This window comes from Galendromus occidentalis, unplaced genomic scaffold, assembly GCF_000255335.2.
Source record: "Galendromus occidentalis unplaced genomic scaffold, Mocc_1.1 scf7180000077526, whole genome shotgun sequence".
In the NCBI taxonomy this organism is placed as follows: domain Eukaryota; kingdom Metazoa; phylum Arthropoda; class Arachnida; order Mesostigmata; family Phytoseiidae; genus Galendromus; species Galendromus occidentalis.
The window spans coordinates 1-68352 of NW_003805514.1; the positions used below are offsets into that span (position 1 = coordinate 1).

The window sequence follows — 68352 nt, forward strand, 5'->3', positions numbered from 1 at the left end:
AAGACCCGCGACATCGGAGAGGAGACTCGCAATCCGAGAGAGATCGCGGGGAGGACCCGGAATTCGCGAGAGATCGACAAGAAGACTCGCCATCCACGAGAGACCGAAAAGGAGACTCGCAATCCGCGAGAAATCGAAGGAAAGACACAACACCCGAGAGAGATCGCGAGAAGGACTCGGAATCCGCGGGAGATCGACAGAAAGCGTCACGACCCGCGAGAGATCGCAAAGAAGACTCGCTAACCGCGAGAAATCGCAGGGAGGTCTCGGAATCCGCAAGAGATCATCAGCAACATTCGGGAACCGCGAGAGATCGTCAGGAATATTCAGAATCCGCCAGAGACCGAGGGGAAGACTCGCAATCCGTGGGAGGTCGCGGGGAGGACTCGCCATCCGCAAGAGACCGGAAGGGAGACCCGCAATCTGAGAGACATCGAGAAGAATACTCGCAATCCGAGAGAGATCGCAGGGAGGTCCTGGAATCCGCAAGGAATCGAGGGGAAGACTCGCAATCAGAAAGTAGTCGCAGGGAAGACTCGCAATCCGAGGGAGGTCGCGGGGAGGACTCGGAATCCGCGAGAGTCCGACAGGAAGACTCGCCATCCGCGAGAGACCGGCAGGAAGACTCGCCATCCGCGAGACATCGAGAAGACTCGCAATCCGAGGGAGATCGCAGGGAGGTCCCGGAATCCGCGAGAGATCATCAGGAACATTCGGGAACGGCGAGAGATCGTCAGGAACATTCGGGAAGCGCGAGGGATCGACGGAAAGACTCGCCATCCGCGAGAGATCGCGAGGAGGACTCGCAATTCGAGAGAGATCGCGAGGAGGATTCGGAAACCGCAAGAGATCGACGAGAAGGTTCGGGAATCCCAAGAGATCGTCAGGAATATTCGGAATCCGCGAGAGATCGGGAGGAAGATTCGGAATCCGCGAGAGGTCAGGAGGAGAGAAGTTGGCAGGAGAACTCGAAACCCGCAAGGAACCGACAGAAAGAATCGGAATCCGCAAGGAACCGACGGCCCACACCGGATCCGAGAAAGGATGTCGAGTCGGCGAGCGATCGGGGAGAAGAATCTTCGGGAGATGAGGAGTTGCATTCGGGACCAGGCAAGGACGGGGTCAAGATATCAGAAGTCGCCGGAGATATAGAGGTGGATACGGAATCTGCGAGGAATAGTTGGACTGATAAGGAGATGGAGACAAAGTCCCGTGGAATTATCAAGGATAGGTCGAGACCCGAGGATGACGACCGTACAAGCCATGAATCCGTCAGAGATCGAGAGGAGAACTCGGAACCCGCGAAAGATCGGGCCCATGAATTGGCATTCCTGAAAGATGGAGAGACGAACTCGATAAATGCGAAAAGACTGTGGGAGAGTGCGAAACCCACGAGGGATCGACGTGAGAATCAAGAATCTGCGAGAGATCGCAGGGAAGACCCTGAATCTTTGAGCAAGCGCAAGGTGAACTCGGAAGCCGCGACAGTTCGACAAGGAGAATCGGAATCAACAGGAGATCGACAGAAAGACTCGGAATCCGCGAAATTGCGACGGAAGAGCTCGAAACCTGCGGTAGATCAGGAACGGGAAGCGGTATCGACAAAAGGCGGTATGATGGATTCGGAAGCTTCGAAAGGAGAGAAGGAATCCATGAAAGATCGACAGCGAGATCCAGAACCGCGGGATCCGGAGCCCTCGGCGGATCGAAGAGAGCTTCGTGAACCGGCGAAGGCGGCGGAACAAGACTCGGTGTCCCTGGAAGTCGAGGATATGGATACGGAATCAGTCGTCGGAGGGGAGAACGGATCAAAACTCGCGAGAGATGATGAGTCAGATACGGAATCTGCGAGAGATCGGAACGAGACATCAGATTCTGTGGAGAAAGAACAGGTTGGAAAGGGGCCAACCTGGAATATTCAGAAGGAATCGACACCCGAGGGTGACGACCGTATGGATCCGAGATCCGCCGAAGATGTGGAGGAGGGCTCGAAATTCGCCGGGGATCCAGACGAGAATCCGAGCCCCGTTAGTTCCTGGCGTGACGGATCTCAAGGCGCGGAAGAGTGGGAAGAGAAATCGGAATCTGCGACTGATCGGGAGAATCGTCCCATATCCGCGGAAGACGGAGAAGAAGAGCCGATGCCTTCTGATGATATCAAAGAGGATACCGACTCCGAAGGAGAAGAGAATAGCGCTCCGGAATCCACGGGACAAGATGGTGCGCATCCGGGATCCGCGCGAAATCGGCAGAGGGGAGAGTCGGTTGGGGAGTCTAGATCTGCGAGGGAAGGAACAGAAAATCCAGAATCCGCCGACCGCGGGTGGAAGCCTCTGGGACACGTCGGAGATCTAGAGAAGACTTCGGCTGAGATTGAGCTGCCGGAATCATCGGGGTGTCGGGAAGAAACGGCATCTGAAGATGTGAGAAGATCCGCGAAAAATCGCAGGGAGGACTCGGAATCTGTGGGAGATCTGAACCAATCAGCGGAAGATGAAAATATGGAGCCTGGGACCGCGGCTGACATCCGGAAAAAATCGGTAGCGGCGGCAGATCAGTGGAATCAACCGGAATTCGCCGGACACGAGACATCCAACTCGGAATCCATGGGAAATCGCGAACAGGCACCGGTATCAGCGATAGCAGGAGAGAAGAATCCGGAATTCACTGGAGAGCAGGGGGAAGGATCACACTTTCTGGGGCATCATCGAGAAGATCCAGATCCTGCAAGAAATTACGGGAAAGATCGGTCTGCGGCGGATCTCAACGGAAACTCGGAATTAGCGAGGGATTCAGAGGAGATATCGGTATCTTCGGGATATGAGAGAACGGGCTCAGGGTCAGCTTCAGGAACGGAGGAAGACTCGAAATTCGCTAGAAGCCGTGAGGGAGATTCGGAATCTCCGAGAGGTTGGAACGACGAATCAGGATCTGTTGAGGATGAAGATATCGGGCTGGCGGTGACCATCGGAGATAACGTGGAGTCGCCGAGATCCGTGGACGATCGATTGATGGATGCGGAATCCGCAGCTCATCGGAATGGAGATCCGGAATCCTCAATGGAACCGGAGATGTCACCGAAGTCCGGGAGAAACTGGGAAGAGCAACCCGAGACTCATTCGAATCAGAGAGAGAGATCGAAACCTGCCAGAGGTAAGGGAGAGGATACCGACCTCGCTGAAGATGAAGAAATAGAGCCCGAGCCCATGATTGATATCGATGACGATATAGGACTCAGAGAAGTGGTGGATCGGGCAGTGAAATCTGCGATAGACGGACGGGAGGGACCGGTGCATACCAGATATCCACAGGAAGATCTAGCAGGCGCGGAGTCAAAGCCTGCGGAAGGGAACAAAGAATATCTCGCCCCCGCGGAAGATGAAACAAAGGTCATGGGATCCGTCAGAGATTGGGAGGAATGTCCAGAGAGGATCGAGGGGTTGAGATCCAATCACGATCGAGGACAGGGGACGGCATCCACTGATGTTTTTCATTCTGCCCGTTCGGAGCCTGCGAGAGAGCAGATTGAGGAATCGCGAATCGACGGCGATGACAAATCGAATCCGGAGTCTGCAGAAGAAGAAAATGAGGACTCAGAATCCGTGGAAGACAAGAAGGGTGGTTCAAGATCTGAGAGAAATCAAGAAGAGGAATCTGAACCCGTAAGAAACCTTGGAGAAGATTCGCAATCTGCGAGAGATACCGCAACGCAATCAGGACTCGCAAGCGCGAGGGAGTCACCCTTCTTCAGTGGCGAGGTTGAGGATTGGCACTCTGCGGAGCGACCGCAGTTTGCGAAAGATCTGGAGGAAAACTCGGAATCAACTAGCGAAGCATCAGTGGAGCAGGGATCCCTGACGGATTTCAGAAACGATTCAGAGTCCACTGAAAAGGAGAGAGGGGAGACGGAGTCTGTGGAAGTTCAGAGAGGGGACTCGTTCGACGATGGGGAAGACTTCAAGATGGACAACAAATCTGGTCGAGGAGAGGAGCAGGACTCGGAGTCCGAAAATAATGAGCGGGAAGATCAGGAATCCGCGAGGGGTGATCTGGGAGAGGATTCAAGGTTCGTGGAAGATGTTGAGAATCGGTCGGAACCCGCTGGAAATAAGAAGGGTGATCCGATAATCGCGGAGGATGAATGGGAGGTTTCGAGACCGACGAGAGACGGAGGAATGGATCCGAAACCCATGCGAGACGACAGGGAGAATTCTGTATCAAAAGGAGATGTGGAAAGGGTTCATGTGGAAGCTCAAAGGTCGCCTCTCTCAAATAAACGAGAAGACGGAGGCTTGGAGGGAAAGCGGGCCGAAAATGATGAGGAGCAGCGACCTGAGCCTGGGCGGGACCGGCCAGATGGGATGGGCGGGCAGGATGACCCGTCAAGCGTTGGACGTTCCAGGGAGGGGCCGGAATCGGAAGCCGCTGACGAGGAGAGACATAGGTCGGGGCATGAAGAGGTTGGGCAGAGGGGCTCCGATGGCAGGACGGAGGAGTCATCGGAGTCCGAGCTCGGTGACAAGGATAGAAACGACTCTGACGTGGGGGACGGAGAAGTCGGCCCCGTCGCTCAAGTTGCGGAAGGGTATGCTGAGCTCACGCGAGGCGCAGACGAGGGCTCGGGACCTGCGACAGAAGCAGATGAGGATTCGGAGGCCTTGCGAGGAGCGGATGAGGATTCGGAGTCTTCATCAGATGCAAATGAGGATTCGAAGTCTGCAGGAGAAAATAATGAAGATTCAGAATCCGCGCGAAAACCGGAGGAGTATTCGGGATCGGTCAGAGAGGCCGATGACGATCCGCGATCCCCGCGAGGAGCACCCGAAGGTTCGGACCGTGCCGTATTTGCGTTGGAAGAGGGCGGAACCGACAACCCAACAGGGATCGATGGCGGAATCGGTGGATGTGCGGAGAAGCCGACAGAGGCGGAACGGGAAAATTACGAGCTTACGGAACCCTGGCGAGGAGAAGAGTTCGGCAACCAGGTTGGAGTGGAGAACAAATCTGGCTCCTCCCGACTGGGCCGCTCGGAAGGAGCTCACAGCCGGAGCACTGGGAATGCGAAGGAAGTCCATACGACGGAATCGGTCGATGGAGAAGATAGCACCCGGAGGAACAACAGGAATGAGAGGGAGCGAGAAGAAGAGGAGGTTGCGCGGCGAGAGAGCCAAGCTGATCGATACGAGCTCAATGACGATGATGAAAAGGATAAGATGGCGGCTTATTGGGATTCTGTACAGAATATAAGGATTTGAGTGTATTGCAATCTTTTGAGGAAGGAAGGACTGAGCCTAGCGTCAGCTCTTATCTTACGGGAGCATCCGACCGAAGGGATGGTTCAGAGGGCGCATTTGGATGGTTTGAATATATAATTTGTGTTACAAGTCCTGCTGTCAGATTTTTCTTCTTCCCCACTTGCACCAGAGTTTTTGGGAGACTGCATCGAGTCGAAGGAGAGCTATCCCCCTGCTTAGGGGATTCATTCGGAACACGCCCTCAAACTGAATGAGAGACTCTCTGCTACACGACATTTCATATTACGCTCTTTCTCGTGCCCGGTGACCCGGGTCGGTGGAAACCATTTCCGGACGCCACGGGATGAGTACTCGGTCGTTCGGAATGGAAGCTCACCCAAATGCACGGGAAACGGAGACACCGTCTACGCTACGGGCCACGCGATATGGACGACGCGTCACCCGTAGAAGAAGACTAATGATTGACTGCGGCATGTCGCGTCTCCCCCGTCGCGTCGGTCTGAGGTATGCCGCTGGACATTCGGACCTCTGCTTACGGAATCCTTCCAGGAAAGCAGCTCGGGGGATCCCGATTTCATCGTCGGATCTCCTCCTTCCCTCGATCCCCCGATTGAACGAATATTGTGGACTTCCATTTCCAAGCGAGGGGAGAATTGGTAGAGAGCCAACACATTGGATTTTTCAATACGCGAGCTGAAGAATGGCTCGCCATTTCTGGAAGCCGCGGTGGGAGGCTCCTAGATCCAGCCTCTTCACGAGAGCAAGCTCCCAAGAGTTGGAGAGCTTCCGGCTCTCGCATCCCGATTTCACGTCTTTCAGATGTTGTAACATCGGTTCGAGGCGATGGGTTATTCCCCTGGGGATACGTGGAAGAGTGTCGCTCCCCGAGCGCCCATCCGATCCAGGAGAGCAAATCAAGTGCCATAATCCAAATAAGTTGCTCCACAAATGATTTTTCTTCGCGACACACACTGTTTAATGCTACGAGGGTCATTCCGTCATTCTGGAATCCTTCAGAAGACGTAGGTCGGCGCCCAAGCATGACCCCCAAACGAGGAGCGACTCTTCGCATTCGCGTACGATGCGAATATTCACCTCAAGGGCCGACGCTTTGAAAGCCTCATCCGTCGATGATCGAATGCCGTTCACGAAGAATCGGACCCATCGGAAAACGGGCTCGAGCCCGCTGACTTCGCCGGCCTGGTGGTGTGTCCGATCGAGCCTCTGGAGCAGGAAGCAAATTCAGATCAAGATCGATTATCTAGGGAGAAATGAGGGGAGGCAATAACTCGTATGAGCTCGCGGCCAAAGCTCTTCCAACATGGTCTTCCCGATTCGGCGTACATGTTCTTCCAGCTCTTCACTCCCTTAAATACTGAGTATGTAGGTAGTTTATAGTCCCAGTTGAATTGTAGCCGAGAGGAAAAGACCAATCACCATGATGATGTGCATAATATCAACTGGGTGACTTTATTTCCCTCCTAGAACGAACAAGGCGAAAACGAAGGTGAGCCGGCAGTGGCCGGCGAAAGTCTCACGAAGGTGTAGAATAACATTACTTTGTGACGTGATTTGAGCATTTCAATGGTTACTATCGTAGAGGTGAGTCCACATTAGGCCCTGACATCCGCATCGCGGTTCGAGTACCCTCTTATAACGTAGACTTTTGAATGCTCCACCGTTGTGAGCGTCTACGAAGAAGGGCAGCGTGATGACCATACCCTGCACAATTATGCGTACCTGTGAAAAGCAAACGAGACCTTTAGATCCGACCTCCCGCTACACAATTCGTTGAGAAGAACTCGCGTCCGCTACACACGTTGGGGAATGAGCGGAATCGCTGAGGAGCGCCAAGCCAATCACTTCTCAATGCGTTCAACTTACATCCGGCAGAGTGGCGAATTGTGCGATGTCCAGCGATGCGTTCAGAGTTTGGGCCGCCAGACATTTGAGACTCCTGAGCTTCCAATGCGAAGGAGAGTCGCGACAAATTTCTGGCTGATTTAGCTGGCAGCAAGATGTTCCGAACACGAGTTTTGCAATCCCTTGCGTTCGGTGCGGCCGGACCGCGGACACAGCTGTTTCGTCGTGGGTCATCAGTCCGGAAAGTCCAACAAAAGCGTGTCGCGAGATCAGACCCGAAATAAGAGCCTCAATCAGGTTTGTGTTGCGACTCCGCCACGCGTCAACAGCGACGGTTAGAACCGCCGCGTGTTCGAGACATCCATGGAGCTCATCAAACGCTTGGTCGAGATCGCCGACATTGTTCAAAGCTAAATCCATCAGAACTCCGCATATCGAACACCAGTGTTGCAGCCTCTTGCAGAACTCCACTCTCTCGAGTTGTCGTTGTGCGGATTTGACCAGGAGTTTTGCCAAGTGTCCGAGCTTGAGATCGTTCTTCAGAGCTCGCAGCATCGCAGCGAAGTTGTCGGGTCTGCTGAAGTCGTACTCGTCCACCGTGTCTATCGCGATCAAGAGGAGGTCGACGGCGTCCGAAGTCGTCGCTCGCTCTGTTTTCAGGATGTCAACACTGCGCCGGAGCAGTGCCTTGGAGAGAAATGAAGGTAAACAACCGAAGAGTCGCTCTACGAAAAGTGCGGTTCTGATAATGAACTTTATGCGTGGATTTGTATTCTCCCGAAAATGTGCTTTCTCCGACTCATGGAGGAGGTCTGAGAACTCGTAGGCACTACAACATTCTTTCAGCCAGCGTTCCTCGGTGCTGAGATCGCTGTCTTTCGGGACTCCTTTCTGGATAATTTCACTTGCGTGCCAGAGATCTTCGGCTTCCTGACGCTTCTGAGCTGTGACGTACGTGTGGAGGAAGATTTTCCGATAAGCGCCTTTCTTGGTCAATATACTGGCGAGACGCAGAGCGTCTTTCCCGCTTCCTTCCGCAGGATGTAATCCACCCTTCAGCAGGAAGTATCTCACCCATTCGACCATGTTCGTACGAACAGCCCAGTCGATCAGAGTTCCTCCGTTGATTTCGAGCGAGAGGTTCGCGCCATTTTCCAGCAGGAAATCAGCCATTTGCTCCGAGTACACCGTGTTAGGGATTTCTATGAGCTCCGCGACGAAAATTTGCGTCAAAAGACGCTCTGCATTTTGGCGGAGCAGCTCGGGAGTGCCGTAGCCCTGCTTGAGATATTCGAGGTACAAACGGACCCGGCTCAGGTCACCGGAACGAACCGCTGCGCAAAACGCGCAATATATACCTCCTGAGAGGATCGTGGCTCCGCATTCCGTCACGACAAAATCAACGTCTTTCAAATGGACGCTCTCTCGAAGTGCGAAGCAATGGTGATCGACCACCTGGCGTCGCTTGGACAGCTCCAAGCTTTGAATTTCCTTGCGAACTTTTTTTGAGATCGGGAGCTTGTCCCGAAAGGTTCCTGCGAGACGGCACTGCAGTTCATCGATGTAATCACCGTACTTCGGCGCTCGACCTATTTTCACCGTTGGCAGAGACGATGGTATACAGTAAACGGGCGGAGGCATCATTTTAATTGAACTCGGAGAGCTAAAAATCAGGTTGTGCTATTGCACATACGAAAAAAGTCCAGCAAGGTCTCACACCAGACTACGTCGAGGTGGACGCAACAGCTAATGCGTTCATGCCGGAGAATAAGAGAGGGGAGGACTCTCTCAATCGTTCGGACGCAATCCGACGTTTTCCCCGGAGGCAAGCGCGTGTGATCGGACGTCTTCAAATGGTTTCAAGAAGCCGGGCATCCCAATCGAGTCGGCGACCTTTGACGAAACGATAGGCATGACTCTATTTGAATAAAAACTCGACAGCGCTTGGGGACGATGAGCCCTTCCTCTCGGATTTCGGGCCACGTGATCGAGAAACCAGGCTCGCTGAGCTATCCCAATTTGGTTTCTTCCGGTTTTGTTTTCTTCCGGGCAGCAGAATAATCAAACCCGGGACCTAAGAAATCCGAGTGAGCCAAGATGTCCAAGAAGTTCTCGTAAGCGCTTCGAGCCCTTCGAGCCCCTTGCTGCGATAATCGGGCTTCGCTGATGAGATAGTTACAATTAGGAGAAGAAATGCTTAAATATGCATCAAATTACCACCTGATTCGCCGGAGACCGCTCTTCGGAGGAGCATTATGAAGCGGTGGATAAATTCGAGTGGGAAAACTCAAGGAAGTCAAGTCCTGCGTGGAGGAATATCATCGGGAGGGGTGCGAACGTATCCGAGACGAAGGAGGGGGCGTCAAACGATGAACCTCGAGAAACGCTGCTCTGCGAGACATGCACCCGGGCTGCTCATAGCTCGTGCGATCCGTTCTCGAGAACGAGCGGCGGATCGTCAGTCCCAATACTTAGAGATACACACTCAAAGCTAGAGACGGGAGGATACTCTCGAGAGTTTCCGGACGCCAACGGATCAAACGCATACCGATCGTAAATTCGATAGCAGATGCTGCAGAGCTTCTAGAGAGTTTTTTTTCGCACGTGCAATGAGCCATCCATTCTTATCTTAGCCAGCACTAGCCTATTTTACTTTGCTCCTGACCTGCGATCGACGCTCCCGTCGTTCACGCCTTAGCGATCAGGCTCTAGGCACCCGGGATCGCATTTTGGTAAATATGCGCATCCAGATTTCGATGGATAAAGAGTCGAGTAAGAATGAAGTTCATCTAAAGCCGAGGAACGATTTGCGAATTCCATGCAAACGTCTTGAAGTGAATGCTCGATCGCACGACGTTTCCTCACAGGTGCGTATTCAAAGAGGGAGCAACCGGGGTACCGGGAAGTCCACACTATCAAATGAGGCAAATCTTTAGGCGGGAATCTGAGTCTTCGGGCCTCCGTGTCAGATTTCGATAATGTTCATTTCGGGTACCTACTCTTGTCATCCAGTCGACGCAGATGGAGACTTCGTATTACCAAAGTCCGAAAGTCTGCTGTTGGTGCTACACCTGTCCACAGCCCGACCCTGAATCCGCTATCCATTGAGCTCGGATCGAGAAAGCATCTCTCGTACACGGGGGGGAAGAGAAAGTTGAGCTCCAGAGGATGTGGATCGATGGAGCGCTCATATCGAAAGTACTAATTCAAGTACCGATCAAGATGGTTTTGCGGGAAAATCCTCTCGAATGAGAATTATGAGACATTTACTTTCAATCGCCGCTCACACGGCGAATACTTCTCCGGAGAGCCTCGAAGTCCTTCCCCGAAAAGACGATATTTTCCACGGCCGGAGTTGTCCGACGCTCATACGCATCTGGAGCTTTGCCGTGTGTGCCAATTCACGGGGAACCCTCTGGACCCCAAGATCCGAATATGCAGCACATAATTCTCACAAATAATCCCTTCCGACATAGCTCGGAGTAGTTCCGCTGCAGTCCAGATTGCGAGGTCATCAAAAGCGTATGTTATGTGTAGGTATATCTTTATCGTACTCCGGAGACTCGCGGGCTCCTACGCTGAGATTCATGTCCTTTCTCGATATTTGTGATCCTATAGTCTGAGAAGGTGTCAATTTGAATGAATCCATGAGGACCTGCCTACGAGACGAGAGGAGACGCGAATGGAGGGGGCTTCAGTTCACTGAACGACTGACTCCGCTCTGGCGCTACATTCTCGGCCGCACCGCAGATGAACGGGGAACCGGACGTTAGATCGAGGTTCGGAGAAATTCGTCCCAAGAAGCTCGTAGGTCTTGATAGGATTGTTGCAGGGCTCGGAATCCGCCGGAAATGTTTTCGAGATTCTCATTCAATGTCGCATGCTTTAGTCGAAGGACACATCAGAAAGTTGAACGGTCAGACAAAAGATCTCAATCGGAAGCTCCCACGAGCCAGCGGCGGCTGTCGTTGAACTGACGGCGGTCGCAATGATTGACGAACAATGATCACATCGAGTACAAAAGCAGTCTAGGCTCGGGAGGACGATCAACCGACTCAAACACTCGAGTAAGTTACCATGAAGTTCCTCATCGTCACCGCTTTGGTGGCCGCTAGCTCCGCTGCCATGGTCAGGTCCGCCGGATTGAGGCAGTCACCGGAGAGTGTGGAAGCCATGCTGAGACGAGCGCCCGACGACCTCCAGGCCATGGTGAGGAGCAGTCTCGAGGCTTCGTTGAGGAACTCCGACAGAGTCCATTCCGCTGGCTTGAGGGATATGCCGGACAGTCTCCAGGCCTGGTACGATTTCAACGGGAAGTTCGACTGTGTCGTCGACTCCATCGACAAGAACTCCCAGGAAATCAGGGCTGCGAGCAAGAAGATTGTGAGCATCCTGAAGAAACACCCTGCTCTCGAGACCATTCTCAGAGATTTCGAAGCGATCGATCAAGAAGTCGACAAGATCATCGCTGATTTGAAGGAGGAAATCGAAGACGTCAGCTGGGCGCGTCTCCCCGGAAAGATCTACGACAACGCGAAACGTATCATTGCGATCACCGGTAGATCCGTAGCTGTAGCCGCCAAGATCCAACTCCTCCCTGCCCAGGCTGCGATTCCCGCCGAGGAGAGTCTCGACATTGTTTCTGAACTCGCCCACAACATGGATGAGTTCATTGATGTCGTCAAGAAGGTGTCGTCCGACGCAGGCGATTGCATCACCAATTAGTCGAATAAAATGATTCCATAATTCGTCAATGTCAGATGCTTTTCATCCCGATCCTCTGTGACCTGGACTTCTACCACGTGAATGGTCTCAAATCGGTGACGGAAAGATTTCGATATGCCTCAGTCAAAGGGCACTGAATTTTACCCTCCCCATGAGTCTCTCCATCGAACCCCTCTCTGAAACGAGGGCAAGGTCTTGAACGCCAACCCCCATCATACCGCGCAAGACCCGCGCCTGTGCTCGCGGTGAGTATCCTAAATCTTTCTGTCAATTATGTGGAGCGAGGAGCCACCCGTTTACACACAGGCCTGGAATTACCCGAAGAGAGTGAAGGAATCAGAGTCAAACCCGCCGTGACCCTGGCCTCTACTTCCTGTTCTCAGACGGTCCTTGCCAGCGATGTCTTCATCCAGGGGCTTTATTTCTCAGAAAGACACTCCCGTTGGTAATTATGGAACTCGGCGAGCTCCGTCAAGAATTCCCGGGAGCTCTAGGACAGGGTGCATTCGAAACGCTCGGTATCCGATTCCCCCCCCCGAAACTAGCAAGGACGGGAAAGACATTTCTTGAGGATTGATTATTCCCCGTCTATTCCTGCGACTCCAGACCTCGCCTGCGCATCCATCGGATGGAAAATCGGGTCTGATATGAAGCATCCTTCTTCGATCACTCGTCATCCGAGCGTTATGATACCCTCGTTATTCGACCCGCTCAGAATGATATCGGGCACGAGCTCTTAATCCGTTTGAGCACGGATGCGTGCTCTGTACTTGTGGGGGCAGATCTTTTCGAGGATTACCCCGCAAGCCCAGCGACATCATTGCGGTGCCACCCACTCCGTGATCTTCATCGTCCATAATGTTGATCACTCTGGAAGCAGAGATGTCGCTGCTGGAAGGGTGCGCAGGAAAGAGAATTATTCGTCTTCTCCTCTCCAGCTCTTCTCATTTTCTGCGAGTGACAGCCGGAAAACTTATCATTGGCAAGGCTTAGACTGTCGGGGTCCTGGGGTTTCGACGACCTGTGTACTCTCGGCGTGATTTGACCATGCATTCTGTATTCACGCATGCATCGCATTGCCGCACGTCGGCGTCATCTGGTATGTTACACGCTCGAGCGGGGTCGGCTCTATGACACCGTCTCTATACAGAACTCTACACACGCCGAGCGGACGTGTTGCCCACTCGACCACCGAACGGTCCGAGCTTAATTCACTGGTTCTGTAGTCGGGCCATAATACGAAACGACCCTTGTTGATCATGGTGAGAGTCTCATCAACCGACCTATTCATTTCATCCGGCTCCCGACCGCGTTCCCACGCAGGCGAGCACGAGAGCTGCTCGCGAGCATAGGCTCTCGATCACTTATGACAGAGTTCCTATCAACTGATGCCATCGTCGCCTCGCGTCTATCGGAAGGAATAGCACGAGAGGAGCTTGGTACGCGACATCGATGGAAATCAGTTGTTCACGTCAACCGTCTCGTGGATTAGCACTGCGCCGAGCGCGATGCCTTCATATCTGGCTGGGTCTCACAACCAGCATAAATTGCACATCATAGGCCATGTCCATAATTCACGGTAAACGTGACCTAAACGACAGGCACGTTGCAATGAGTGTTGAGCCTGAACAGATTCGTGGGATGGGATGGAGAAGTCAAACTATTCGATTACGAAATAATGCCTCGCGATTATTTCTACAATACGATTCCCTTCCAGTTATCACTCGTTCCCCGAGGTCGCCTTCCACGGGAGATATAGGTCTGGAGAAACATGAACAGGCAGGACAACACCAGGTAGGAGGGTCGTCACCTAATACATCTGATGGATTCTCGAAAATGGCTCCTTTGTCTGCATTGAGCCAGAACTCCTCAGTCACGGAAAAACTCTGTGGGCACAGAACTTCGGTGATTCATCAACTACGTGCGCATGGGGGCTTGAAGGGTCAGAGCCTCGGTGGAGCTCGTCGAAATCGATCAAGAGGGTTTTCCAGTGGTTCATTTTCTCGGGCTCCCGGATGTCCGATGAGGCTGAATGAATTAAGAGTCTCCTTAACGTTATCGAGCTTGGCGGCTATAGTCTGGCTGCGAGGAATCCTCTAACTGGGAGCCGCGAGCCCCATCTGGGTGGAGCTCGACGAATTTATATCGTATCGCAGGATTCGTATGGCGGCTGCATAAAAGCCCTATCGTGTCCCCATCAGCACCTGTCTTCAATCAAGTGAATTCTGTTAAGCCTTCACGTCGTAAGCATCTACGGCAGCAAAAGATAGATCGAAATTGTAGATTTATTTGTTTCGGAAGTTCTCCTTGATGAGAGATTCGTAGGCGTGGTGTCACTAAAACGCACGTCGGGATCTGGATTGGTACGGGAAATAATTCGAGGTTTATTTGCAGACGATCGAGTGCGGGGAGCTGTGGGATACCAGGGAGCACTACGAGGGTCGGCGAACAGCTTTCGGCTCTCCAGCTCGAGCACCCTGAGAAGTCAGAGGATGAGGTACGAAATGGGACTTTGTACGAACTTCATCTTATCAGCCCGAAATTTTGAGGCCGAGCTGTCTCGATTGAGCCTCCTCGTGGAAGTGGTCGAGCCCGTCGTCGAATCCGGTCGGTGGAGGTGTCAACGAGGGTCTCCATTGCAGGACCTAAATGATATCGATCTGAAAGACCCAGAACTGGAGAAAGCAGCCATCAAAATCCAATCGACGTTCAAAGGCTTCCAGTCACGCAAGAAAAAAATCGGCAACTGACTCTGGAGGCTCCATAGAGTTCTTCGCACTCCTTCCGTCCGAACGCTGGACGCCTCCAATGAGCCACAACAAAAGCATCGCCACAGCGACCGATATTCGTGGTGTCCTTTGAGCCAACGCTCCGGCACTGGAGAAGAAATCCGGACTGAGTTTCTCGATTGCTTCGCTTAAAAACGATGCTCTACAGCGTGCTCACATTTTAGGCTGCGTATCAGAATATGCTTCTTCCTGGTTTAGCGATCGTGGTGTATCTCGAGGTCGGTCGACTTCGCGTGGACGGGATGTGCTGCGGGTGGAATATCTGGAAAATCCTGTTTCAGAGAAGCTATGTTCAGGCTGCTCGAAATAAGTTTGCAAGCTGCAATGACGAGCAGCATAGCGCTCGTGGCCATCTATTCACTCAAGTTTCTGCAGTCTGATTCCAGAGCAATACGCCGATTGTTTCCCCCCTAGTACCCTCATAGCTTCGCATACCAATAATTATAAGCGGTGAATAAAAATTTGGGGCTTGACGGTTCGAGCACTCTGAAGTCACTGAATTCTCTTGTGGTCGGACCCGACCGCAGCGGCGGCAGGCTATAGCCCCTCCCCAGATTGGAGTGTAGCAATTCTGATGATGGGGATGCATGCTCCTCCGGAGATCATACATATGTTCATTTCAGGCGCGTATCAAGGATTTTTTTCGGGGGGAGGCACACGATGACTGCGGCCCCAAAAACTCAGGAATCGGTTCCAGAAGGCGACAGAGGTAGTATGAAACAAACATTTTTGGGAGGGGCATTAGCCCCCAGCGCCCCCCTCCTGAATACAGTTCCTTGGGGAACGCTCAGTGTGTCCCGCTGATCCTCTGGCTCTGGGGAATCCATGCATCTGTTTCTTCTTTTGAAGACTCTAATGTTCGCTGGTTTGCGACAAGGGCTGCGGGAGCGAGAGCCTTGGCAAGCGTTAGTGCGACACGTCTACGGTGATCATAAACATTTAGAGGACTGTTTCAAATCGGAGGCTGGGAATCGCGGTTTTTCGAACGCTGCGGGCCAGAATCTCGCTCCCGGGCAAATCCTCACAGGTCATAGCCGTTGATTCAATTTTTGTAATTATTGTAAGTATCGCGTCGAGCGAGCGAGCTCCGTTTCGGGAAGCCTGGAGAATTCATAGGAAAAGCGACTTCACCCAAGTAGATTGCCGGTTGCGATTGAGTCGAGCGACAGCTCATAGTTAATTCAGAGGACTGATCTTGACGGTTATTTCTTGGGCAACTGCGGTAAATGATACCAGGATCACTTTATTATCGGTTGGTAAAATTTGTATGAGTGTTGTAGGGCAACGATCTACAAGAGGAACTTTTCTCAACACGATCCTTCAAGGAGATAAGTGAACGATAGACAATGACAAGAGCCTCACACAGGCGTGTACAACCATTTGGAAGCAGTGCAATGGGAGTGAATCCATCATCAGGGGCACTGAACGAACTCCGTGAGGGGTCATCAGGCCTTTGAATTCCTTTTCGACGCACCATTCACCATTATAATAGCTTCTTGCTGTGTCGTGGATGTTTCTGTTCTCGATAAGATGAACATTGAATATTTCGGATCGTGCGTGACTTCGTGACTGACGTCGAGCCATTCCGGGGGAATAGTCGAAGTGTCCTCGCATGAAGTGTAAACCTCTAAAATAATCAGGCCCCTGCATTTTGGGTTGCACGGCTCCTTATACATATCCAATTGGAACGAATAGTTGTTCCATATGAAACACCGTCGTCGTTTGAACACTGTCAAATGGTTCGGATCTCTCTGAGCCAACATATTGATATAATCACGGTGAGCTATGGTACGCTTGAGCTCGATCACTTGCGAATCCGGGTTTTCTCGCTTCCTCTGTGTATGTGTATAGGACCAAATACCGTTCTGGCCGCGTTTCCGCAAACGACCTTGAACATGATGGGGGTCTGGGGAAATCAGGTAGTCGTGCACAACCTGGAATCGATGGGGTGTTTATACAATCTGACGCGGCAGTCGCATCCATGCGTTTCAAGAATATGACGAACTCCGCCAGAAGGAGGCGTTTTTCGTTTCGGAAACCGCACCTCAAAGTCTTGGAAGGTAGGGAAAACGTCGTCACTCGGAAGGCTTTTAACGAGAAATTTAACTTTGCGGCTATTGGGAGCGAAACGGTCTCCGAGCGGGACGCCGATTTTGCGACAAACACAATCGATCAAGCGCCGCATTTTCGTGTCGAAGTCTGTCGAGTTGTCGATGACCTGTGGACATGAAACGAGGAAATGAGCGAAAATCCTGTGTTCGTCTCGCACAATTCGATTATCTCGGCCGCTTGGAAGATTCTTCTCGTTCTCACTCGCAAGCGGGAGCGCGCCGGTGATCCGTGGGCGAACGAATCAAAAGCCGCACTTCGATCGAGACGAACCGCTGACAGAGCTCCTTCTCGAACCCGGGCAGCTCGCAGGGTGCATTCAACACAACGTCGTCAGCTTTCTTTCCACTCACCTCGATGTAGGGATGACCAACCCAAGCTTTACTAGCCAGTTCATCTCGTTCCCGAGCGAGTTCCAAATCTTCTGAGCGGGCAGCGTTGTCGTCTAAACTGTAAAAACGTTCTGCACCCTTCGCCGCCGAAACTAAATGCACAATCTGATTGTACCTTGAAAGAGGAGACAACACAGTGAGAAAGGCGGACCCTGAGGATATCCGAGTCCTCTCTCTAGCGGAACACTTCCTCATGGGGTTTTCCTGCGAGCCCCATGAGAAATTCGTCAAATTTGCTCTATTCATGATTCCCCCATTCACCTGTTGTCTCGCAAGTCTATTTCGTTGAACGAATTGCGGCTCAATATTCGATTCCAAACATGCCGCTGGATGAATGCCGAAGGATCCATGGTTCCTGCACGGAGAGAAAAGTGCACTTGGTCCCTCGCCAACACTTCGTTTAGATGTTTTCAAACGATATAGTCACCCCGAAGAACTCACCTCGATCGCAGATGACGACACAGTTGTGGTTGGAGGAGTGCGCGAGATCGAAAAATGTCTTCTCCATGGCCATCATCGTCAGCAATAGGTTCTCCTGTAGCGAAGTGGAACAGACAACGTTTTCATGGGCAAAGAGAGTTTCTCGTCTCGAGACTTCCCTCGCGAGCTTGAGTCCTGGGATCAAGATCTCTCTCGACTGTATTAGAAACGGAGCTCTGATCTATATCCCCTCCATTCAGCTTAAGAATCGATATTTCTCCCTGCTCGTACACGGGCACACGATACAGGCACGGATCCATTAGAATTGCCTCTTCGATGATCAACTCGAGAAATGTACGCATCAGAAACACGTGTCTGGGTGGCCTTGACCATCTGACCCACAGGGTCTATCAGAGCGCAACACAACTGCTTTGAGACAGTGCCGAGTCGCGCACTCTTCCACTCACCTGAAAGTTTTCGGTCTGCGCTTCGTTCAGGTCCGGGAACCGAATTCCTCCACCTGGAAGGTGTCATCGCGGAATTCGAAACATGTCCCATGCCGATTCGAGGTGGGCCTACACGATCATGTCTGACATACAATTCAAGAGATCTTCTCGGCACTCACCCAGCAGGATGGTAGCGGCTTCAGGCACTCTGTACACCTTCCAGCCATAGTTTTCCAGGAACGTACTCAATCTCGCCTGGCCAGTTGTTTTCCCGCTACAAGGGCCTCCAGTGAGCACGAGCTTGAACACAACGTGGTTTCTGTCTTCATCGATGGACATGTCCTTTTTGTTGGCGAGCCCCTCAGAGGGAAGCTTCGTCCCTTGGTTCAATGGCGGCCTGCGGAAGTTCCCGGACGGAAATTACACAAACACTGATACCGACAGCCACCGAATCCACAGTATTGGCCCGCTACAGCGCGAGCAGAACAAACGGTACTCATACTACTAAGAGGAGAACGCGATCGCCGAGGGACCTGACCCTCCTCCGGCTGAGAGGAAGGGAGGGAGGAGCCCTCACCGAGCTCTCTGGGCTCAGCGTTTGAACTGGCGCCGAGTTTCCTCCAGGTCTCGCGGCAGTTCTGACCCACGAGATCTGGCAGCAGAATTTTCCGACACACACCGCTCGGGTGACATGTTCGAAGCCACCACTCCGGCGATACCCTCAGACTGAAGTTTATGAAGCATGCTTATCGTATGATGGCTCGAGGACGACGCCCAGGAATGAACCGCATTGTTCCGTGAGCGCCGGTCTCTGCCGCGCACGGCTTATTGACGTTCCGCTCGAGGCATCGACGACTCCCTCGACCATGAATAACATCATATGATCGCCACACACGTGGGCCGAGTTCATTTCCTCCCGAGAGTTCAATGGAGAAAATCTTCTCTCCCTGACTGAATGTCCTCTCGGGATCTTGACTAGACCTCCGAATCGACCCAAACTCCGATCGGAAACGATTGCAACATCCCATATGAGGCGAGGCCAAGAGGATACAAACTCGATCCGGGAAGCTCCTCATAAGAATGAGGTAAACTTCGCGTCATTCGCGGCAGATACTCCTGCGAAACTCTTCCGGGCGCAGAAAGAAGGTCGTGAAGATTCATTCAATTCGCTCCCCTCGAACAGAAACTCGTGATTATCCCGATCCGGACGATGACAGCTCAGAGCATCGAGGCCAATAGGATCCGAGTTGGACCTCGGGACATCGTGGAAACTCTGGGCGTGCGTTGAAAACAGATACTTCGGATATCTCGGGAACGAATGATTGTTTGGACTTTAACAGGTTACGGACAAGACGGCGGCGCGGCGTCGACGCATTCAGACGTCGGAACGAACTGAGTTGTACTCACATGACGCTAGGCGATGCTGCGACTACGCTCAGTTTGAAGCTTTTGCCACAGCCACAAGCCGGCTGACGCAGTCAGGCAGGCAGGTCCGTCCGTCCGTCGCCCGGTCGCTCGGTAAATCAGTGGATCGGGTAGCCGGTTGCTGGTCGGCTGCTTCGCCTCTGTTCGTTCTCAAGGCGTTCGTTAGTGACTGAACAGAAACCGAGCGTCGCCGTTCCTCGTCGTCTCCTAAAATCCGTCCGGGCTGATCGAACCGGTCGGACTTGGAGTGTTCGCGGGCTGGCTTGTCACCACAGAATCGAACTCCTGTTGTTTCATACGGCGATCCGGTGAAGTTTCTGTTCGGAATCGTTTGTTGCTGTTATTTATTCTCGCCTCATGAGAAAAGAAAGCGCCGGAAGGAGGGAAGGCGGAGACCGTCAACGATGAGGAATCGCTGTGAGAGAGGGAAAGCTACAAAGCTCGAACGTTTACACATGGTCAGACCGCACATTGTCCAACCAGACACAACAATCTTTTTCCCCAGCAGCGGTCCGATCTGATTGATACTCTTCCTTGTCATATTGGATTGAGCTCGAATGTGGCAAGGAGAAGATCGCGGAGCCGTTCCGGGACCCACTTATCGATTCCTGGCAGATTAAAATTTTGATAGATCTAGACAAAGAGTTTTGTAACGTTTGACTATGAGAAGGAGAAACTTTCTGCTACCGAAAGCGACTGATATCTGGTCGAGGGTCGCTTCTCGAAAATATCGATTCCGGAGCCCAGTCGCAGCGGTAGATCCATAAATGGATGTGGCGCCGAGTTTATTCTATTGCGAGCGTTTCCATCCGAAATGGACTTCGCCCTCGCGTATCTCTGTTCAAGCTAGTCTCAGTCAGTGATCGAATCGACCCGCACCGCGTGCTATGACGCTGTTTCTAGAAAATTTAAATCAGTCAAAGTAAGGGATGAATGATGGTGAGCTTTTTTATTTGAAAGGAACGCAAAATATAACACCGCTTGGAAGAGTGGTACACACACACCGATCTGTGTGGAGATCGCTCAGAAAAGAGGATCAGGAGTTATCTGGATGGATGGGTGGGCAGCACACAGAACGATCGACCGTGATAAAACCAGTCAGGACAGGAAGCGTCGCTTATGAGGGACCCAGCATCGGAGCTCCGCTGCTGATACCGAATCCTTATTGAAATACCAAGTGTCTCCGATCCGGGTCCTGGGCACCTTGCGCTCATCAGTTCATTCGCTTCCCCGTGATCGGTAACTCCATCAGCACACTCGTCTCTCGCGAATTCGCGAAAATTCCGCATCGTGGTCTTGCAACGAGACTACTCCTGTTGACGAAATGGTTTAATCCCCGTCGGGAGTTCGCAGCGTCACACAATAATGTGATCGTTGTTCTGAACTACGGGTGCTTTCTCGCTCGTCTTCTTCGACCTATCACCTGATATCGTGCGAACCGGTGGAAACGGCGGCGCGTTCCGGTGTGATGGAGGTGACGCGAGGGACTCTGGTCCAGACACGAAGCTGCGCCATTTAGAAGTTCTATCCAAACCGCGGAATGTCATGCGGTAGAGCAGCACAAAAGCAAGCAATCCACAAAGAGCGAATATCACGATGGAAACCACCCGCAGCAGTTCTGATGAAACCATGTTCACTTATAGTGTATGGCGTAGTGAAAGCGCCCCTGGAGCTTACCGGTCTCAGTCAACCCCGATAAACGCCTCTCGCCATGCCTCGACGACCGGATTTTATGCCTCAATGACGTGCGTTTTCACGATGGCGATATATATCACCGATGTATATACTTGTCCCTCGGGTTCCAAGCGATGCCTCCCCAGCAACCATCTATTCACGCGTTCTCCTTCCTTCAATGATCATCGTCAATACCATGTGTTATGCTTTAACCTCATACGAGCATACGGGCAACAAGCTAGGATTTCATTGATCAACAGAACGAACTCGTGTCAGAGGAGAATATGAGTGCTCTCTGATAGCGAGAGACAAGGTTGCGAGAAGCGAACACTGCGGTAATGCGATATCTGGAAATCCATCCTTCCATTCGGATTTCTCCCGAACCGGGGCGAATCGTCATCAGATCTGCGCGGCCGCCAGGAAGCGTTCCTGTGACTACCGATTCCCCGGGAGAAAAATATGAGACTGGGGGAGGAACCAGAGAACTTTCGACAGCGATTGAATTCCTCATGCGTCGACTCATTTGTGCGCGGTACCCCTCTTCGCTGAGAATAGACTTCATCCAGCTCCACCTGAGCTAGAAATAATGAGAGCTTTCGCTCCGTCGGACGGCTCCGAGGCGAGGAGCGCTCCTAGTGGAATGACATGAATATCAGAACAACGAACCCGGAATTGCAAAGAGAAGTCAGTTTTGTTTATTTGTACACGGAGTCGATTGGTACTATGCCTCTACCCGAGCCAGGCATATCTAGTGGCTCGATTCGCCTCTCTCGTACGCTTGACATCTTCTTGGGCCTCTACAGTATTGGGATGGATAGCTTACACAATATACAACTACTGGGATCTTCTCACCCGTCTCATTTTCTTGACGCTCACTCCATATTTTCATAGCACGCACATCACAGAGATTCCACCAGACATGAATCGCCTCGGGCGCTTATCGAGCGGCGGTATGTCTCGCTTGGCGGGAGCGGCGTAACGCTCGCTTATACGCGAGGGGAACTTCTGCTCAAAAAAGCACACGAAGTTTCTTGCCTCAGAAATACGTACAAAGGGTGCGCCGACGAGCCACGGAGAACCGAGGAAAATTCATCCTTCGGATTTTTTGAGAACTTTCCTGGAGGAGCTGAAAGTCGCCTGTACAAAAATGGAGACTGCCCGTCGCTGCCGACGGATGTGGGAACATTTGCGGGGTTCAAAATTGACTCTGGAATAGATTAGCAGCTTCCAATGGAATGCTTAAAGCGATCTGATAGCTCGTCGCTCCTATACCGGTGAGGTTCTCTCGTCGATCGTCTCTCAAATCATTGACGGAGCGAGCAGTCGGAAGCTGTACATGCGATTCTTCGCCAACGAACATGGTGTTCCCTCAATTAAGACTGATCGTCACATTGATACCTAGGTTGCCGTTGTCAGCGAAGAATTTCGCCACCGCCGTGTCGAACACCAGGCAATTGCTGCTCATGATCGCGGCCTGTACACCTTCGTGTATGGATCGTGGGGTAGCTTCCCAACTCAAGCGTCGCTTGTTGCCATTTAGCTCGAGCCTGAAAAAACAGCTCGTTCAGATTTGAATGGCTCCGCCAGGTTTTTGGATAAAGATTGAATGCGGCTCGGATAAACTCCTTCGTCTGGGGAGTAGATCTCGAGCGAACTCGTGAAGCCCTCGGAAGGACGACAACGGAATCGGAAGAGTGAAGCCTCACCTGTACACGAAGTTCGCTGCTTGATTCCGCGATCCAATTATTTGAACTATTGCGAAGAATTGCTGATATCCATCATATTTCTCTTGCTTCTCAAGGACAAGCATGAAATGGTGCCCGAAACAGGATTGCATCATCACCCAGTCTACCGCGCCCGGTAGGTTTATATCGGTCGCCAAGAAAACGATGTCTTCACCTGGAGTACAAATACTTCGATGAGTAGCTATTGCACTTTGTTGGCGACTTGCAAGGTGTCTACTCAATCGATCAATGAATCACTGAGAACCCTCATATATCGTTGTCGAGCTCGGGAAGTTTCTTCCGTATCAGACGACTGGGTTTTTCCCGGGACGCGGGTCCATTGATGTTCTCATCCGAAAGGAAACCTACCTTGCAAGGTTGTGATCGATTTGTGTGAATGGGTGAGGTGAGTCATCACCATGTCTAGCGAGCCTAACCACTTGCAGGAAGCTCCCGGACAGGGACAAGAGTATGGCCGGAACTCACAACCTTCTTCATGGTTGATCTTATCAGAATGATTCAGCAGTTGCATACAGCCATTGGAGGAATATTTGCACGGGAAATGAACACTGGCAGCCACCTGTGGCGGAGAGAGGTCTTAGAGTCCTGATTGACGTAGAGTCGCATTGATCGATTGAGACTAGGGCAAGCGTCTTTAGCCCAGTACGGAATTTCGCTCACCTTCTCCATGGCTAGGTTTCGGATATTCCCAATGGGAGCACGGCAGGTCGGACAGCATGAGAGTTTCTCTCGGCAGGCACAACACACGAGATGACCATTTTGACATTGTAATATAGGTGGAAGAACGTAATCGAAGCATACGGGACATTCGAAAAGAGACGCCAGATGAGTGCTTGATGAGGAGCATCCGGCCTGACTCAGGCTCAGCTGACCAGCACACGGAGGCGACGGGTTGTTGTTCGAAGCGGACGTCGATGAAGGACTCGCCGTGAGGTTCTGGTTGATGGTTGGGGTCGCAGCTGAGAAAAGAACGAAGGATATTAAATCGATCAACTCCTTCTGATCCATGAATATCCGGCGTTTTGAAATTCACGAGCACGTGGACCGACGAGACTAGTCGGTACACCGACTCGAGAGCTCTAGAGATCGACCTCGGCTCCTCGTCGCCTTATAGGCCGGGCGTATCGGCATTCCGAGTACTTTCATAGTGATCGGTGTTCTCATTCACGGGACGATCGGATCTGGGACCCTGCTTTTCTTGTCGTCTCAGTGACCCCTGAAACCTCATCTTCTCTCATCTTTCTTCTCTCAGGGAAGGGGGAGGGGAGGGAGTGCAAGCCCCCTCTCGAGTAGAGTCCCTGAATAAAGCCTCGAGCTCCGAAATAGGTACCGAGAGCGGAGCCGAACCCCGATAGGTGGACATTCATGACGGGGACGGGTGAGAGGGAGGTCGGCTTTCATCTTCAGATTGTATAATTGAGCTCGACTCTTCCGACTGGCTTTTCATGCGACCCCTGAATCGTTTAGGCTAGCTCGTCGCGAAGTTTTCGACCGATTGATTCTAGAGCGCTCTCGGCGCATCGAGAAAGGCCTCCGAAGGAGTTATGCTCGTCAACTATAGCCAGATGCATATTTCAACGAGATTCGGAGGAACTCAGCTTCACGCTCAATCGAGAACAATACATTAACATCCTCATAATGCGGTACCCTAGGATGGGAACATTGTTGCCGCCAGACTGCCGAACGTTCGCATTGTTTCTGTTTCCGGAGTAAATATCTGATCTCATCAGAACAAATTCGTATCTATCACGTGGAGCGATAGATTTGAACGGAATATAAGCATGAAGGAGGAGCAAGTCAGCCTCGATCGGCGAATGCTTTCTTTTCTGGTGTAAGTGGCTTCCCGACTGAGTTCCCGAAACAGACAAATATCCCTCCGAATTTCCTGGCACCAGATGAGTCAAAAGAATATCTAGGATTCAACGAGGATGAGCTGCACAGGAATTCATGAGCCGCGGCTGAATCCGAAGTGGAACAATGGACACCGAGCGAGCGGAGGCAGAAGACAGATGGGATCGCTGTAGAGCGGATTGATGAACAGATGAATAGAAAACTTTCTAATAATAATGGCTCCGGAGTGTTCTTCACTCAGATGTCAAACGCCCAACACGGGGAACGCGTTATCTCGCCCACACGGACGTACTGCTCCCGTGCTGTCGGGGAACGGTGATCCGAAAAGTCGGGAAGAAGAGCTCGCGAGATGCCAGGCGATTCATGTTCCGAAGTCTTCGACCACGTTCAACCAGCGACGAGCTCATCGTTAGTCCCTTTCTTCCATTTTTTTGGAGGAGATTTCTCTTGGGCTCGTGTGATCTTCTTCACATCGTTCTAATCGTATCGATCGGACAGACATGGAAATCTCCTTCAAGGAATCTGTGCCTCTAGATATTCTCGTCGAAAGAGAGTACTCCCTGACCATGTCTTGCGAGAGCGCCGAGTAGGACCTTCATAGATGTCTGGGATTCAAGCGAATTTTCACAGGAAACCTACCTCCCACTTGCGGGAACCTCTGACCCTCCACCTTGGGCCGTACGCTGGTGGTGAGCGGAAGAGGATGCTCCATCTGTAACAGGATGAGAATGCTTAGATGTGGGCTCGCGTTTGAAACGAACTGCTCCGAGGAATGATTGAAGTATATATGCATCATGTATACACCAATGTATGTGCATGCGGGGGAATCCCTCGGGAGTTCTGAACTTCGACCAGTTCTTCGTCAAGAGAAGTGGTGCGAAACATCTGAATTTCCGGAGGGGATCCTCGACTCATTATGTTAAGCTGTGTTTGCCTCTTAGGATGAGCACTGTAGAGTCACTGGTTCGTTTGTTCCTTCAGTCGACTTCAACGTTTTTACCTTCACCGTGTAGTGGTCACAGTCACTGCGGAGAAATCAGCAAACCGAACTCAACGGAGCGGAGCGAGAGCCGTGGAGAAGACTCACGAGGAAACGAAACCCGTCCGCAACTGTAGTCACAGCAGCACAGACTGCGGCTTTCAGAACTCATGCGCACAATTGAAATCGAGACGCAACGCCCAACCGCATATGCAGCGTGCCAGGGGGGCACTTCGACCGAAGATACCGATGACGCGAAAAAAATTCTGAGAACTGCTCCAGCTTCGTTAAAAATATGATCTCCGCGCGAAACTTCCTCACCCTGAGCTCGGTGCCCCTGTTCGATCGATTCCACATTGCGATGACGCGAGTACGCTTCTAATAGATGAACACGGATCGTTCGCTTGTACATGCTCGCATTTCGCAACGCAAGAGTCTCGCCGATGTCCTCCCGCAACTCCTTTCCCCGGTGATTTGAACCGGGCTAAATTCTCGGCGACGACCTTGACGGGGCCACAGAGCTTGCCGTCGAATGGGACAGATGTACGCGGATTCAATTCCCGAAGCGCATCTTCTGTTGTGTCCGGCCGATGGCCTCATCCCTGCCGCAGAAGGACCGATGGACAGGGACTCTTCTCGCATACCATGACCACTTCTTGATTTTTCGCGACTCATCGCGGCAAGAGGATATGAAATCTTCTAGGAGGATAAGCGAGCCATGGGAGCTCTAGTACCCGGTAAAACAATTCGGTACTGGGTCACAACACTACAGGCGAAGTTTTCCCATTCGCGACGTATAACGTGAGAAATTTCCTAGGATTCATCTCGTTGAAAAACTGACGTCATCGGATCCGCGTCCGCGACTGGCTGGCTCCGCCGTGGTGAAAGCCCAACTCTTTATTTTAGCGAATGATTCTACCCGACCGCCATCGCCCGCCTGGTAGATTTTGGGCGCCCCGCTCGAAGCCTCCTCAATACGTCCGGGCTCCATCGACGGTGAACGCCACGAACCAATCAGGATTAGAATTACTGTGAGGCTTCACCAAAACTTCAAGCTCCAAGTCATCCGCAAGTCCGGAACGGAGTCCATCTCTTCATGGAGGTCGCTTCGAATCGCGATGCGGACTGGTGCGACGACTTAGGAATCGCGGCACTCGAGCTTTGTCAGAGCCGTCGGATAGAGTTTCCGCGACGAAAACATCCGGTAAGGAAGCTCACGGAGTCCACAGAGCGAGCTTTCTCCATGAGAAATTATGATTTGAGACTTCGTGGGTACTCGCAAAATCGCAGATGGTTCCCCTCTCAACGGAACACTTCGCCAGTTTCATCTGACGGAGTCTTGCACAATGTATCATATCCCAGCTTCCGAAGCGCCGCTCATTTCATCATATGGCAGAGGATGGGAACACTGGCTGGTGTTGGGCCGACTTCGGAACTTTAAGTTTCGATTCACGATTGCATGGAAAGCTCATCACGAATGAGTACGAGAGATCGAGCTCATCTTTTCCGGCCCGATTGACATGAATGCCTGACACCACACTTGAAGGAAAATGAGCCCTGACGGAACACATGCAGAGGTCTTCGATGCGACGTTCGACGAAACTTGCCTGTTCCGGGGAATCCAGTTTGGCGTTCAGTAGGTTCTCTGCTCGACAAAGGACTAACACGACGACATTACGGGCGAGTTGCCCACAGCCTCGGATTTCGTCTTTGACTTAACGAAATCAAAAGTTTCCTCGCTCCTCGAGAGAGCGACTGATGACAGGAAGCGATAGGAGATACAAAGTGGACTGTGACGATGTCGGCAAGGGAGCAGCCTCCTGTGGACTTCTCCCGTTGATTCCGTGTGCGTTCACCACATTTAGATAGTCCGGAATGATTCAATCAACCAGCTTATCGATCAGCAAACTCTCGCACAACACCACGAAGGAGAGCACATACACATGAGCAGTAGTAGTAGCCGCATTTACAGCGGAGGCGAACCTTTGTGTCTAAGTCGTGTGTGGATGGGTGCGATTTAGTGGTGGTGGTGGTGCTGCTGCTGCGGCTGCTTCGATTCGGCCATGAGGGCCGTCAGCAGCAGAGAGGTTGCGCGCCAGAATTCGAAAAGTACCCTCTTCGGGCTCGGGGGGCAATGTCGCCAGTTCCGATGCTCACGCAATGGAATTTCTTCCTTGGAACGTGTAAAGGTGAGAGCCCTTGATCCCTCAAACAAGTCGCATCGATCCGTTTCTCCAGTCATTTGTAGATTCAGGCTGCATTTCGAGTCCTCTTGGAGAGACTCTGCTATGGGAGAGAAATTGAGAAGCGAATTCTGGGAATCTCTCATGGGCTAGAACTCACGCAAGCCTTAGCGGTTATATTGGAGTTAGGTAGGCCAAAGCCCACAAAGTCTGCTCCGGAGCATCCCCCTCAGAGAAGTTATTCGCTTTCTCCCTAAACGGATCTAGCGGAAGTCGCCCACTCGACTTGCAAGGAAATTTTCGTAGACCGTAAACCATACGTTGTCGGATAGACCCGCGCTTCATGTCAGTGCAAGCCGGGCAGCCGGGCAAGGATCTTCAGCCCGGCCAGAGGCGGGGAACTCAAAGCAATCGACTCTTCGTTTCCGTTCTCGGCGATTTGTTCTGCTGATTGAGTCTGTTTTGATTGTGACCAGCTCATCGATCGTCCTTCTGGTAGAGCTCGAGCCCAGAGATGGAGGCGGCGTGGACATTCATAGCGATGTCTCCGGGAGACCTCCGCTATGGGGCAGTCGGTCCCCGCTTTGGCAGCGATTATCGTCCGGATTCGGGGGGCATTCCCACCCAGCCGTTCATCCTCGATGAAGCTCCTGCCCCGACCGGTATTGACGAGACCTAACGTGTGGGCTGGGAAACCAGTACAAACTGTCGAAAACTAGGGCTTGACGATTCGACCTAAGCCTGGCGATTGTAGAATAGGAGAGCGATCGAGGAATGGCTTCGGCTCGTAGTGAGCCGGGGGATACTGACGTGTGGGGTTCTTCGACACCAGCCGGCAGACCCGTCCGCGCTATCGAGTGAGTTATGCTGCGCGCTTTCTCTCCTGATCCCCTGTTCCTACTCGTTTGCTCTGGATCGTCCTGCTGGCCGAAAACTATATGGATCTGGATACGATAGAGCATCGGCGGAATCAGACACAGTGTCCCCCGACACGGGACTGAGCATGCCCCCTATCTTACATGGGAGCTTCAGTGATTTCGCGGAGCTTCGAAAAATGATTGCGGCTCCGGAGGACTGCTTGGCATGGAGCTCCCAGAAGCTGGCTCACTCTTAGAAGATCCGCCCCGATGGCCTCGATGAGAATGCCCGGACTCGTGATCGCTGATCTCTCCAACTGGTGCGCCGACAGAAACGAAGTCTCCCTCTCGAAGTCGAACAGATTGAAGCAATTCGAGGGGAGTTGAGTCATGTCTCGTTTTTCGGGAAAGACATTCTATCAGTCGGGAGAGTCGATTTATTTCGGGAAATCCTTCGTTTCTTCTGAGCCGCGTGGAAGATCGATAGAAGCGGCAGGGCGACACTATGCGTCCAGTATGTTGATAACGCAGGAGAAAGGAATGGTCAAATGGTGGTTCTCGAAATTCCTCAGCTCGCTCTGTGCCAGTACAATTCCATGACTCGTGCAGATGTGCCTCGCGCTCTGCGAATTTCCAGGCAGAGTGAGATTGATGCCCTTGTTCTCTGGTGTAGGTACGATTCTCGACTGGGCTACGGTTTCCTCCAGCGCGAGAACGCCTCAGAAGTGTTCTTCCATAGGAATCGGCTTATCATGGCCTCTGGCGAGAGCCCGAACATTCGTCCTCAAACTCGAGTTGTCTTCGATCTGTGGAGGACTGTAGAGGGCCGATTCGAAGCCCAAAACATCAGAAGCAACTGGGGGAGACCGATCTCTAATCGCACGTCCGGAAAACGTTACTCGAGCTTGAGAAAGGATATACACAAAAGCATCCGGGACGATTTGCACGAAAAATACCGTAAGGCGGTCATGAGATCGGCTCTCGACCGAGTCTCCGGGATGTCGGGAATCAATTACGCCGACGAGATCTTCTGATCGATCGGGGAATTTCTAATGGGTGATTTTCCCGCATCGTATAATGTCGATTTCCCAGAAACATGTTGGCATTCCACGCTGTTCTAATTTCCAGCTGTCTTCGAAATCAGTGCAATGGCGTGCATCACTGCAAATCGGTTCTGCTCTCGACACAAGGCTGATTGAAATGGCGTCTTGACGACTGGATGACTGAACTACAGGGCCCTCCGCGTGCGCGGCGATGGAGAGACAAGATCTCTCAGCAGACAGGAGGACGCTCGAATACGATGGCTAGATTCTTGAATAAACTGGGATAACTTGTTTTCTGAGCGAAGTCTCTTCATCCACCGATGACGAAGGAGCATCCGACATTTCTCACCCAGCGCTCTCCGCCTTGATTCCGGAATCCGGACGTCGCGGACGGCTGGATTAGGAGACCAGTGAGATCGCCGTCCTCGTTGAGGGATCCCCATCATCGTCCCGAGGATCCTTCTGCCGAGGGGGGTCGAGTATTCTTTTGAAACTGCCTGCGATGGTTTATTTCTTTAGGCAGCACAACTTCGTCCTGATCGACGGCGCTAGCTGATCGGAAGCTGTCCCCAAGTTCTACTACGTGAGACAGACGTGACTGCGATGAAGAAGAGGACCGTGACGACCTGCCATCGGGGAAACGACCACAGCGCGGATCCACAGAGCGGGATAATCTGCAACAAGAACTCTGTCACAAACCAGGTGTCAGCTAGGAGCATTCCGATCACCAATCATCGGAATACCCTCTGAACACATGCGGAAATCCCGACGTTCTGTACCTGCTCGAGTTTAGCGATTCCCGCGTTTACCTGTTCGGCCGGGTCAGCCCGCGTAAGAACGAAATCTCTGACATCACACGATGCTCGTCGTCTGGATATCGTACAGAGCGACAAGCTTGTGACAATGATGACCAATTCCACGCAAAGCGGGAACCAGCGACAGATTCGCTGCGAACATTCGAGCCGCGAGGGGAAACACAGCTCTCCCTCCCCCGGGAAACCGAGAACACTCTGCACGAACGAACCTGTGGCAAATCAGTGTCAGCTTCGTTGGCTCGATCCGAGATTCCTCCTAGACAGGGATACTCTTTGGAATGGAAGTGCTCAGGACCCAACAATCTTTTCCGGATCCGTCCTAGTACATGCAAAGATTAGTTACCGACCATAGAAACATCTCACCTATGAACCAGAGTGTCAACATCGGGTCGACGAAAGTCCCGCACTCGAGTCCACGCCTCGACGAAATAGTCAGAGCATACTTGAGGAAAGCCTCGTTTCGGCTATTGCATCCCTTTCCAATCAGGCTGAACGATTCAACGAGGCTCACTGCGCACGAGCCCAGAAACGCCACAGAGAGAATATTAATGGCTGAAGTAATCACGAGCACGAAAGTTTCTGTTATCTGTATGTGTTGAAGCTGCAGCGTGTCGGCGGTCAGCTGCCGTGAACCTGTCGCGATCCAGCTCAATGCGAAAACGAGGGAGCTCGGGACGAAGTTCAGGATCCTGTCCACAGGTATGTACCAGAACTCGATCATTAGAATGATTGTGATAACGAGTCCAATCACAGCAAAAGCGACAATGAGAACCTGTGCCGGATCCGGACGTCTCACGTGGACCTTGATACGACCTGTTTCGTTGGAGGGCGGACCCGATGCTGCTGAGATCCTCTGAGTTTGAATTGAGAATTCTTTCGCATTCCCGATGAAGTCTGAGATTTCGGCCAGGAAGACGAAATTGAATCCGACCAGGAAAGCAATTGATTTCAAAAATTGACCAATGTCCCACCAGAGTGGATGGGGCAACAAGAAAGTTGATGAGCTTAAATTGAACGACAGGAGCAGCACGAGCACGAAAGCAGTGGCACTCGTCATGACAACTCCAACCAGAACCGATAGTATTCGGAAAGACATTTGCTGTCTCGTTTGAGTAGGTTGCCTTAGATCATCTCGTCGGGTGGACTCCGCGAGGAAATCCCAGGGCAGAACGGCGAAGAATTTCGACAGCAATATCAAATTCACGAACATCCTCACACGCGGCTGGCCTCACCACTGAACGGGGACACATGAGTGCGACCCTTCTCAGATCTCCATTTTTGCTTGGTGCATAATGGAACGATGCTTCGGACTTCGTGTCGTGATCGGTCATCAGAGAGCGTTTATGGGTCAGGCCTCCTATTCCGAATCTCTGGACAAGCTGGGACATCCTCGGAACACGATTCTTGCTTGGCTTCTCTCCGGAATCCCGAACGCTGTCGATACGACCTCCCCCGAAATCTCACGTCGATGGAAGAACCCCGGCGTCCTCTCGCCGGTGACATGCAAAGCTTCCGATTTTTCTCGAAACAAGATATCAGCCGAGCGTGGTGTCAGTCAGTGCTTTTCCTTCCCCAATCGCTCCCTGTCCGAAGTCGAATCTCCTGTTGTCGCACTTTGAGTTCCGGCCAAGTTGAATCCTGGGATGATGTAGGGTCCTACCGGATTCCCTGTATCCATTATCATTGAAATCTCGGCCTGAATCCACCACTCGTCATTGAAAGTTACCCCCAAAATGCCTTCTACATCCTGCTGGAGCACAACACGGCCATGGACTGACGGAGGAATACTGGATACTGGTCTGCGAAACGACAAAGCCAGCTCATGTTCCAATGAAAACGCCTTTCCAGACGTTAGGACCCAGCAGAGCCCATCATTCAATAACTAAAATGGAGAGATTCAAAGGGCCGAAGTTCTCTGATCGTACGCACCTTTTTTGCGAGAGTTCGCCCGGAGCGCGCTCATGAGACGTCCCTTGCAGCGATTAGCCTGACGGAGCTTCTATCACAGTTGCGAAACTTCTATGCCGATCCGGGCGCGCTTGGATCACTCTGTTGACTTGAGCCTACACCACTGCTGACTCGAGTCTCATGTGCGCAGTTCTCTCCCACCGAGCGGACGGCTGAACTCATACAACTGGGAATCCGGTGGGTTTCGTGAAGAACGATAGAGGGCGAACATCCAGCTGATCGGGAGAAGCTGGATCGAAGTGAAGTGCTTGCTTTCCCTGAAAGTGTGAAGGACGAGAATGCCTAAGGTCGACAGTCGCCGATTCAAGTATCATCAGGCTGCGAAGAAGCGCCAAGAGAAGAACCCAGATGGTTCCGCAAAAGTGAGTGTTCGAGACTCCGTCGTTGATCGGAGAGAGGAGATACTTGCCACCTCCGATCATAATGTTATATTGGAGACCTGAGACAGCGATTCTCACTTCAAGATCACTGCTGCCGATCAGCCGGCGCCGCATACATCCGCCGCCACGGTCAATCCCTCTGTTGGATCGGAAATAGACTTGGACCGTCTTATCATGCCTCCACCGCAACATTGGGACCGAAAAACCCTTGTGAGTCATCACGGAGTTCACTTACTCATGTCATGCAGTGTATGAGCTCGAAGGAGACCCGAGGAGTACGATAACGACCTCGTGAGCATTCTAGGTCGGCATCCATAAGAAGATCACCCAAGGAAAGAATAAGAAAGAGAAAGCCAGGGCTCGGAGGAGCCTTCTTCTCAAACGATTGGAAGCCTCGGATGCGATCATCAAAGAGATGGTGGTCAGTATTGCTTCTGCTCATTTCGGGGGAAACTCATTCGTTTCCCGAACGCTATCGCTGATTAACCCTTAGGACGTGCCCACGAATTCCTTTCTGTGAACGCGATTGCTTCATGGGATCCCCGTGACTCATCTATCTACTGATCAAGCGACTCAATTATTTATTCATCCATTTATTCTCCAGGAAAGCAAACGTCGGGAGGAAGCTTCCATCGCGGAGCCCGACGCAAGTGTCGAGCATAACAGAGATTCCCAGCAGGTGAGTGACTCTAGCTTCAAACGTCTCAATCCGCGGGAGTCCTCCGCTCACATGGGGAGACGAAGAGGTGGATAATGAAGTTTCGAAGATCTTGCCGATTCCACAGAGATCAAGGGATGGTCAAGGCACGAGTAGCGGTGTGGAAATGCCTTATTGGGCCAGAAACCGGACGCCCATGAAACGCGATCGAAAACACAAAGACATGTGAGTTCTCCGGACCATGCTCGGTTCTGCACCGAATTCATCAGTATCGCCATTCCGCCGTCCGCTCTCCAGATTCAATCCTTCCCTCTTAACTGGGATTCAATTTTACAGGCTGCAGGACATCGATGTTTTCAATAAAGTCCTTCAAGACGAGCATTTCAAAGCTAATCCAGGCGAAATCATGTTGAATCACCTGAGTATCCTGATTCAGAGGGAGTACCTGGACGAACTCAACACGCGGAAGCAATAAATGTACTAGGTCACGTGTCATTGACTCCGCTTACTGAGCTGTGCTCTGATGTGTAGTTAGGATTCACGACTGGACTACGGTCTCGTCCAGGGGGCGGACGCCCCGAAGGTAGCCCCTCGGAGGCATCAACTTATCATTGCCTCGGGCGGGAGCCCGCGTGTTCGTCATCGGATCTCACGAGAGCTGTCAAAGTCGACTCGGACTCCAAATCGTCTGGAGCACCGTGGTAGATATCGACGATGTCATTATCCGTTACGCGGAGAGCGGGAATTATTCCCAGGGCTGTGACTTCAAGGACGGCCCCGCATGCGCTCGGTCATGGGTCACAGCCCTCCGCCGATGAGACCTGCGGCTGATAAGAGATCTGACAAGAGCTCCCGGGATCTCACAGATCACAACGTGTTATTGTAGAGATAAGAGGAAATGTCGTTCTGACGCGACGCCCTTACTCTTCGGAGAGAGAGAGTCGACCTCATCTCCGAGCCTAGATTGAACCTGAACGCCGGATGACACGGATACTCATCTCTGAGTATTGACGGCGACTCCAGCGTCGAAACCTGTTCGAGAGTCAATGCGAAGCGGGGACTTGGATATTTCATCCCACGCTATTAAAGCAGGGCTCAGGTTATCCCTCCAGAGTCCCGACTCGAGCTTGTGTCAAGCGCAGTACCAGCTGAGAGTCGATTGATGAAAATATTATGATCTCACGCCCGTGGATCGGAACCTGCTCGGGAAGTAGATTCCGAGCTTCGTCATGAGATCCGAACAGATACGATCTCGCATTCAATATATATATGTTCTATGCGTTTGTTGTAAGCCGGACGTTTTCGGTGGGAAGTGGATAGAGTGAGGAATAAAGGAAGTGCGATTTCGATATCCGTTCTTTTTAGTGTAGAACTACGCTATAGCCCCCGGTAACGGGCACCAACTTCAATGGGGAGTATTGGGGGGCCAAAGCTCGAAAAAATTCAAATCTCGGAGATAGCATGCGTATGTGCTTGGGTCGTCTGCCAGAGGGTTACGCACTTTCCCTATGCGAGTCACCTGTGTAACAAACTTGTCGAGCTTACTTCTCTGAAACAGAGCGTTTGACAATTAAAATGGTGATGGCTGAATATGTCCGGCTGAGAATGAGGCACCGTTCATGCTACTCAATTTCCCCCTTATCTTGATTATTTCATAAAATACAGGCCTCGTTCTCGCAGAACGTCTGAACGAAGACTCAGAGGCTGAAAAAACTTAGGGCAAGAAACCCTCAGCATACCTTGATTAGTCCCAATCAACTGTTCTGGAAACGCTGTGTCGATTGATGCACCAAGAAATTCCCTCTTTCTGATTTTGAACATATATTTGGCGGAGAATCTCTCCTCCGCCAGGGATGGATCTATTTATTCAGGATCGCCTCAGTTTTTGCTAAATTAGTCGTTGAAACTTTCCTCAATTCTTCCTCCACCCTGCGACGATGTTGAAGGCAACTAACACCTCCGGTTGAGGTTGTAATGACAGCGGAAAACGATGTGCGCGCGTTCTTCATTTCATATGTCCTCTTATGAGAATGGACTCTCGTCATTCATTCTAGCCGTGGCTACTACATTCATGCCTTTCCTTTCCTCATTGGTCGATGTCAATGGTCGTGGAAGGACACCGGCGGAGAACCTTCTGACTAGCAAGCTAAGGATGCCGGACTCCGTGAAGAAAAAAGAACGAGTTGCGCCTAATACATCGTCAGCCATAATCCCGACATAAGAAAACGAACAGTGTTCAGACAAGCGATACGAAGCAGATTCGCGGAACAAACAAGGGCGAGAAGTCGTAGTTCAGTTCAACCGAAATGGTCCTCGGGAAATCACCTATCAGGCAGGACGCAACGTGGTGCTAAGAGAATCTAGCCACGGCGGGCCGTACGGCTTAGCGGACGATTGGGAGGGAGTGGTTCACCCAACGAAAAACTTCTTAGACGGTGCTGTCGTCCTGTCGCAGCATTGTGAATGAATGAACGCGTGTCTATCGCGTTGGGACAAATCATTCCAGAATGAAGAGCTTTCTTTTTTTAGTGCCGCCGCGCCGCTTCCCGGTGATGGTCTCGAAAAGGAGGATAAGGGAAGCCATCCTTACAATGCCGAATCATGATCATTCTAAGGTTTCGACATTCCATTAGGAACCTCATTTTATTAGTCTACAACTAATTCATCCCCATCATCGTCTAGATGCGGATGCGCGGCCTCGCGATACTCGAAAAATCCTCCATCGGACATGCAATGATTGTTCCTTGAGATCAGCAATATGAGATCTCATCGAGAGAGCAGATCATGTAGCAGCGTTTCTCCTAGGCGGACATGGTCATGGAATCTAATGTTCCTTTCATACGCATAGTCGCGATGTTCTTCAATCCTTATATCCTCCACGAGGAAGTGTGGCACTCGGTCACGTACCGGTTGCCGTCCGAATTGCGGGTTGCCAAGTGGAAAACGACGCCGCACTCGGGGCAGATATCGGACCGTATATCCGATTGAAGTTTGTCGGTTGAGTAATAAGCAGATTTTGATGTCATTCGTCAACATTCCTGAGTTTAGAAAATCTGCCGAAGTCTTCGAAGGTTGCTACCGACCGAGTCCCGTTCCCGCAGTTGAGTTTTTTGATCTCGTTTTCCTCAAACTAAAAAACGTCTTTTGAACAACGGCCAGAGGAAATCTCGTGATACCCTTCGTCGACCGGAGGGTAGTATCGAAAATCTTTCGCGGATCTTCCGTGTTCGCGTAGTTCTACGCCCACATACCGCCTGAGTCCCTGACTCGGGCACCCCGGGGATTTTTTTCAACCGAGATTGAACGGTGGGGAGCCCGCGCGTTTTCGTCAATCTCCCTCATTTTTTTTCATCCCCCTGATGCCCCGAGTCGGATCCCAAAGAGCGCAGCACGCGACCAGATGAAGGAGGCTGAGCAGAATTTTGAGCATCGAAGTTATTTGAATGAAGAGACGCTTCGCGAGACGTATATGGAGATTTCGGCACCGGGCGAGATCCAATCGATACACTGGGCTCGGTGACATCATAGGCATCCCAGATTCCTAAAGTTCCCGAGAGAGGAGTTCTGTAGACCGAGTTTCTAGGATCCGTGTCCGGTCCCTTTTGTCTTCCTTAACGTTGGGAGCATATTCTTCATAGATTCCTCTCTCCCTCCCGATAAACGCTGCAGCATTCTCCCGGTCAACGCTGCGGCATTCGTCCGACCTTTGCTTGCCCTCAGGAGGTTGCGATCGACAAGTCCAACTCCTCCAATGAAAATCTAATTCTCCGTTCGAGCGGAGTCCTTATAATTTTGAATTTCGCGCCCCGATCCATGTGCCGCCATCTTGAACACTACGCTGTGGTGGCCTGAGAGAGAGAGTCAACTGGCTGTGTTGTGTTTACTCGGGCCGCCGGTCCATTGTTCTCCCGGTACTGCTGCTCGTCTCACAGTATCAGTGTTCACGTCTTTGTAATGTTTCACCCGGCTTGATAATCTTTGATTCACGATGCATCCAAGTCTCCAAGGAGTTTCCCGGCGCACCGCGCAAGGGCGACGTCCCCAACCAGAGAAACGGCGAGTGGACCTCCCGAAGACCTCGTCGGAAGATCCGGGATTTATAAAGCGTGAATGTTCAAACATCCCGTGCCCAGCGGGCTCCCGCAGTGGCCGGCATTTCCGCGGCGCTTCGAACTCATTCCCGCGTTATTGTCCACAGGCCAGACCTCTTGTGTCGAGTGAAGTACAGTAATACCCTGCCGGCCATTCCATTTGACCCAAAATTCTTAGCCTTCCCCTTCGACAACAAACGATTCCTTTCGTACAAAAGCACGTCTCTCGAAACCAACTACAAACACGATTTGTTGACCGAGCATGATTTGGGTGTTACAATCGATCTCATAGATCCGAACACCTACGCTCCACCAGCCGAAGGTGAGGCGATACGGTTCGATGAGCGTTGCTGTGTGAACTGAATGTTATGGTCTCGGAGACATCCTACGAGTTCTTATCGATCTCCAGATGTACCCCTGCATGCCGATAACGAGGAGCTACTCGAAGAGGAACCTATCACCCCTGCCGTTTCGAAGCGATCGAGACTTCACAACATGGTCATCCCCTGGGTCAAGAAGACCGAATACATCGCGACCGAGTTCTCAAGATACGGTCAGACCGGTGTCAACACTGAAACCAAAGTCGGCTACAACGTCAAGAAGATGCTCAATGAGAGGAGTCTGTACATGGATCGGGACTCTCAGATCGAAGCAATCAACAAAACATTCGAAGAAGCACAGAAACCGATCACCCAGCACTATGCCAAACCCAATGTCACCCCTGTCGAGGTGCTCCCAGTCTATCCCGACTTCGAATTGTGGAAATATCCATTCGCTCAGGTTCTGTTCGAAAATGAGCCGGCGCCAATATCCCAGGTACGTCGCGAATTTTCCTCGTCCATATCTCTGAGAATGTACGCGCCCGAATCTTCGTCCCAGCAACCCCAAAACCTTTTTTTCGATCCTTTCTGCAGGCTGAGGAAATGTCTCAGGCGATGATTCGTGGTGTGATGGACGAGTCTGGCGAACAGTTCGTCGCCTACTTCATGCCGACGGAAGAAACCCTAAGGAAGCGGCAGAATGACGCGGAAAACAAAGTCGAGTACCAGGATGAGGTCGACTATGAGTATGAAATGACGCGAGAATACAACTGGAACGTGAAGAACAAAACTTCATCGGGATACGATGAAAACTATTTCTTCGCCGTGCGAGACGGTTGCATTTATTACAATGAGCTCGAAACTAGGTGCGTAGCTTAAACGGGGATCAAGTCTTTCGGTCAATCAATGAAGTAGCGCCTGGGCCTTCCATGGTTGAGGAGCTCCTTCTGATCACTAATTTCCGACATTTCTCCGCTTAGGGTGAGGTTGAGCAAACGTCGATTGGAACCAGGCATGGCTCCCAATAATTCGGAACTGGTTGTAAAACACCGCGTTCTCAACGAGAACGAGCACCGACAACAGCAGCTCAGACTGTCACAACTCGAGCCACCACAAGAAGAAAGCGACGACGATGAGGAAGAGAAGGACGACGAGGACAACAAAGAGGAAGGGGAAGGAGCTGGGGAAGCTCACAATAAGCCTACTGGGTAAATCCGCCACTGTAGGGAGGCGATGACAGAAAAGGGACACAGCACCTTCCAGCGTTCATCTCATTAGGAGGAGTTCAACGAAACATCCTAGACAGGAAAAAAATTCGATGTACTGATGGAGAGCTCATTCGTCGTGGGGATTCACGTCATGTTTCCGACGGGACAGTTCCGATAGCGCGCGTAACCGCGTTCCTAGCCGTATCGAGTTTCGCACTCCAGCGAACCTAGAGGAGGGTTGGTCTGCTGAAACCTCTCGATTGGGTAGGTCCCCCGACATGGGACCTCATTGACCTGACCGTGTCTCCTGTACAGATCGGCCTGTAGCCTCAGGTGGTGTCATCGTAGAAGCGGTCTTCACGTCAGGTTTCCGATCCCCTTGACCTTGTATCCTGTTTTTACGCTGTCTCCTCATCGAGCGTATATCCGGGTTTCTTGGGAAGGGTAGGGAGTAGGGAGGGACGCTATTTTGGACTAAATGTGCCCGTTCTATATATGAGTAGGTAGGTTCGGACTCTCAACTTATTTTTCCCGCAGTCGCTTGCTTCGCAATCATTTCATGAAATCGTGGTCCCGCCCGGCTTCTCGGCGGACGAAATTGCAAGCTCGTCCATCGATATTCGTGTGAACATTCGTCTCCCTTGCCAGACTGCCCGTCGAATCCGTCTGGGGTCTCGGAATCTCGAGCGTCATTCCACCAACGTCGAAGCAGTGTCTTATCATTGTCCGTCTCGATGATGGTACCTTTATTCGAGGCCATGTGATTGAAAAAAAAATCCGAACCGTTCCGTGTCTACATAACAGGATCCGCCATGTGAAATATGAAGAACTACGGGAGCGAAGAGTGGAGCCTGCATATTCGAGCAAGGAGCCATGAATCCACTTTCCGCGCTCTTCGCGACATTTTGCCTAATCCACGTCTCCTTATAGCATTTTTCTCTCCGTTGCCCCACATTCGATTTGGAATGCTGATCGCCGGAGATCTTCTCAAAGAAGGCTGGGACTCGCTTAATGGGAACCCTAGTAGTTTCCCAGCCTGGCTGATTCTGTTTGTGACTCGAGCTTATGCCGAGCGCAGCCAGCTGAGAGTCGATTGATGAAAATATTATGATCTCACGCCCGTGGATCGAACTCGGAACCTGCTCGGGAAGTAGATTCCGAGCTTCGTCATGAGATCCGAACAGATACGATCTCGCATTCAATGTATATATGTTCTATGCGTTTGTTGTAATCCGGACGTTTTCGGCGGAAAGTGGATCGAGTGAGGAATAAAGATAGTGCGATCTCGATATTCGTTCTTTTTTTCAACCGAGATTGAAAGGAGGGGAGCCCGCGCGTTTTCGGCAATCTCCCTCATTTGTTTTCATCCCCCTGATGCCTCGAGTCGGATCCCAAAGAGCGCAGCACGCGACCAGATGAAGGAGGCTGAGCAGAATTTTGAGCATCGAAGCTTTTTTGAATGAAGAGACGCTTCGCGAGGCGTCGGATATGAATGTTTCCGCGCCGGGCGAGATTCAATCGATACTCTGGGCTCGGTGACATCATAGGTATCCCAGATTCCTGAAGTTCCCGGGAGAGGAGTACTGTAGATCGAGGTTCTAGGATCGGTGTCGGGTCCCTTTTGTCTTCCTCAATGTTGGGAGCATACTCCCCATAGATTCCTCTCTCCCTCCCGATAAACGCTGTGGCATTCTTCCGGTCAACGCTGCGGCATTCGTCCGACCTTTGCTTGCCCTTAGGAGGTTGCGATCGACAAGTCCAACTCCTCCAATGGAAATCTCACTCTCTGTTCGAGCGGAGTCCTTATAATTTTGAACTTCGCGCCCCGATCCATGTGCCGCCATCTTGAACACTACGTTGTGGTGGCCTGTGTTGTGCTGTGTTCTGTGTTTACCCACGCCGCCGGTCCATCGTTCTCCCGGTACTGCTGCTCGTCTCACAGTATCAGTGTTCACGTCTTTGTAATGTTTCACCTGGCTTGATAATTTCACCTGGCTCACGATGCCTCCAAGTCTCCAAGGAGTTTCCCCGCGCACCGCGCAAGGGCGACGTCCCCAACCAGAGAAACGGCGAGTGGACCTCCCGAAGACCTCGTCGGAAGATCCGGGATTTATAAAGCGTGAATGTTCGAACCTCCCGTGGCCAGCGGGCTCCCGCAGTGGCCGGCATTTCCGCGGCGCTTTGAACTCATTCCCGCGTTATTTCCCACAGGTCGGACCTCTTGTGCCGAGTGAAGTACAGTAATACCCTGCCGGACATTCCATTTGACCCAAAATTCTTAGCCTTCCCCTTCGACAACAAACGATTCGTTTCGTACAAAAGCACGTCTCTCGAAACCAACTACAAACACGATTTGTTGACCGAGCATGATTTGGGTGTTACAATCGATCTCATAGATCCGAACACCTACGCTCCACCAGCCGAAGGTGAGGCGATACGGTTCGATGAGCGTTGCTGTGTGAACTGAATGTTATGGTCTCGGAGACATCCTACAAGTTTTTATCGATCTCCAGATGTACCGCTGCGTGCCGATGACGAGAAGCTACTCGAAGAGGAACCTATCACCCCTGCCGATTCGAAGCGATCGAGACTTCACAACATGGTCATCCCCTGGGTCAAGAAGACCGAGTACATCGCGACCGAGTTCTCAAGATACGGTCAGACCGGTGTCAACACTGAAACCAAAGTCGGCTACAATGTCAAGAAGATGCTCAATGAGAGGAGTCTGTACATGGACCGGGACTCTCAGATCGAAGCAATCAACAAAACATTCGAAGAAGCACAGAAACCGATCACGCAGCACTATTCCAAACCCAATGTCACCCCTGTCGAGGTGCTCCCAGTCTATCCCGACTTCGAATTGTGGAAATATCCATTCGCCCAAGTTCTGTTCGACAATGAGCCGGCGCCAATATCCCAGGTACGTCGCGAATTTTCCTCGTCCATATCTCTGAGAATGTACGCGCGGGAATCTTAGTCCCAGCAACCCCAAAACCTTTTTTCGATCCTTTCTGCAGGCTGAGGAAATGTCTCAGGCGATGATTCGTGGTGTCATGGACGAGTCTGGCGAACAGTTCGTCGCCTATTTCATGCCGACGGAAGAAACTTTGAGGAAGCGGCAGGATGACGCGGAAAACAAAGTCGAGTACCAGGATGAGGTCGACTATGAGTATAAAATGACGCGAGAATACAACTGGAACGTGAAGAACAAAACTTCATCGGGATACGAAGAAAACTATTTCTTCGCCGTGCGAGACGGTTGCATTTACTACAATGAGCTCGAAACTAGGTGCGTAGCTTAAACGGGAAACAAGTCTTTCGGTCAATCAATGACATGGCGCCTGGGCCTTCCATGGTTGAGAAGCTCACTCTGATCACTAATTTCCGACGTTTCTTAGGGTGAGGTTGAGCAAACGTCGATTGAAACCAGGCATGGCTCCCAATAATTCGAAACTGGTTGTAAAACACCGCGTTCTCAACGAGAACGAGCACCGACAACAGCAGCTCAGACTGTCACAACTCGAGCCACCACAAGAAGAAAGCGACGAGGATGCCGACGATGAAGAAGAGGAGGACGACGAGGACAACAAAGAGGAAGGGGAAGGAGCTGGGAAAGCTCAGAAGAACAAAAGTGACTCTGAGAGCGATGACGGCAAGAAGAGCGATGGCAGCAGTCGGGCGTCGAACGCCTCGCCGAAGGCTCCAGCGCCGGCCAAATCTCAGAACGCTCCAAGGAATCGTTCACGTTCGAAAAGTGCGTCGAGATCGGGATCTGGTTCTCGGTCTGGATCGAGAAGCGGATCGGAATCGCGGAGCGGCTCAGAGGCACGCAAATCTCGATCTCGATCGCGAGCGGGGACTGCGTCGAGTCACTCGAGAAGCGGGAGTGGGTCTCGGAGCTCTTCTAGAAGTGGATCTGGGTCCGGCAGTGAAGAGGAAACCAACCAGAAGGGGGACAAGAAGGAGATTTTCGGTTCGTCCGAGTCAGAGAGCGACTAGAGGGATTTATTGGATCTCACTGTATATTAGAATAAATGATGGCGTTCATTTCTGAATCGGGTCTCGAGTGTTTCGTTTTCCGTCCAGCTTATTCATTATTCCTTTCTCCTATTGATCTTCACCTCCGTCACATTCATGCCCACTTTTTCGGGCTGATCCACACAGCCAAGGCTTAACGTCCCGGGTACTGTTATTCACATTGCTTCCGAGGACGGATCCACAGAGCAAATGTACCCAGGAGGATCAAGGCCGAGTACCTGCATATTTTTCCGGCAGCAGGGATCGAACCCACACCGCCTCCCGCGCGAGCGGCGTCGTTGCGGCTATGCACGTTTGCACGAGAAGTGACAAACGCGCTTACCACTCGACCACCCGTCGGTTGTCACATTCATGCACAATGAAGCGCTATTAACATCTATCAAAATACCATAAATGTCTGGGATATGTCATACCAATTTCTCAGGTTCGTAGCTCCTAGGCTTTCCGTGACCGCTCTCATGTCCCAGTTTCCTTGGTTTTTCTGCCGAATTTCTCAGACCGGGTCTTCCGTGACGATCCATGGAATACTATCGAACTGTCCCGCTGCAGCAAGAATCATCCATCATTTGCTTGGAAGGCAGTGGCGGATTCACGAATTCGTCACCCCCAGGCTCAATCAGGACCGCAACCCAGCTGGGTTGCGTCAGGGCGGCGCAAAACTGCCGCCCCAGTCTATTGCCTACTAAGCCTACTGGGTAAATCCGCCACTGTAGGGAGGCGATGACAGAAAAGGGACACAGCACCTTCCAGCGTTCATCTCATTAGGAGGAGTTCAACGAATCATCCTAGACAGAAGAAAATTTCTATGTACTGATGGTGAGCTCATTCATCGTGGGGATTCACGTCATGTTTCCGACGAGACAGTTCCGATAGCGTTCCTACTAGGAACTTCCTAGCCGTATCGAGCTTCGCACTCCAGCGACCCTAGAGGAGGGTTGGTCTGCTAAAAGCTCTCGATTGGGTAGGTCCTCCGACATGGGACCTCATTGACCTGGAGTCTGGACAGATTGGCCTGTAGCCACGGGTGGTGTCATCGCAGAGGTGGTCTTCACGTCAGGTTTCCGTTCCCCTTGACCTTGTATCCTGTTTTTGCGCTGTCTCCTCATCGAGCGCATATCCGGGTTTCTTGGGAAGGGTTGGGAGTAGGGAGGGACGCTATTTTGGAGTTAATGTGCCCGTTCTATATATGAGTAGGTAGTTTCGGGCTCTCAACCTATTTTCCCCGCAGTCGCTTGCTTCGCAATCATTTCATGAAATCGTTGCCCCGCCGGGCTTCTCGGCGGACGAAATTGCAAGCTCGTCCATCGATATTCGTGTGAACATTCGTCTCCCTTGCCAGACTGCCCGTCGAATCCGTCTGGGGTCTCGGAATCTCGAGCGTCATTCCACCAACGTCGAAGCAGTGTCTAATCATTGTCCGTCTCGATGATGGTACCGTTATTCAAGGCCAGAGCTCCTTCCTCGGGGTATCCTACGACCAATAAGTTTCCTGTTGCCAGGCATCCAACACTGACTTCATTGGGAATAAACAGCATTGACCCGTACCATGAACCGATAACTCACGGTCATCAGTCATCAGCGTTTCGTCGACGATCTTCACACTATGCTCAATCCTATTCTCAATCTGCTACTCCCCTAGATTCATCTCCCGCTCCAAAATGTAGGTCTTTCTCCCTCGCGTTCTCCGGCAAACTTTCATGTTTTCACCCGAAACACGGACAGGGCTCAGCTCTCGTGGAAACCACGCTTAAATCTCCTTTTTTTTCTACACTTTGAATGAACCACGTTGTGAATTGAAAAAAAAATCCGAATCGTTCCGTGTCTACATAACAGGATCCGCCATGTGAAATATGAAGAACTACGGGAGCGAAGAGTGGAGCCTGTGTATTCGAGAAAGGGGCCATGAATCCATATTCCGCGCTCCTCCGCGACATTTTGCCACGTCTCCTTATAGCATTTTGTCTCCGTTGCCCCACAGTCGACTTGGAATGCTGATCGCCGGAGATCTTCTCAAAGAAGGCTGGGACTCGCTTAATGGGAACCCTAGTAGTCTCCAAGCCTGGCTGATTCTGTTTGTTTTTCGAACCGGGATGCACGGACAATCCTCTTCCATATGCTTCCCGAGATGCTATAACCCTAGGCTCTCACCCTGCGATTGTCTCTCGAGTTACTGCCCAGTTTTCTCCCGAAGCGGGTCTGGGGGGCAACTCGACCTCCTCGATCCGATAGCGGTTTCCGGCCCGGATCCCCTCATGGAGGGTTGGGCAAGCTTCTGGATGGATCCTCAACTGTCTCCTAGGTCGAAAGAGAACAATCGACCGCCGGCCCCGGGTAGCGCTTCCCCGCGTTAGGCTGGGCTGTGACTCAGGAGATTCTGCTGCTCGCAAGAGGATACACGGCGAAGGTGGCATCATTCTCGCAGCCGCCATATTATGTGCCACTTGCCCGTATGTCGCTCACGCCTCTTCCGAGGTTCTCGGACTTTTTCTCGACTCAAATCCGTTTTTTCCCTTCTCCATATTCTTCTCCGATCCCCACGTTTTTTGGTTCCTAATGTCCGGGTTCGTTCATACAATCGATGCATGGCTCAAGAGCCTAAAGATAAACACTCGTGCGTTCCTAGAAAGGCTCGGAGTTCTCATACGTATACTACATCGACGGCATGAATCTGGGCCTGATGTACGCGTAGATCGTGAATCTCGTTCGTTGTACGATATGCACGCGGGATCATGAGCGTTGCCCTATAACCAGAATGACTCTTCCGTAAATATCATACTTTAAGGGCAACGCCTCAAAGTATGTCGCTCTCCGATGACCGAGTAAGTCCGGGGCGTAAGAATTCCGTCATTGAGGTTGGGAGGGGTGTGCAAGGTCGAGCTTCAATCATTGTTCAAAGATAACACATCAGCTGTGTTTCAGCGTTTCTCAGACCTTGCATGTTTTCAGCAGTTATGATCGTCAGACGCGGCCCAATTCCATTCTCTCGTTGGCGCGACAAGGGGTTTTCTATCGACGGGCACGGTCTGGAGTCATGATGGTGCAGCGGGTAGTTCGAGTGAAACTCGAAGTTCATCGCACTATGAATTGGGGGTCTCTCTGAATCCTGGCTCAAAATGATTGACCAGCCTGGAAGGGCGCCGGTCACCTCCGAGTATAACTCACGCGCTCTACAAGGGAATGTCTTCAAGTGGAAATGTCGCAATCATTGAAACCTCCTTGTTATCGATCCTGCCGAGCTTAACTTCGAGCTAGAGGCGGCTGGCAGTCTCAGTAACTCGTCGATGCTCTCACGTCTGTGAAGAACGTAGCCGTTCCGCAATGTTGTACGGGGTGAGCGAGTTTTCTGCGTGCATTTACAATTACCTCGTGGGCTGTATCGAACGTTGATTGTCTTCGCTAAAGGCCGACGATCCCCCGACCCCGGGGAATCAGGAAATGTTGAACGGGTCAGGGTATACATACTCCAATGCACTCCTCCCGCGATTCGGAATGTGCCTCTCCGACCATATTAGTCCGCATCTGAGCAGGACCAGAATGAGATACTTCTGGAAGCTTTGTCCCTTCGCGGAAGGATAATTCCCAAGACCCATGAGCCTCACACTACAATGGTAGCATTGCACATATCGTGATAACTCGACCGGGAAGGAGGAAAGAAGGTCCATCGTCGAGCGGATCGGACTTCGTTCGCCGGCCGAGTTAGACTTTCAACAGCAATGACTCCGAAAGCTGAAATCGGGGTCAAGCAGATTTTCAAGAGCGACAGCGTACAACAACTCGAGGGCTCTACATCGCTCTAAGGGTCGCCAGTCCACTGTGGAAAGGATGATGTTGGTATTGAACGGAATTTCCGATTGCTGACAGCTCCCCGCAGAACTCGGATATCGATACCGTTGTCCACAGCGGGTAATCTCAGTCGACGAAGAAATCGGGTGATGCAAAGTTTTTTCTACATTCAATAAATAATTGATTGAGGCTCGCATCGGAATCCTTCTGTAATGATCACAGTTCTGAATACATGACTGCCGTGAAAAGTTCTTTGGCTTATCGAGCCTGGCCGCTCAGAATTCTCGGACACCGCTTCGGCCGCTTGCAGTCACGTTTTTTTTCGCTCATTCAAAGAGGCGTAAGCGAGCGGACGGTTCCGCGTAAGTGTGTCTACGCGGGTTAGGGGTACAGCCGAGCCCACGACCATGAGCTAGCGAGCCAACCGGCCGCCCGGCCGACCAGCAGGCTTGCCTGACATTGCGATGGCGGCCGCTTCTCGTCGAGCTCTTCGTAGTCTCAAGGGCTCTTCAGTTGCTCCGGGAGTTTGGGGTCTTCAGCAGAACCAACCGACAACTGAGCGACCAACGAACCAAGCAAGCAAGCAAGCAAGCAACCAACGAATCAACGAATGAAAGACCAGCAGCAGCGGGTCAGGGAGCATATTGCTCAATTCCACCGCTAGCCACCACATGAGCGCACTCTGGGATAGAGTCAAATACACGTATGTACTCAAGTATGGAGATTTCGTTCAGCAATTTTGACCCTGCGAGGCTTCACTGAATCTTCTCCCTGTATTTGTTTTGCTGTTGCAGTCACGGTTCATCGGACTGTGACTTTGAACATTGCATCGAGTCCTGCGCGGTCGGAATCGACTCTGTCATCCTCCCTCGATTCTCGACAATTTTCCTCGCCATGAGCCGACTGAATAGTCAGGTATAAGTCAGCACAATTTTCCTCCATCCTCCAAGTGGCCGGGATCCAGAAACTCACCGGCGCCACGACCTCCGCGCAGCGAAACGATCAATCCTTATAGAGAAGGGATCGAAGGAAGAACGGCCGCCTCCGGCTCGCGATATCCGGCCGACTCCGGAAATCTCGGAGCCATCGAGCTCGAAGTGACTCTCTCAGCCGCTTCTCCGACGCTCGAGATGAATTTTCGCCTCACGTGCATTTTCAATGCTGTCATATGCAAGGATTTGTATCTGTATTGCAGGCAAAAGGGTTAATGCGATGGCGAGCCTCTGACGCGGCTGGTCATCATGGATGGCATTATTCCCGATTCAGTGAATACGTTCGGGAAGAGAGGTCTCCCTCTGCTGATTCGACTAACTAAGTGAGTTCACACCGCCATCGATGCATATTTCAAAGGATCGAGCGGGGCTCAAGCTGGGATCTATCGCATACCGTAAAGATTCCAATACAGGCCCGGGCTTCTATTGTTTTGAACCCCTTCGCAGAGGGGCTTCTATAACAAAGGAGCTACCCATGATTCCACAAGCAGTTGTGCAATGACGGTGATTGAGAGGAAGAGACTTCAGAAAACTGGATTTCTCGTGACTTTTGGAGCTCGAGGTATGTTCTGGAACAGAGCTTCTCGGGAATCTGATTCGATTCCCCTCAAAGGGCTCCTGTCCGAGACGGGCTTCTATCGAAGACCGGCTACTATGGGAGAGGGGCTTATACCGGAATATTTACGGTAATCAAATTCACAATGCTGCTCACATCAGAGGCCGAACATATAGGAAATAAACAGTCTATCTATCAATGTCGACCGAGGCCAGCTCGACATCGACTGTCATCGAAGCCGGACCTCTCCGGTATCGAAGGAGTCTTCACTGCGCTGCGATCGGCCGGAGGAAGAAGGATGAAACTCTGAGGCACCATAGATCAAAAGTCTGACAAAACCCTTGGACCAGAAACGCCGGATGGAGAATCCTTGATTCTCGTACTCTCTGACTGAAATAAGAGGAAAATTCCTCGTACTCGACCTATTTCTGTGGAGAGCGACAGAAGTTTCTGCTCAACCGTAAGAGGGATCGAATGGGTTCTACGGTTCTACTATACGACCGTTGACAGCGGGGAAATTATCTGAGGATTCACGTGGAAAGAAGTCGACTGAATCGTATCTCCTCAACGAAATCATCGAGGAGCCCGAGAGGAGGAGATACGTCGGAAACAGAGAGAAGGCGTTCGACGACTTCATCTCGACGACGAGCTTGACGGCCGCCTTCTTCGCTGCTATTTATCCTGCCGCCGGGACGGGGGCGGAGCTTCGCCCGGAGGGCACGAGACAGCAGCTCTTGAGGAAGAGAGTGGAAAGGAGCGGAAGAGAAACGGGGAAGGGGGGTCAGGTTCGGGATCGCCCATAGGGGCGCAGGTGGTGTTGGCGGTTGTAATTCAATATTGTGCGGTGGTAGTGGTGGTGATGGTGGCGGCGCGGCCGCTGCTCGGGAGCTCTCATGAGTACCGACAACGACTGGGGGGAGAGAGGGGAGTCTTTGTTCCTCAAGTGTTTCCATTCAAGCATTTCTATCCAAATTAAACTTTCGAAGCCACAAGAAAATCGTGTTCTCCCCGAAGGGGAGCGAGAGTACCATCATTGGGGTGAACGCTTTCCCGCGTAGGTGCTGTCGATCCCATGGAGATGATCGATACCGCGTAGAAGGATCTTTTCCTGCTAAAAATAAACCGAATCAAAACGTCAAATCGGATTCAGTCAACTATGCAGATTTCCACATCCCGATTGATCGTGAATTTCGTTATTATTCCTGAATCTTCTTCAGAGGATTCGCTCCGATCGAGTGGAGGAACAGGGATCTGTTCGTTTCTTCGGACTTCGGAGCGTCTGTTGGCTCAATGGATCTATCGACGATCCACCCCTTTCGCTTATTGTCATTGCCATATATATGGCTCTATAGTCCTTATGAAGAGGCTCTGCTGGTAATCGATGGCCAAACACTCGAGAAGCGAGCGTCTTCCTTCCTATATGCCTTCCTACTTCCTATCTGTCTGCCGTGCCGCAGTTCTCGCTTGCTCTCTCGGCAGCTGCCTGAGACACTTAAAGTCGGCGTGGCAACGCTTGCTAACGCAGGCATGGTTCCGAGTTCCGGCGATCGATGCAATACCTGGACCATCCCCGGCTGCCTAGCCGCATTCTCGATGCTCGGAAATAATGTATACCTACACACATGTATATCTCTATATCCTTATTCCGGCATGGTACGCTTTCTGGGGCAATCGCGAAGGGTACGACCTGTATATTATGTCGGCGTGGAATCCCTCGCCGATGAAACCGTGGAAAGTCCTATCAGGTTTGTGTGCGGTGCGGATATATGTTCTCAAGGAGTAGCAACATATTGCCATAGTGCTGAGAGTGTGTGTTCTCGGCTTAAGATGATCTGCTCAATTCTGAAGAGCAGAACAGCAGGATAACAACGCTGGACAACGATGGGCTCAAGAAACAAAGAAATGGCGTACGACGAAAATCAAGCGGACTCGATGACCCTTCACTCGAGTGTAGTGGACAGCAACGAATTCTCGCGCAGGAGCAATCTTCTCCGGCCTCTTCCACTGCTGCCTGGGAACACGGAACAAGAAAAACAAGAATATCTCCAAGGCTCATGCTCCTTAACTAGCGGGAAAACTCCGGTTCGGATTCGTGACAAGGGAACGGAATAGCGACGCTGACGGGTGATGCTATGAGCGCGCGGTTCGCTATCCATGGATGAAAGTCCTGGAATCTGTCGGACGATCGAGAATCTGCCGATCAATGATGTACCTATTTGGAGTCCCATCCGCCAACAGCTTCTCTCAATTTAGGAGTTCGACTTGTTTGACGACTTTCTCGCGAGAGTAGATTTGTTTTCGGAACTCGAGTAAGCAAGGAGTTTCCCGCTATCGAACACAATGCATCCAACAAGGCGCATCAAACAAGCGAGTATGCAAGCGGACGAGCCGCCGAGTTCAGACAGAACTTCACCCAAACAAATATTGTGGTCCGACTGAATCGAGAAGTATGAGAAGAAAACTCATCCGTGATTGATGTGGACGACGAGCATCGCTTGACCTCACGGTTCACTGTCTGAATGGATGACCGATTGAATGACTGACTAGATGAATGAAGCGAGGGAGAGCGGTTTGAATCAACACTGACCAGCTCCCTACTGATATCATTATTGCTCTTCGCTGCTCACGTAGTCCCGACAGGGTCGAGTCACAGAAAGCCTTCCGGATCGAAGAGCTTCCCCGTGAGGACCCTGCCTCGGAAGTCTCGCCCACTGCCTCGAAGAGCATGAGCGTCTCCGCTAACAATGAGATTCCTGACGATATCGCCGGTTTGAAGAGCTAGATACGCAGCCTCGTAGGTGACGGGTTGTCCTAACTATTCAGGAAGGTTGGAGGCAAGAGAGACTGGACGGTGTTGAATGACATAGGGTGCCTGACTGACCGAAGGAAGAAAAGGATATTGCCACGAATCTTGGTGTCTCTTGGGCTAAATATTTGTCCTTAAGCATAGGGAAACAGGAACAGCTTCCACAGTGTGCTCACGAGTACGGGTTCTCGTCTATGAGCACCTTGTCGATACAAAGGGACGGGGAGCCTCTCCACCTGGTTTCCGCCGATCGCTTTCGTCCTTACCATCGTGGGAGGCTGAGGGGACAGGAATCCTTTTTCCTCGGAGGTCTAGAGAGGGATGAGCTTGAAACTCTTAGGCGACGGCACAAATCTCGCCAATGCTGGATCCGTCTTGCTGATATGCATTCACAAAATCGGAGGAGAAGCGAATCCCAACGCGCACCATGGCTCCATGCGTTGAACGAGGAGAGCCCTCCGTAATATTTCGGAGCGATCATCTTCCTCAAACAGTCGTATATGCCCTCGGGTGCAGTTGCCCTCTGAGGATGATGCTCATTAAACAATCCCATATCTCCGTTCAAGAGAGGACGAGCGATCGGGTGAAAGAGCACAACGAACAAGCCCACTCTGCCGCAGTCGATTGGTACCCGCTGAGAGTCGTTCTCGGGTCGGTCGCCTGGTTGGTTGATCGGAAGATGGGTTCGCTCGCTGGTTCGCTCACACACTCCCCCTTCGCCGGATTCTCTGTTCTCAAGGTATTCGAGATTTCTCTCCCCGTCGTGCTTTGACATAGCAGCCACTTGGGGCATCAAAGAGCGCCGCGCTGTGCTGCCCCAGGCTAAAGCGAGTCCAATTGATCGAGAGATCTGACTTATCCTCCATGCAGATCATCAGGAAATCATATCATGGCTATTTGCAAGCTCGAGTCTCCAAGCGGACACGTACATTCGCTCGATTCCAGGGGCAGCCAGTTGTCCGAGTCTGCGCGGCTCAACTAGCCATTTGTAGACATTCACACCAGCCTGGCCTACTGCTGCCTGTCCTAAAGTTCTCGGATCTTGCGACTGCTTAGGCCGCTCCTGGGTAGGCTCGACATCCCTGTGATATGAGTCGAAGAGTAGGAAAAACTCAGGATCGACTCGGGGTCCCCCGCAGAACCCTTGCACAGCAGGTCTTCCACGTTATCAGCACGAGCCGAAAAGCACAGACTGAATCTTTGTTCCGGCATCCGGTCTATGCTCGCGAGACGTGATTATTATAGGTGTCTTCATCTGATGTCCAGGAGTATGATCTTGAAGTTCATATCTTGCAGAGTTGCGTTGGATGTTTAGTGACAGGTCATTGACGCTAGAGGATGGCTTTGCTTCGGAGGAATCCGAGGCATGTCGTGGGCGATTGGCACCTGTCCTTGAGCATAGATTCTTCTCAGGCAGGGCTGAGCTTAAGTCTGGCTCGCTTCGTCCGAAGTCGGCCACATTCAAAGCAGGCGCGCTAGCGTCGGGAAAGCAGGCTGGCAACATGTTACATGCTCGCTGCATGATGCATGGTAAGTCATGCGGCACGCCGGCCATCGCGCCTGTTGTTCCTCCCACCAAGCAATGTGTAATGTTGCGCGCAACACAATGACCAGTGCACTTGCTGAGCTATTGGCCGTGAATTATGATCTCTTTAGGGTGCCTTAAAACTACAATACTTCAAAGCCAGCGCCCGTTCGCCGGTCCGGGTGCCACGGATCAAGCGTCACTTCTTCTGACAACAACCGTTAGCCGTCTCATTTCTATTCTGGTCCAGAGATGCCTGTTAAGAAAACTCGCCCCGAAACCGAAATGTTGTCCAGAGGAATAAATTTCTTGGCGAAGAACGACGTCTCCCGTTCCCGGACGGGGACGAGGGGATTCAAGCACGGCGCGTCTTGAAAGGCCGAGCGGAGCATATCCTCGAGAAAATTTCAGCTCCAATATGATGTCCGATCTTTTCCCTCAGATGATGGAGCTTATGTGAAAAAGCTGAATATCAAACGGCTTTGTATGCTACCGGCTTCAGATGTCGAGGATGCTGTGGAGGAATGGGAACGATCGTGTCGAGCTGTTTCGGGTGTTGTGGTTTGCTTTGAGATGAGGGTCGATAGAGAATGAAGAGGTTCTGGACGTGCCCTCTGCATCGAGTTTTATCAATGAGCTACTAATAAGGACACACGTGACCGGCGACTGCCGAGGACAGGCAGTGCGGGCTACCAGGTCAGATATCTCAACGAGCGAGAGAAGCCCGCATCTCCCTGAAATCAACTTGGAACGAGGTATTCACCATTCACATCCAGTCGGATTGCTCCGAAGTCAGTATATCGGTCCGTCCATCAACCGATCGGAATCCGCGGCGGCAAGAACATTCGGTGTTGCTCTGGAGTTATCCGTTCTCCGTGCAATTATTGCAGACTCTCGAGCTTCCTCCGGAGGCTCTCTCATGACGAGTTTCGTAATTGGCTTTACGGGGCCTCGCAGTGGATTCCCGCCCCGTATCTGAATGACGAGGGTCTGATCCCATTCGCGTTCATTATCCGGCGATCGTAGGGCGCTTTCGTCGGAGCGGAGGGACTCTCGGCGCTCCGAGATCTTGGTGAATCTGCAAGTTGATGTCGTCAACTACGAGGGAAGCTCGGCGTTCATAGATCGCGATTGGGGAAGAGAACCTCTTTCAAGGCCATATACAGGACATTACTTTATACTTTTTAGCATTTCTCCTGCTCTCATCTTTTCCTCCCTCATAATGAGGTCCCGCATGAGTGTTCGATCCGTGGATCGCGAACACTCGTCAACGAAGGTAGTCCACCTGCGGAACTAATCTGACATGCAACGGCATTCGATGGAGTATTTACCAACATCGCTATTTTCGGTCAAGTGTGTTCTCTTCGTGAATTCCTCACGAACTCACTTGGTCGGTCAGTCGGTCGGTCATTCAGTCAGAGGAGAAGTTGAGCTCCTTGAGGTGACAGTGTGGCAGTGAAGCCTACGGACTGCCAGTCAGGTATCGAACTATTTGGAGAAGGCGTGATAGCTGTGCTTCGAAGCGTCCAAGTGGACTGCAAACAGCAAGCTATTCTTTGGTGAAAGTGGAAGAAAAAAGAAGATATCTCAAAAAAATAGAAAGACCAAGAGACGAGGATCGACGATCACGACAACATCGATCGCCCCGTCGACATAACACACGGTCAGTAAGACACCTGCGGACCGTCGGCAGCACCCACCACCGCTACCACCTGAGAATGAGGCGCGTTCACATTGTACGCCGATGGGCCAACAGATACTCTAGACAGATTCGAGATTAAGAGCACTTCACCCGATGCAGACCGCTCCGAAATTTCTCAAATCGTACGAGCAGCGGTAACAGCATCCGTAGTGGTTGTGAGCAGTTCTCAAGGAGCGCGAACACAAATCACCATTTCCATAAGTTCTTGCTGATCAAGAGAGTGGGTACGAACGAGTGCCTTGTGACTTCAATAGGTTCCTACCGGGACGGAAACCCGCGCGAACGGACCAGGAACCGCTCATCTTGCAGGGAGAACGGAATTGGATATCGACTGCTCTTCCGAGGATGCTACGTCGAACGATCAAAAGTCAAGCTCCGGCTGGAGCCCGTATCCTATGGGAGTGAATGATTTCTTTCCGCTGGTCGAGGTTTTTCCCATGGAGTCCCTGCTTGAAGCCCCCAGTTGTCGTTCAATCGGCGCGGAAGCCGAACACTGTGTTCAGAGTGTTGAGCGACCCGTGTGTTTTAAGTTTGTCTCGCTCTATGGCTCGCCGACTCGCTCGCAGCAATCTCACCTCCCTGCTGAGATCCGGCAGAGCAAATGCAATTGCCGCCGCGCTCCGTGCTCGAATTGAACAGCTCAATTATGATCAAACTCAGAACAAGTGACATTTAAAACCAATCCACAACTCTAAATGCGAGTCATCATCAAATTGTCATCGCATGCCTCCCGTTTTTTTTGTGGTCGATCCGTGAGAACTCGTACTCGAGCTGAATCGACAGACTGACAGGCTGATGAGTCCCCGAACCCCCCTCATTACGTGTTGTGGAATGAGCCTTGTCCGGTCATCCCGTGGATCTCGAAGATCTCAACCTTTTTTCGATTGTTTGAGGAGGACTTCGTAGAATGATCAAACGATATCCGTTTCAACGCGGATCCCGTCTCCTTAATAATTATCGATCGCAAATGTTTCGAATGAACGCAACGATTCCCATCACACGGAAAATCATCCGATTCAATCGTTCTGACCCCATCTCATCACAAGAGGATTTGTTCATCCCAAGCAGCAACTTGGGCTGAAATATTCCATTCCATCGATTATTATCGCAATGTTGGTCGACAGTTATCGAGCGAAACAAGCAGGAGCACATTCGTTCCCACAACAATGAGCGGTGCTCTCGGTCTCGCGAGGGTAAGGAGGAAAACTACCCAGATTTCATGCCTTGACCGTAGGATGCATCGAATGTTAGCAGAGAATGTTCCACGGTCACTTCTCTTCCTGGTCCAACTTCTTACCTTCCGACGGCCTACTAGAATTTCGACGATTTCGAATACTCGATGATATCCACTGGGACCGATGGTCGAAATGGGTCGAGCCGGAGCAGATCACATGCAAATGCGACGCAACTGACTCCGTCGACGGTTCAAGTGTTCTTGAGATGAGGAGGATGGCTTGTGGGGGACTTCATTCCGAACTACTGTATTCTACTCGTCACGCGGTTTGTGGTTTTCGAGCGAGGAGCGGAAGTTCAAAATTTGAAAATTGAGAATTGTGGGGGGGCGATGTTCCTCCGACGGAAGATGGGAGATTGCTGATTGAGAGGGAAGAGTTGAACTTCTCCTCAATCAGACACAAGAGAGAATCCACGCGCAATCAATGAATGATCGGCTCATAATGCTTCCTTACTCGGCTCGATCCGTGCATCGGATTCAATGTGGACATCGCGAGATCGCAGCGGTCGTGAGACCTCGGCGGACTCCCGATCAATGGACCCGTGATGCAGGATGCTTTTCAGGCCTATGTATGTAGGGGGTTTGTCGGAGTTCGCTTGTTTATCTATTTATGTTTACGCTCGGCTGTGTTGTGACCGTTAATTGAAGTCGCAACCCGGAGACCTGTCGTTTCTCCATTATCCTCTACCGGGTTCGAAGAACGGACCGAACTTAAAAATATGCGCATCTCATTTTCTGGACACAATGCAAGAATAGAGGGTGGTGTTGCGACCGTCGGCAGATTCGAGGAAGTTTTTGAACTCGAACAATTCTGGTCGCTATGTTTTTCCACGCAGGTCATCCTGAGGTCACTTCGTGAGCTATGGGCGATTTCACCCATGCTCTGGTATCGGTCAGACTGTGAGCTAGAAATCATCTCTCTGCGTCAACATAAGCCACTTCTCTCACTTCGTCACGAATGCTCCCTCTGGGACTGGTTCAAGGTAACGAGAGGTCGCCGTTCGCTTTGATGTCCTCGGCAGATGAAATAATGATATCAGCTCCGGGATCCGGACGGAAAGTTTTCACCGAGGAAACTTCCAACAGCGAGCTTCCGCAGGTCGGCCTTGGCAAGCGCGACACGCTCCTTCTGAAGTGGGATCTCAGTTGAAATCACAGCTCACGGGAGATCGACCTTCGGCTCGAATCATTTGTTCATCGGTATTGGAGACGAAAACGATTGCGATAGCTCCGTTTTGCCTCCATCGAAGAACCCTGTCGACCGAGGACATGCGGCTCCACATGCGGAATCTCCACCTGCTCCAAAGAGCATTGATTTGAAGAAGTATTTTTTTAGTTTGTCTGCACTTCCTCATTTGCCTTCGACCCCAGCGGGTGCTCCGTTAGTCAATAAGAGGCCTCGGATTTTTGCGAAAGTGTTTGTTTGTGCGCGAAGTCTCCTGAGATGACATCGAATGCGTTCTCATGCTTCCTAATTCCAAGGGAGCTTCTCTCCTCATCGGAATTTACCGATTCCGACCTCCGCGCCACCGAGACTCAGGGACCCTTCCGTCCACCATGCACCAACTTCGCACCGGAAGCTGAGAGAACCGACGTTTTTCGTGACATCCGGGATATCGAAGCGACATGCGCGGAATTCGTCACTATGTGTCGATCCTCAGAGTCCAGACCACTCATCTCCGTTGTTCTCGCATTTCGTTTTTCTCAATGCTCCTCGCTCATTCCAAATGAGTTTCAATTTAATCGAGAGATTTTGTTTCCCATCGCTCAGCGGGCGACCGAAACTCCACAGCTCCGGCCGCAGCCTCGACGATGACGAGTGTGACTGAACAGGACCCCCATTTTTGAAAATGTTGTCAAGCGACCGACCAATGATATTTGTCGACGTCTGTTTCTTCATTTTCTTCAATTCGCAATCGAGCATGAGGGAGCAAGTCTGTTGACGGAGGAGTGACATCGAACGAGGCTCGTCACAATCGCACTGGAAAGTCGCATCGAACCGCGGTTCATACACGAAGCTGCGGCACCTCTCGGTGTGGTCGATCGGCAGTCTGAGCAAAAAATCAAATGATTCCTCGCTCGCCATTCTAATTTTTTTTTTGCTTTTTCAAACGCTTCAGCGCGAAAGCAGCTAAGCTCTGAAATCTGGCCGCTGACTGCGTCCCGCTGTGATGACGATTCAAATCAAAGCGCGATTTGTCGCTCACTCGCGATTCGCCTGATTGACTGACTGCCGGAGCATTCCTTCTTCGTTTTCTCCTTCCTACAATCCTACCGCTGTTTAACGGTACTACGACAAGCACCTCAAATACATCATCACAAGAACGATGATGTGCATGACAGCGACAGGAAGTCGTGAGAGAACGAACGGACCCCCGATTCAGAAATCTGCGGGAAACCTTCGGCCCGTTGTCGGTGATCCGGAATTGCTTCCGACATGGAATTCTCCAGACTGCCGGAATGGGCCGCTCGAGAAGAGTTATTAGACGAGTTGTTCTACAAGAAACTTGACTCATGCCCACATGCGAGTCATCGACTTTATTTACAAATCCGAGAAGCATGTCTCTCGCCGAGTTGCGTCCGTGTGACGTGCGCTCCAGGCCGCACCTGACACTCACTGTACAATGCACGCCAGAAATTGTAATAATAGCTCTATACCAAACATACTACACATGGCTTCGCTGAACTCTAAGACCCTCTTCCGGGGAGAACGAAAAAGAGAAGTCTACGGGCCGGAACAGAAGCCGATGCAGAAACGATCCACGAGTTTCTCGTTCGAGCAGGTAGTCGGATGAGCCAGAGCTCAGAAACTCTCGCCGTCTCGGGTCGCCGTGGGCAGTCTGACTATTCGAGCCTAACGGTGCCCGATACGATTGGGGTGTTGTCGCGAGTGAGTCGGGATCAGTAGCAGTTTTGTGCGTGAACTGACCTCGTTTAAGAAGCCCATCGTAGTTACCTCCGGGGCTCCGAGACGGCACTTCATTCCCGCTTCCGGGAAGAGTGAGAATCCGATGACTCTACTTGTTAGAACAAGAGGACGTCGAAGACCTTGGAGGATCCAAGGGCCTCATGAGGCGTCTTGGAACGACGGGGGTCCCTCTCCCCGTTCTTGACCGTCGGAGACCAATAGCTTCGGTTTATTCCTTACTAATAATATTATGTACTCTTCAACATCATCATCTACCACGTTCTCCCTTGTAGATGTAGATAGGGATTCGCTGTGAGATGTCCGTGACCGTCTTGTTGCGGATGAGAGTACTGGACCTGCTGATGGTGCAGGAGCTGAGAATGCAGATGGGCCTGCGGGTCGTGGGGGTAGCAGGACATCACTGAAAGAAAACAAGCTCTTTAATATGAGAGCTCTCTGGGCAGCCAGCCACGAGTGAGTGCGCTGACTAGCTGGACCGTCTCATTCACACTAACAAACACAATGACTCAGGAGTAGGCAGGAACAAACACTACAATGTCCTCCTGTGCCAAGGGATGGTCCCTCGGACCGTTTCTACTTTTTCCCAAAAGTGAAAGGGCCCACAGCCGGTAATAGCCGAGGGATAGATGCTCGGCTGCAACGAGCCGGCCGGGAAAAAGAGTCAGGAGCCTGTCCGGGCTCACTGAGCTCGTTTTTGAGACAGTTGCCACCGCTGAGCCACTCAAGATGAACTCAACGAGGTGGTGCTGCAGATGCTAACGGAAGTCGCCGACAGAGAAAATATTTTGCTTGAAGAAGCTTTTTTCTGCGGAGAAGTTTTCGAGTGGCAATATCGCATCAGTGAGTCGACCCCAGCGACCGGAATAAGATGACGCAGGAAAATGAAGACCCGTAAGCCTCATTCCTGTCTCGGAGCCCGGAGTTTCCTTTCAAACCGCAAATCGGTTGGTCGCGATTCGCGATTGCTTCGCAAAGTGTCGCGAACCAACAAAGAGCCGCTCCCGTTCACTCGCAACTCGCGTCTGACTGAGCTGAAAGCGTCGTGTTCGCCGATGTGTACACAGCTTCGAGATGCGAGGACTTCGGCGTTGGAGCCGAGAGTCCACTCCTTGTGCGTTTACGCTCTCGATTCCAATTCTGAGATGGTCCGGAGATCAACAAGACGCGACAGATGAGAGAGCAAAGGTCGAAACGAGAATATTCATCGGATCGAGCCGTTAGACGTTCGGTGTCGGCGCGTTGCTTCGCGTGAATCGAATGACGAGAAGGGAATGGAAAAGAAGGTTCAAGGATTCAAACTCACTCTGTTGGTGGATGTTGTCCGGCGACGATGAGTCGTGCATCATGTCCGGCGAACATGGTTTGCCATCCTTAACAAGTACGGGAACGGCGACCTTGCGCGGCGAGTGAGATTCGGACATTGCCTTTTCCTTGGCTTGGCGTTTGCACTTGTAGCGATGGTTTTGGAACCAGATCTTGACTTGGGTCGGCGTGAGATGTATGAGGTTGGCGAGGTGCTCCCTCTCGGGCGCCGATAGGTATTTCTGTTGTTTGAAGCGACGTTCGAGCTCATAGACCTGCGCTTGAGTGAATAGAATCCTTCGCTTGCGACGTTGCTGACTGAGGGGGAACTGGAGGGGCCCTCCCGATGACGAGGGGATCGAAGGCCCCGACGACGAGCTCATGAGCCGGGATACTGGAAAAAAAGCTGCGCTTTTGGCCTCAATAATCCAACATTTCTGTTTACTCTATTGGTCTACTTCGTCAGACAGTCCGCCCGCCAGCCAGCCAGTCAATCAGCCAGACGGTCGCTCGCTTGCTCGCTCTGTCGGTCGGTGGGTCGATAGGGCGGTCATCAGGCAGGCAAACCGTCGTTGTTGTCATTGTCGCTCGTCGAAGACAAAGCTCCTTCGAACAAGTCGGCGCCTGTCAACTCGAGAGCACTTCAGCACTTTAGCCGCGTGGGAGGCCAGCCACAGCCAGACGTGGTTTGCCACTTTCCGAGGCAAACCACCTCTTCGTCGGCCGGTTTTTATTTTATCGTTTTTAGAAAAAGGCCACACAAGAATGTGGTCGACTTGAAGCGCGAGGGGAAGTGGCTTCTTGCTCCCCATGCAGACGGGAACACCCGACGAAGTTAGGTGGAAACCCGAACTTCAGAGAGGCCAATCGAGCCGGGAATGTTCTCCGGAGACTGTTTCCGGTGTGCGACAAACTCGTTCTCGAGACCGTCCGTCGTTGGAGGAGATGGAGGTCAATTCAATAGTGTCCAATCAGCGATGTAAGAATCGTTCGCTCGAGATAGAATCGCAGAACGCCTTCACCGTGAGAGATGTCGGAAATTCTCAGGGAAACTCTCGGGCTGGGAACACGCACCTAGGAAAGTCCCATTCCGCTTCTCGTTCGCGAGCGATTCCCTTCTTATCCGGGAGAACGGAATTATTTTCCTTTAATTTCAAAGAAATTCCCGACAAATCGACATGCTCGAGTCAATATGAAGATATTTGCGACCGAGAGCTCGCTGTCTATGTGTGTGCGGGTGTACGCGATCGGAATAAAGGTATGCGAAGAAAGACGATCGAAGTAAGATATTTGCCCGAGTTGAAGAGGTGTGACTGGCATGGGTGTAAACACAGCTGATGAAGAGAGACGTCATTTTTGACGGACAGCGAGCCGCGTCGGCCGCTGCCGATGCTCGACCCATGAAAAAAAAATCGACGAACGATGAGATGTTCGCTTCTGGCTTCGTCGGGGATTTGCACAGGTGCTTATTCGCTATATGCTCCGTACGGATGTGTCGCATAGCTCGTCATAGCGCCAACAATACGCTGTTTCCAACAACGCCACCGAGCTGCTACAATGACGAGCAATCATAGAGAAGGCGTAAACGATCTAAACAGCTTATAGTGTCACCCGGCCAAGTCATACGGCGACATACAACAGTGCACGAGAGAAGGAACTAACTTTCAGATCGCTCGATGCTGCTACGGCTAGAAATATCTCAGCCGAGCCTCTGTCAACTCCAGACCCGCAGCATATCGGGTCTCAGATCCGACAGGGGAAGGGAGCGGGTGCGCGAGCCGGAGACCCGCGGGTGAAGATGTGGTGGTGTCGAGCAGAGTCGTCTTGCCAGGATTCGAAGGACGAGCATCGACGAAGGAATGAGCACGCGCCCTCAAATTTAATCTCTTCGACTTTCGGCGGGATGCGGGGTATTATGCGGGTCGGGATGAGAACGGACTAGTTCCAAGATTCTCCCGTATTATCTACCTCGTACTACCGCCGATGTGCGAGAAGCTCGCGGGGTGAGTTTCGAACCTCGCGCTGGCTTGCGGAAGAGACTCGACCGACGCCTGTCGCCGCTATGACAATGAAATCTACTCACTGGCAAAACGAGGATCCGGCGAAGGAGTCGTGGTGTACCATGACGGATGCTGATTGCTCGTTTGGTAGATCCCTTCGGGAGAGTAGCCGCCCGGCGTTCCCTGCATACCGTTGAAAGGCGGTGGGCAGTAGTTGGTAGCGGCAGAAATCGGTGCTGGCGAAGAGTTCATGTCGAACGCTGGCTCCACGGGAGCTCCAGATATAAGACCCGGAACGAGGAACGGAGACGATTGCTGAGTGGGTTGCGGCTCTAATTTCATTGAGGACATCCTTATCTGTGAGGAGGAAAATTATTCATCAAAAATACACGACGGAAACTGTGAGCTCATCGATTGATTTTTCTCTCCTCGGAGCTTAGCAAACCCGTTGACCGCTCCCCGCAAATGGATATGGGAGCCTAGGGATAAAGCCTAGTTCCACTGAGGCTCTCTTCCACTTATTAGAGTGTCGAGAACGTGCTTCATGTTGCTTGAGTTTCTAGGAGGACATCGGGCTCTTTTGAGAAAATCGGAGCGAGTATCTATCGCGATTCGCGATGGAAGACGCGGAAGTCCTCCGTGCGGTTCTCCCACGTTTCTTCCGGTGAGAGCGCCCAATAATCTCGCGAGAAGATCGTCCGGGCTTAGGGAAAATACATGGTCAGGACTCGGGACATCGGGACTATGTCAGGGGTGAGAAGGGAAGTGTCGGGAGAGCTCATCGAGGTACAAGTCGGAGTCAAAGGCGGCTCCTCAACCGTTCCAATCTGCGCGCAGTTGCTGAATTCAAGTGGAGGAGTCGCAAGACTGGGAACCTATGGGATGAGTCGGCCCTCGCGCACCGACTGATCGAACTAGCTTTCCCTATCGGATATACGCACAGGAGGGTATGAATGAGACGGCAAGCGAGTCCCCACGAACCCAGCCGCACAGGGTGTTTACTAACCTGTACTGCCGTCTCCTTGAGAACCGTAAGTTGAAGAGATTGGCGACGAGAGTACGACCGAGTTTCCGGGTGACGAACAGCTCTCAGCCGAAGAACAAATCGTTGTTGAAGTCGGCGACGACGACAACAACAACGACACCGACTACCAAGACTGTTGAAGACAACAGCACTGAAGTAGAAAAAGACGAGTAGGAGAAAAGCCACAGGCGTGTGGCACTTCGGAGTGCAGTGCAGGTAGACGGGCAGCAGGCGTCAACCGTTGTCGTCGTTGTCGTCTAGGAGGCACTTCTCTGGATGGTACTACACTTAACAGCTTGTTCTTCTGGAGTGCAGCCACGAGAGCTCTTGGACCCTTAGCAGACGGTGGCAGCGGCAGCAGGCTGGATGGTTCCCTAGCAGAGCGGCTTCGTCAGTTGGATGCTGCTTGCTCGCTCGGTTAGTCGGCTGGTTGGTTGGTTGGCCGGTTGGATAGTCGGTTCGTCCGCTAGGCTCGACACAGCAAGCAGGCAGGCAGGCAAGGCAACGCAAGTAGCAAAATCGCGCACGAAGACTCTCAGCTGAAGGCTCTTGAAGTGAAGAGCTCTTCTACAGCGCACACAAAGGAACGAACGATGCAGCTCTCCAGACTGGAGCTGAGGGGACCTAGAGGCGGAGCTCCGTGGAGTCCCAGCCGCCAATCGTCGTCCGCCTATCAGCCCATTGGAGCAGCTCGTCGACCAATGACGACGCGATCTGTTCGCTCCAGCAGCGAAGGGTAACTGATTGACTTAAACAATCAACTTGTAATTGCTACAGCTTCTGTGGAGGATTCGGCGTGGCCAGCGCCGATAGGATGACGGAGACGACTCGTTGTTCGACGGTAGCTGCTTTCTTTCCGTCGGTCTAGCTGCTTTCTTTCGGGACGGATCGTTTGCCTAGCCGATCTTCTCACTCGCGACGTCCCGGCTTTCCGTCCGCCGAGTAGACATCAGACGGTGATGTTCCACTTTTCCCCGCATCGCCTCCGGCAAGGTTGCCTCGCCAAAGGATTTGGAGAGCCTCGGAGCAGGACTGTCGTCGAAATCCCAACTTGTTGTTGTTTAGGAGAGTCCCTAATGAAAGTGTGTTCGACTCGACGTTCGGCGTTCAAATTTCAAAGGATTAAAGGAGAAGTGAGTTGCATCGGACGCCTGCAGCAATGATCATCGAGTCAACGGTTTAGTATCAATAATCCCCCCCTACATCAGGCATTGAGTACTCTTTTAAGAAGTTAGGTGTGATCGTCTTCTGACACGCCGACACGCCTCGACGATGTGTGGAAGTCTTTTGAATCCTTTTGGATGACTGCTCCTCCCTGCCTCCCCGCGGCAATCTCGCTTGGACTAGAACCTTGGAATTGTGATTCCCTGACCTCAAAATGCCGAATCACTTCTGGGCTTGGTTTACTCATCCCGATCCTACATTTCACATCGGTTCTCACCGGAAAACTTCCACACGAAGCTCCACGTGAAACCTAATCGATTTGGATTCTCCATTGGGGACCAGAAGAATAGCCTCTCTGGAGAACGGATGATAGCTTACACAATAACCGTTTTTAAAGCTTACACCAGCGGTTCTCAAACTTTTCTCCCCGACGTCTACCCTAAGCCTGATGGGGGGCGCTCGCGTCTCGCAAGGTGATCACCGTATATCTGAGAATGTAAAATTTCGACCTGAACAGGTCTCAGTGCCGTTTTCTCCATGGAATATGGCTTCCTCGATCAATCGTACAATGATTAAAGACTTATTGCAAACTAGCAATGAGCTGGGTGACCTCTCTGAGACGATGAATCGGTCGTTTGGGAATTCTAGGGATCCTCCGCGTCTCTCCTGAACTTCTCCCGCGTCTCCCCCGGGAGACGCGTCCTCTTAGTTTGAGGAACGCTGGCCTACCTAATAACCGTTTTTATAGCTTGTGAGTGTACGCTGCGTCGAGGATCTCGAGATGAAATTCGAGCCCTCGCTCCCTCGATCATCCGTCCTTCTGCGATGGGCGGAGGTTTCCGAGCCACTTTCGGTTGAACCAATCGAAAAGAAAAGGACGGCGATCCGGGAAAAAATTCGAAGCATGGCAAGAAGAGCTTTGGATAAACTTTCCGACTCTCGACCACAGCTCCATTATTCGGCTTGCTTGCTCTCGGTCGGGGTAGATGAACTGTATCCCCGATCAGTTCCCTCCTCTCGAGACTATAAGCTCACGGTGGAGCTGAATGATACTGTTCATCGCTCTGATCGCAAAGTACCCTGGATTTGTGATCTTGGATGAGTTAGAGAACACTGTTGAACGCTACGGGCTTCCTATAGGACCGTGATTATTAGGTGAAAAATCTTCCGCTATGCCTCAGCGCGCCGGGTTCACCTATGAGTGGGTCTAGATGACAGTGAAGATCGTGTCTTTGGAGGTTCTATCAGTTTCCTTTTTCTTTGCAATTTCGAGGATGATTCCGGAGTTGGGCGATTTGGTGAAGAGGTTTCCTGTTCGATGCGAATATACTCCATCTCTATGAGCTGGTTGTGGGTAGGAATTCATCGAATTATCTTCCTCGAACTTGGACACAACTTTAGGGCTGATGCTGATTCGAACAATCGAGAAACGGCCTGCCACGAAGGCTTTGTGGAGTATCTTCTCTACTGATCTATTCCAAAGGATAAACTACAGTACCTAGTCTCTGGTGAGCTTCTTCAGCAATGAGCCTCCCTCACTTATACCCTTCTTCTGAGGTGTAATACTTGTTTGTTCATTATTGAAGCGAGGGGTATTCACAGATGACTTTTCATTAATCAACTTCGCAACTCGCCACGGGAAAGGTCTGGCAACTCGTGTGCTAGGGGCTTAGTGCGTCGTTCTCAGCTCTCTTATTTTTAACGTTTGAGGGAGAAACCCATGTTATGCCAAAAGTAATAACGACTAGCTGATTCAGAATTTCTCTCGCGGCAGAGACCGATTCTTCGTATTCGAATCCGATCACCGGAGGAGTGATGTTCAATGGATCGAAAGCGAGACGTAGCCGAGTACCGTCGGAAACCCAGTGGTGAGGAATTGAAGCAGTCGCGGCCTTATGCGGCTCTTGAAAGATCGTTAATTCTTCTGCAATGTGCAATTGTGTTTAATCCAGCTCGCAGTCATCCAGCCGTCTGCTTTGGCCGGATAAGTTCGCTGCTCTGGGGTAACCGCCTGGCGCAGCTGTGCAACTCAAGTGGACTTCGAGAGAGTTTGAAGTATCCCGGAGTACCGCGCGGTGATACTCGACTTCAAGTACCAAGCATATGGGCTTGTGGACGTCGCATCGCGCTGTCGCTCGCTCGGTCCACGTACCGGCTACAGCGAAGGTGGTGGTGATGTTGGTGGTCTCTTGCCTGATGTGACATTCTCGACGACATCGACACATGCGACGGCGACAGATGCGTTAGGACTCCACCGTGCTACAGAAGACAGCTCGTTGCGAGATAGTTCCACCGAATCTCTGGAATGTGCCGTGCGGTCGACGATCCTTTCGGGTCTCGATGATAGACATTCCACGCTGATTTTACTCCACAAAAATAAAGAATATCCTATGTTTCATGCTACCGTAATCCGTAGCTATTGCGTACTCGGAGAAGAACGTGGAGCAGAACTCGGAAGATCCCTTGACTACCTATCTGCCTGATTTTGAAACATCATGTCGAAGTTTGTCGTCGACGAGTCGGCCTGCGCCCACCAGGATTCTCCGGACTTCACTCATCTCGCATTCGTGCATGGAGGATGGATACATTACAACCAGATAAACAGCATCACCAACGCGAGGCTACAGAGTCAGAACTTCACTAAATAAGCTTTACTAATCGCGAAAAGCTCACTGCCGTGGTTCAACTGCTCGCATTATGTCTCGAGAAGCTCCGATCGCATGTACATCCGTCGGCTCCATGGAGCCCAATGACGGATTCAGCAAATACTTCGCCAGCTCCATGATTTGATCTGGTGGGCGCGGGCGACTCTGTCAAAACTTTTGTCGGAAAAGTTTCAGAATTTGGATGGAAGAATGGTTACTTTTGATTTATCAACAGTGAATTCCTTGAAATCTCTCAATGAGTTCTGCTTCAAGATCTCCCGGCCGAAATCATTGCAGGATCCCAGCATCTGGGTCACGAGGAAGGAAGCGTAAGTTGTCGAGCAGAGGCTCCCGCCCCCGTCTAGGAATGGCTCCTTCACAATTGACTCACCAAAACACGTCCACCTGGAAGGGCGTAGATACATAACCTTTGTTAAGGCTAGGCCCATTTCGGACATTTCCTGAGGTGGGTAGGATTCACGAAGGGGTTTCGCCTCGAATGAGGATGGGAGAAAAGCTATGATCTTCCGAAGGTCGAAAAACCATCAATTTGCTTGTCCCATCCGGATCAAAAGTCGAAGCAGAAGTGTCGGACGAGATCGAAAACGATGTCATTCAGAGTCGAAGACAAGTGGCAAGTTTCCCAATGACTTTATGGATTCGCTTGGAAAAGAGCGCATTATTTTGAACTTCGCCTCTGTGCCGAAGGAACGCTATTATCCACAGGGACGCGTGTCGTTTGGTTGCGAATAAGTTTTGCGACCGACCAGGCGAATACTAATACGCAGCATCAGGAGGGGAGCTTGGTTTTCCCTCGCACGTCTTCTTCCATTCCCCTCTCAGTCTCTATCGCGGGGAGCTCGTTGGGACTTGAAGGTAGGCGCAGCATTCCGGTCGATAATGGTACAGGTAATCTATACCAACATTTGTATGAAGGCTCCACGAATGACAAGGATCAGCCTCGATTACCGCGAAATGAAGCTGGTCCAGGAATCGAGCCAGAGACATTCTGCACCAGGCATTCAGACCTAGTCGACTCAAATATGTATCTGATCGGGAGCCGCTCCGACCCCTCGGCTATCCGTCGCGTCAGTTCAGGGCCCTCCGCATGTGGAGGGTTGTATTATCTTCCTCGAAGTCTTCTACTCCAAGGCAACAAGGAACAGCTGACCCCTCCCTTATCCACCAAGCAGCAAACATCAGTACCAGAGAAGCTGTTTCTAACTCGAAAACTGGCCCGGCTGGACATATCTTGCCATCATGAGTTTCGTGCTAGGATTCGTATATCCCGAATGTCATGTCATGAGCCTGTATAATAGCCTCGTATCCGTGCCTAACTCACCCAGGGCAGTCGATTAATTTCGCTCGGAGTAATCGTCTGGCGTTACCTCAGAAGGAATCACGCATATTGGAACATGAGAATTTTTCTCGGCAAATGCCCTGTTTCTGATAATTT

At 51.6% G+C, this 68352-nt stretch overlaps 6 protein-coding genes across 6 annotated transcripts; 3 read left to right on the plus strand and 3 right to left on the minus strand.

Annotated features, from left to right (window-relative positions):
* Positions 1–15834: 15834 nt before the first annotated feature.
* Ttd14 (TRPL translocation defect 14) lies at positions 15835–18494 on the minus strand. Its single transcript, XM_003747879.1, has 7 exons — positions 18179–18494; positions 18021–18073; positions 17575–17668; positions 17395–17488; positions 17095–17248; positions 16677–16850; positions 15835–16566 (listed from the first exon to the last, which is right to left on the minus strand). Exons 1-7 carry the CDS (start codon positions 18336–18338, stop codon positions 16078–16080), a joined length of 1218 nt encoding a protein of 405 aa, XP_003747927.1. The 5' UTR covers positions 18339–18494; the 3' UTR covers positions 15835–16077.
* A 3290-nt stretch (positions 18495–21784) lies between these two features.
* Positions 21785–27837, minus strand: LOC100900225 (seven in absentia). The gene is made up of 6 exons (XM_003747881.2): positions 27281–27837; positions 25334–25406; positions 23504–23802; positions 23192–23402; positions 22805–22997; positions 21785–22645 (listed from the first exon to the last, which is right to left on the minus strand). The coding sequence occupies exons 2-6, from the start codon at positions 25404–25406 to the stop codon at positions 22468–22470; spliced, it is 954 nt and encodes a 317-aa protein (XP_003747929.1). The 5' UTR covers positions 27281–27837; the 3' UTR covers positions 21785–22467.
* Positions 27838–32641: 4804 nt separating this feature from the next.
* Positions 32642–34117, plus strand: LOC100900081 (uncharacterized). Its single transcript, XM_003747880.1, has 6 exons — positions 32642–32901; positions 33004–33129; positions 33224–33340; positions 33524–33598; positions 33705–33802; positions 33914–34117. Exons 1-6 carry the CDS (start codon positions 32818–32820, stop codon positions 34050–34052), a joined length of 639 nt encoding a protein of 212 aa, XP_003747928.1. The 5' UTR covers positions 32642–32817; the 3' UTR covers positions 34053–34117.
* A 3359-nt stretch (positions 34118–37476) lies between these two features.
* LOC100905155 (RNA polymerase II-associated factor 1 homolog) lies at positions 37477–40474 on the plus strand. The gene is made up of 5 exons (XM_018641229.1): positions 37477–37633; positions 37776–37990; positions 38078–38484; positions 38583–38854; positions 38969–40474. Exons 1-5 carry the CDS (start codon positions 37566–37568, stop codon positions 39198–39200), a joined length of 1194 nt encoding a protein of 397 aa, XP_018496745.1. The 5' UTR covers positions 37477–37565; the 3' UTR covers positions 39201–40474.
* A 596-nt stretch (positions 40475–41070) lies between these two features.
* LOC100900366 (RNA polymerase II-associated factor 1 homolog) lies at positions 41071–43242 on the plus strand. The gene is made up of 5 exons (XM_003747882.2): positions 41071–41265; positions 41408–41622; positions 41710–42116; positions 42214–42485; positions 42595–43242. The coding sequence occupies exons 1-5, from the start codon at positions 41198–41200 to the stop codon at positions 43193–43195; spliced, it is 1563 nt and encodes a 520-aa protein (XP_003747930.1). The 5' UTR covers positions 41071–41197; the 3' UTR covers positions 43196–43242.
* A 15770-nt stretch (positions 43243–59012) lies between these two features.
* LOC100905301 (homeobox protein XENK-2-like) lies at positions 59013–62414 on the minus strand. Its single transcript, XM_018641200.1, has 3 exons — positions 62147–62414; positions 60065–60457; positions 59013–59161 (listed from the first exon to the last, which is right to left on the minus strand). Exons 1-3 carry the CDS (start codon positions 62412–62414, stop codon positions 59013–59015), a joined length of 810 nt encoding a protein of 269 aa, XP_018496716.1.
* Between the last annotated feature and the right edge of the window lie 5938 nt (positions 62415–68352).

Coding starts and splice junctions, on each gene's coding strand:
- LOC100905155 (XM_018641229.1), top strand. CDS start 37,566: ATGCATCCAAGTCTCCAAGGAGTTTCCCGGCGCACCGCGCAAGGGCGA. Junction 38,485..38,582: donor AGCCGGCGCCAATATCCCAG/GTACGTCGCGAA, acceptor TCCTTTCTGCAG/GCTGAGGAAATGTCTCAGGC. Junction 38,855..38,968: donor TACAATGAGCTCGAAACTAG/GTGCGTAGCTTA, acceptor TTCTCCGCTTAG/GGTGAGGTTGAGCAAACGTC.
- LOC100905301 (XM_018641200.1), bottom strand. CDS start 62,414: ATGTCCTCAATGAAATTAGAGCCGCAACCCACTCAGCAATCGTCTCCG. Junction 60,458..62,146: donor GCCGGATCCTCGTTTTGCCA/GTGAGTAGATTT, acceptor CTTTTTTTCCAG/TATCCCGGCTCATGAGCTCG. Junction 59,162..60,064: donor GGACAACATCCACCAACAGA/GTGAGTTTGAAT, acceptor GTTTTCTTTCAG/TGATGTCCTGCTACCCCCAC.
- LOC100900225 (XM_003747881.2), bottom strand. CDS start 25,406: ATGGAGCATCCTCTTCCGCTCACCACCAGCGTACGGCCCAAGGTGGAG. Junction 23,403..23,503: donor GAAACCTAGCCATGGAGAAG/GTGAGCGAAATT, acceptor TCTCCGCCACAG/GTGGCTGCCAGTGTTCATTT. Junction 22,646..22,804: donor GCAGCGAACTTCGTGTACAG/GTGAGGCTTCAC, acceptor CTGTTTTTTCAG/GCTCGAGCTAAATGGCAACA.
- Ttd14 (XM_003747879.1), bottom strand. CDS start 18,338: ATGTCCATCGATGAAGACAGAAACCACGTTGTGTTCAAGCTCGTGCTC. Junction 17,489..17,574: donor TGTCGTCATCTGCGATCGAG/GTGAGTTCTTCG, acceptor CTCTCCGTGCAG/GAACCATGGATCCTTCGGCA. Junction 16,851..17,094: donor TTGGTCATCCCTACATCGAG/GTGAGTGGAAAG, acceptor TCATGTCCACAG/GTCATCGACAACTCGACAGA.
- LOC100900081 (XM_003747880.1), top strand. CDS start 32,818: ATGCCTAAGGTCGACAGTCGCCGATTCAAGTATCATCAGGCTGCGAAG. Junction 33,130..33,223: donor ATTGGGACCGAAAAACCCTT/GTGAGTCATCAC, acceptor TGAGCATTCTAG/GTCGGCATCCATAAGAAGAT. Junction 33,599..33,704: donor ATAACAGAGATTCCCAGCAG/GTGAGTGACTCT, acceptor CCGATTCCACAG/AGATCAAGGGATGGTCAAGG.
- LOC100900366 (XM_003747882.2), top strand. CDS start 41,198: ATGCCTCCAAGTCTCCAAGGAGTTTCCCCGCGCACCGCGCAAGGGCGA. Junction 41,266..41,407: donor CGTCCCCAACCAGAGAAACG/GCGAGTGGACCT, acceptor TATTTCCCACAG/GTCGGACCTCTTGTGCCGAG. Junction 42,486..42,594: donor TACAATGAGCTCGAAACTAG/GTGCGTAGCTTA, acceptor GACGTTTCTTAG/GGTGAGGTTGAGCAAACGTC.